This window comes from Odontesthes bonariensis, chromosome 3 (genome assembly GCF_027942865.1).
Source record: "Odontesthes bonariensis isolate fOdoBon6 chromosome 3, fOdoBon6.hap1, whole genome shotgun sequence".
NCBI classification, from domain to species: domain Eukaryota; kingdom Metazoa; phylum Chordata; class Actinopteri; order Atheriniformes; family Atherinopsidae; genus Odontesthes; species Odontesthes bonariensis.
This window is the reverse complement of record NC_134508.1, coordinates 30008714-30068522: the sequence shown is the minus strand read 5'-3', so window position 1 is coordinate 30068522 and position 59809 is coordinate 30008714. Positions and strand designations below refer to the sequence as shown.

The window sequence follows — 59809 nt, the reverse complement described above, 5'->3', positions numbered from 1 at the left end:
AACAGACAGTGTAAAATCTCCTGTTTACTGTATGTGTTGGTTCTGGTCAGTGGAAATTGGAGGCTGGTGGGGTTCCCAGAACATCCCACCCACAAACACGTACTGCACACTCACACTTTTGACTCTATTTCTATGTCCTTAAAAACCATAGAAACTGGGGGAAAAAAGTATTTCTCAAACTATTCTTCTTCCTCCACTCTTAGGCTATGTACACACGTAGCCGGGTATTTTTAAAACCGAATGTTTCCCCCCCTCCGTTTATAAAATAATCTGTCTCCACATTACCTCGTTTTCGAAAAAAACTCCTTCCACACATAACCGAACATCTGCGTTTTCACCTGTCTTGACAACCCAAATGCAATTTGCTGTTTTGCGCAATCTGCCCTCGTCAGCTAAATAATAAAGTGTGCACGCAACTTTTTTGAGCACACTGACAGGTGATTGCATGACAGTCCTCGATATGAGGGCGTAATAATTCCGACAGCGAGAGGACTGAGGACCGGGACATGCAAAATTGTCACGCCATTCCTCTGGGAGTACGACTTGGGCGTGTAAAATCAACGCAGTAAACAGCGCCTGCACAATAATAACCACCACAGTTCTCAAGACATCCATGCTTCTTCAGTAAACAAAGGTCGCACTTTATACTTTAAAGCAGATTTGTTGTTGTTTTGGCGCATATTGTGACGTTCGAAAACGCAAAACTCCGGTTATCTCTGTCTACACGCAGCTGGATAAACGGAGTTTTCAAAAATCTTCACTTTGCCCGGAGTTTTTAAAAACATTCGTTTACGATGCGTTTTTATGCGTTTTCATGTGGATGACAGGTCCAAACGTAGAAAAATATATTCGTTTTAGCAGATACCCGGCTACGTGTGGATGGGGCCTTAGTTAATGGCTGTTGGTAAATCACTAAACGTTTCTGCTAAGCAGCGCGTCTTAGGGGATAAATCATTTCGTGAACATGCCCAATAACACAGCAAATCGTCTTAGTTTTTCAGTATAAGTCTGGGATTCTGTGCCTCTTTCTGTTATCATTTCATTCGTAGTTTAAACAACCTTATTTCATTTGGCATTACCAACAGAGCAAGGATCAAATCTAAAAACACGTTCAGAAATATAATAGTGTTAAGAGCAGCTAGAAAATGTTGTCATGATTTAAAAAAAGGAATTATAAATAGCCTCCATGTGATTATCTTATAATCACCAAACACCAGATAGTTTGCCCATAAATGGAAGTTGACATGACTTTATATCAGGGACAACAACTGAAGGGATCATGCTGGAAGTAAATTAACAACCTAATTTTTTTTTACTGTTACTGTTTGATATGTTTTTAGTTTACACTGTAAAGTACTGCCTCTAGTGAGTAGGTACATACATGCACTGTAACGGGACAGGTCATAGTTTTTGTGACTAGTCAGTGTCTAACCTTGCAGTAGACGGCAGGCAGAGTGCTCTCAATTTGGAGAATCAGATGGTTTCCTGACAGGCAACCATCTTTGATAATCTTGACAACCACTTTAGCTTTAAAGTGAAAAAGCTCTTTCTACCAGATCTCCACAAGGAGATAAGCAGAATTTTGTCCATCTAATAAAACTCGAACCTCTTACCGTTCAAGCACTGTTGCAGATTTTTACTCTGTGTCACCTCCAGATGTGTTTCGACCTGTTTTGAAATGGACTGCAAACTGCGACTGTAAGTTCTGCAGTTATGAAAGTGTAGTGGCACAGAAAACGACTGTGATGTGGTGTTTAAATTCAAAATTTGAGGTTTGAGTTGAGGACAGGGACGTCTGGGTCTCTTTGCTCAAGCTGCTGCCCCCGCGACCCGATCCCTGGACCAGCGGAAGATAATGGATGGATGGATGGATGGATGGATGGAGGTTTGAGTTGTTTGTAATGGGAAAATTCACTCTACTAGTACTTGGACCAATTGTGAGTAGGTTTTAGCTTTATAGGAGTTCACCATCAGAAAAGCCACTGTTTACAAAAAACACACCAAAGTTCCGCAGTGACAGCTAACATACAAACGGTAAACTTGGTAATACTTGCCCTATTATTGTCCAAACCACTTTTTAAAGACTAGTGACTTTTAGCATGTGGATACGATTTCTATTGAATGTTCAAACTTGCTGTTAAACTTTGGTGAATGTTTTATGAACTTTTTCATTTTAAGACATATTTTTTTCTACATTTATACCTGGCATCTGCACTGGTCCAGCATTCAGAACCCCCAAAACAGACACAATTAGAAACACTTTTGACTCAGTTTTAATAAAAAAAAAACCAAACCTCTTTCTTCTCTGGATGGACACACACAGAAACTTTTAAAATGTCTTCCATCCCAATATGTATTTTCCTGAATCACCATGCCCATATCATCTGACCCTCTTTTATGAAGAGAACAAAGACAGTCTTGATTATTAGTGATGTTCAGTGTGGATAATGAATATATGTGTGTGTGTGTAAATGGTCATGAGCATTTTGCAGAGACTATTTGTGAAACAGTGTTAACAGGCCTGGATAAACATACAAATGTTTTAGTGTACAGACAGCCTTGGATTACTTTACGTACCTATGTGTGTTTTGTTTGACCATGTATTCTCTCTGTACTCGCTATACATACAGAAGAAAAACAACACTCAATACCACCCCACTTTGTAGATAAAGCCAACCATGGTTAAAAATAGATTCATATTTGTGTATTGATATCTCTACTCCATTAAGTATTTTTAAATTGTATTCATGGCACTCAAATGTCTAGAGTGCAGTCCAAACCACACATTTAATTTTCACATATGATGCATGCTTCCACTTTTACAATTATATTGCTGTCCAATGACTCTGAAAGATGCATCAGAGACACTTTGGAAATAAAATTAAAATAAATCAGTCACTGAAATTGTAACCCTACATTCATCTTATAAAGCTTATTTATAGCTTATGTAGCTTATTTTTAGCTTATTTAATCTGTATCCTAATACTTGATTTTGGCTGATATTGGGACAGCTGTTTCTTAAGCTGTTTTAACACGTGCATTGCAGCCCTAAAGTGTTTTGGAGGGGCTGCATGTGAGATCACAAATGTTCACAACATCCACTACTGACTTGCTCCAAGTAAGCTTCCAAGCAAGAAGACCAGAAATTGACTGAGCCCATTTTAGCAGGTAATCCTCCAGCGCATTTATGAAGCCATATTCACACATAAACATCAGAGACTGTAAGGAGAAAGTGGCAAAAGTTTTGTCTAGAGTCTAGACTTTTTTCCAAAGCTGCTGTGCATATATGTGTCTCAAGTGACATTTTCTGCTGGAAATAAGCTCTCATGGCTGGAAATTTGGGGGGGGGGCTGAGGGGCACCTCTGTCTATATTAATAAACACTTGACAGGACGTGATGCAGAAACTAGGCTGTAGAAATCACCGTGTTTTCTATGTACACATTGAGAGTAACAGAAGACACACCTATGGGGCAAGTCTCATCCCCCATTCTCGACACATTGTGAACAAAACAATGTGATTCCTGCAGCTTCATTTTTTTACATTGTGTCCTGGCCCTTGCATGTTCTAACCATTGCCATTCCACCTCCATAGCATTTCTTGTTGCAAGAACACATCCCCAGCGGACAATCTCCCACTGTGCAGTCCATGTCTGAATGGCAACTGCACACAAAGTCTAGTTTTAATTCTCCAGACATTCTCCAATGTTTGTATTTGAACACAGTGCCAACAGAGTGAGGTCAGAGTCAGTTTGATAAAGGTAGTACAGTTCGTGTGACACTGACTGCACGAATGTATTTGCATCCTTGTTTTAACAGGGATGCAACAGGGCATATAAAACAGGGCATATAAAAGAAGTGAAATGAAAAAAACGTCTTCAATCAAAACAGTGCTGTGCAACACCTGGTAGCTAGCAGTTCAGCACTATAAGGGATCATTTGACATACTTTCAAATGTATCTCATTTTTTGTTAAATTCAAATGTATCATTTTGTTTGTCACTTTCATAGTTTGAATGATCTGCTTCAGTTTGGAAATACCTTCAGGCCAAAACTATACAAATTCCCACAAGACTCATTCACAGCTCATCCCAGTGACATTAGGAACAAATGAGTGGCTGGTCAGGGGGTCCCACGGTGCTCTTACACAAAACAACCACTGACTGGTACTTTACCCCCTCCTGACATCCCACAAGCCCAAACACGCCTTACCCCCCCACCCCCCCACCCCCCACAGTCTACTGGTCGGCCCTCGCCCCACTCTGTCCTTCCTTTCAAACACTATTGTGCACTCCTTTTCACTCATCCCCATATCACCCATAACAAATGAGTCCCGTATTTGCTTCTCTCCCCTCCTCCTCACCCCCCTCCTTTCTCCCAATTTCTCTGTCTCTTACTCTCTCCCTCTCTCTCCTTCACTCGGTGCCGATGAAAGGCAGGCATTGAGCCGGCAGTGGCATTCCAAAACCTCAGGCCTCGGCTCCAGTGTGTCTGGCTATTCAACACTGCTGGGAGCCATTAGTTTAAGTAAGGCCTGACCCGCCTACTCACCCACAAAAAAACCATCAGATCTCCTATTACATTCTACACATGGAAGGGAGACACACGACTGCTTTTTCGGCTGCAACAAGTGTGTATTTATATGTAAAAACGAATGATGAGATGAGCAAACATAAGAAAGCATGTATGAGAGAGAGGGAGAGTAAGTGAGAAAGTGTTAGTGTGTGAGAGTATGAGAGTGGCTGCAAGTGTGCTTACAATTTATGAGCAGTGGGTCACACGCTCACTTGGCTGCATCTCCCTTAAGTTTCCACACAGTGAAGCCAAGCACATAGCCAGACGCCAAACCCTTCTTCCCAATAACTCCACTTAAACAATATTCAACTACTATGCACTTTTCAAAGTCTCTCCAGTGCCTCCCTTATTTTACTTTTGTGCCAGATACGCTGTCCGGGATGTCCATCTATGGTTCTCACAGTTAAATCTTTAAATGCACCAATTTTGCTAATTGGAAAATGATACCGTGGACCAGAGCTTGCTTTGTGTTGCCAGCTTCAGCCAATTGTCAGCACATAAACATGAATAGATCTCATAAACAACTCCATATTTGGGAGAAATCAGGTGTTCAACAGTATATACTCACTTAGACACTGACAAGCCCACACACAGATATTACACATACAGTGAGTAATTGCACTGGGCGTTAATTTCAGGACAGCAGGCTTTTCTTTGCCGACAGTGGTGTAAAGTGTATTGTCCGCAAACTAGCTGTTAGCAGATTTGTGACTTTGCCAGCATTTTTTATATTAGTTTAATAAAGTAATAATTATCACATTGGGAGCAGGTAAGTTGTATTTTTGTTTCTTTATCATATAAAATTACATTATAATAAAATGTTTCTGTATTCCTAACTCTTTAAATGAAGGGTTCCTATTAAATGAACGGTCCCAGTTGTTATCGCTTCAATAATTATGCATCCGATTGGCCAATCTCAACCTGCTAGTATTCCTGAGGGTTCTTTATTAGTCATTATGATCGGTAATAAACAAAAAGTAAAGCAGAATATGTAAGTGAGCACCTTATGTCTTAAAAAATAAGCCCGTATATAATTTCTGCTGTTGTCATCTCAAAGACGGTTCATTTCTAACCTTGTTTCTTTATCTGTTTTCAGTTATCAGCACTTTACTACAACCCTTGATCATTGATTATTTAGAGTTAAATGAATTATTGACAAGAGTAGAGAAAAAGAATCCAAAGTTGCACGTTCAGTGCTCAAATTAGGAATTGTGCCATTGATATATTTTCCAATAAATTAAATGTAAAACATGAAAAAAACAGGACATTTTTAAACAGAAAACCCATCCATTCATTTTCTATACCCACTTTATCCAATTCAGAGGGGCAGGCGGTGCTGGAGCATATCCCAGATACCATCAGGCGAGAGGCAGGTTATACCCTGGACAATCCATCACGTGGTCAACCATGAGACAAAGAATCAAATGAAAATACACATTCAATCTTACAATCAATTTAAAATCACAAAGTAACCTAACATGCATATTTTTAAACTGAGAGAAAGCCGTGGTACCCAGAGAGAACCCACACATGCAAACTCCAAAAAGAAAGGTCCAAGCCAAGATTCGAACCGAGAACCCTTTTGCAGTGAGGTGACAATGCTAACTAACACAACACTGTGCAGCCCTGGACAGAAATTCCCCAGATTTATTAAAAAAAAATCTGTCTTTTGCTACTGCTATTTACCTGCATTTGGTTGAACTCTGTGAAAACAACTAGCAATGGAATGAACATTCAATTTGATCACAACTGACTTGCTGTGTCAAGAATCATAACAACTCCCACTCTTGTCAAATGCATCACAGTGAGCTGCTTCAATTAAATACATGTTGCCAGTTAGCTGAGAAAAGAAAAGTAGTCTGCTCCAAGAGGCAGGAGATGACAACCTCACCTACGAATTAATGTTGCTTTGCACTGAGTTGTCTTTTGCCTGATGTACGAAGGTTCCTGCTTCCAGCAGTTAATTCTCTATAAAGCTTCCATCTCCTTCTCTCTCTCTCCCTGAGGCAGCAGGAGCAGCTGTGTTGTTCTCTTCCCTGGAGATGGCCACACCTGTGATCTGCAGGTGGTTCATCTGGCAGCGGAGCCGGGAACACCTGGCCAGGCAGAGATAGAGCCTCCAGGCTTTACTTTCTCTGTGTGTGTCTGTGTGCCTGTGCGCGCCAGTGTGTGTATGTGTGTAATAGTTTGGGGGATTTCTGAAGGGCTCAATTAAAGCTGAGGGAAGATAACGGCTGACTTTGCTCACACACACCGACGCTCACATTCAGGGGCATGTGTTGGCATTTCTCAAGGTTAAGCCTCAGGGATGTTTGGACTTGTCAGTGTTGCAAAACAATTCTCAAATGTGTGTGTGTGTGCAAGTGTAAAGGGAGGGTGGTGGTATGCGTGGGTATTTACAGTTGTTCTTGTTCTTTTTCATCTCAAGACATAATAAGCTCAGTCAAACATCCTCTTGCCATCGCAATCTCTCCTGCTAAACGTTGCAGATCAGATTCTACACACATCGAAGTGAACAACGAGGGAGTCGAGGCTGCACCTGCATTATTTTGCTTTGCATACTCACCACTGGTATGACATCTCACTACAGTACTCTGCTCAGACAAACAAGCACAAAACAACAAGCAGAGACGCCAGATGAGTACAAGACACATAAACAACAGCTCGCAGAGCACAGTCCTTGCTGTGAACAAGAGCAGACCGTGTGCAGCGTGAGTTTGTGTGTTGCCAGAGAGCAGGCCCTCTTCTCAAACAACACGAGACACAGCAGGAGTGAAATCGGAGAAGGGACAGATGAGGCGAACTTGACAAAAGTCATAAAACTCAAAACTGACATGGGGAGGAAGAGCTTGTGAGAGGTACTGGTTGTGGCGAGAATTATCTGTAACATGTCAAATATATCAAGCGAGACTAGATTCAGGCTACAAATCATCTTCATTCAACTATTTGTTCTGATGAGAAGAAATTATCATCTGGGTCAGCTAGCTTGCTGGATGTGCTTGTTGCACATGCTTTCCATCACAGTAACATGTGTCAGAGCTGATAACTGGTGCTGATTCCGGTTTATCCACAAACAGAGCCGAGGGACAGCTCATAAAGCTTTCTATAAAAATAGGGCAAAAGGGAGAAATTGAAAGAAGAAAATCAAGTGTTTTCAGAAAGATGTCATGTTGTCTACATCTTGTCAGACACAGCTCTGAGACTTCTCACACTGGGTCTTCAACAATAACTCATACACAGCTGGATGTCGGCTTTCCTCTGCTCAATGACAGGCCAGCTGCAGTTGGACTCTGCGTGGCGGCCAAGACAGATGGGTGGGGATGGAAAGAGGGATAAGGGCAAATAAAAGGAGATGAAAAAGGAGTGGGAACAGAAATACAGGGACGGAATAGAGTGAACAAAGAAAGAAAATGGATGGAAGGAAGCAGAAACATGAGACAGAAACGGAAGGTGAGAAAGAAGTGCTGGAGTAACCCGGGAAGGCGTGGAAAAAAGGGTAACAAATGCTAACTCCTCTTTGTCTGAGCCAAGAGGGAAATGATGGAAAGGGCTGAAAGGCATGAGAAGTAGGAACAGAGAGAGGGGATTTAAAAGGCATATTAAGGCGATACATTTCTTTCACTGGCTTTTTGTTTTTTCGCCTCATCACTCTGAGGTGACCGGTGACTGGGCACTTTTGTTCCCCTCAAGTGTCCCTCCACTTAAAATAGATGACCAAATAAATGCCTGCACACAGCCATGAGATCTGACAAAGAATACATGCCTTTTTTTTATGAAGATCTAAATGAAACACATTTAACAGATGAACGCACAAAGGAAGTTTTAATCCTCCTTGGCTGGGTGCTTCAAAAGCCATAAGAGAAGTATGCAAAACTATTCCTAAATCCTGCAAGCTGCCTTTTTGTAATAGCCAAATGTGTCAAAGCAATGTTTACGCTACTTAGTGACACCTGAATACAGAGGTCATGGCGGTGGCTGGCAGTATAACAAAATGACAGTGTTAACAACTCACAGGAGCCACACTGAGACCTGCAATCCAGAGTGAAAAGCGCGGCTGGGTTATCTTTCAGAGGCAGTAAAGTAATGTTTTGTCAAAGGGCAGATGAGGCCGAACGCTCTAATATCCTTCGTCTCCTATACGGCTGGTGTTTCTGAGGACTGCTATTGCTGGGGGATCCTCTGTGCAAGATCACATCTGGATCCTATCCTCCCAGCCGTTCTGTGCAGTCAACAAGAAACAGCTGTGCAAAACTGGCTTCAATTAGCCTCACATTTTCCCTGACAGTTAATCCCCTTTCTACTCTCATTCTCTCACTGTTTTGTTCCTTTAACCGTTCGGTCACTCCTCTCTTTCCCTTTTTTTAAAGCTTTGTTTCAGGTTGCCACAGTGTCTGAAGTAATAGACAGGGGAGCACAGTATGCTAAATTGGAAGCAGACCCTTGGACAGAAAGCTCAAAGGTCTCACGAAACATGCAACATGACAGATCCTGTCGGTTTGAAAAGACTGATGATGCCCTTTGCAGCAGTTTTGGATTCAGAAGGAGTGAGCTTGATAATGGGCTGCAGTGATTTGGCCTATATGTTTTCATTTCCTGTCAGAGAGTAGTTAATGCTTCAGCACAATAAGGGGCAATTCAAATCTTTTAAAAACAATTTTCACAGCACAAGGATCATTAACAGTAGATTTGGCACGTGCAATTAAAGTCTATTTGAATTGTCATTGGGTCACAGTTTATAACTGAAACAGAATATGCTAGATTCTTTGTTGTGGTTGACACATGTGCAACTTTAAACATCTCTTTTCCCACTAAAACCACTCTTTGCAAACACTTAAGTGTGATCCAGAAGTGCAGCACACCGAATAAAATGTTGTTGCTCACGAGTCATTAATCAAACCCAGCTCAACTCTTAACTTGTTCAACTGCGCACAATCTTGACTCAGCTAAGCTGCACCAAGGAATTCATCTGAGATTGGTCCTGAGATAGGAAATGGGAGCCAGATTTGAGGTAAGGGAGCCGATCTGATGGGCTAGATGAGTAAATCTGGAAGGTTCTGCAGCCATTGTAGCCCTGGGGCCTGAGTAAAACACTAACAGGTGGTAGGGCTGGTGGAAAAGACCCACGCAGAGACCAGAGGGAGTGAGATGGATACTGGGCTCCCAGCCTGACACGCACAAACACACAGCCAAGCACACATATTTTACAAAAACACGGCCAGCCTTATGCATGACACATAGCAATACATGCAGGCTTTTATAGAACACAGAAAAAGTAGCGTCACTTATCTGCACATATTACCACATGCATACAGACACATACGGATCTTTACAAACAGCCCACAAAGACAATAAACAGTGACTCAGAATAGATGTGCATGCATCTACCTCCAGGATGGGGAAATTCTCCCACATGGCAAAACACAAAGGACCCACGTCTGGCAACGCTAACAGCTCACTTGAGCCAAAACCAATTAAGACTCTAATGCAAACCTGCAGGGCCCCTTTGTCGTTTATTTCCCCTTTTAATGTCAGAGGATTGGAATCTGACTCTAGAACCCACCCCAAAGAAAAAAAGAGGGGCGGCAAAAGGAAAAATTATCGGGAGTTCCAAATTATCCACATGTTTTTGAGTAGAGCTAATTGAATCAAGGGAGACTGGAAATGATAGACTAGTGTAGCAGTGTTGAGACTACAAGCCCTTTAACACATTTTCTCACAGCGAGCAAAGAGCATCAATGCTTCCAAGCAGGCAGTTAAGCTTTTCGGATCAATCTATTTTAACAAAACAACAATTATGGTAAAAGGGAGGAATACAACTTTTTTAATTCATAGCTGCTGCCAAATTTTCAAAAAATGAGAACTGCTTCCCACATTTCTATATGACAGTTCACCCTCTGCTGCTCCCTACTGGCCATTGTGGCCATCATTACTATCTCTATCATCATAATTCTAATCATCACCACCACAACATCACCATCAGCATTACAGTCTTGTGTTCATTATGTAATCATTTGTTTGTCTGTAGTGAAAAGGGAACCAGGTGGGGTTCTCCGGTGAGTCAGTCAAGGCAACTTAACAGACGAGCCTTCCAGTGACCTCCGTAGGACTGCAGAACAGCCCTCATTTGATCACATGTTACTCTTCAGACTGAGGATGTCTGAATCATTATTGTGTTTCTTACATGTAGACTCCATAAATACAGTTTAATGATATTTTTTCATGTCAAAACACTTAGAAATCAGTGCTGTCAAGCCTGAAGACCCTGCTAACTCCGCTTGCAATTACAGGACTGTACTATCGACCCCTGATGTAAAGCAGGAAGCAACTGCAGGCAAAGAGGGGGAAAAAAACTAAACCTTCCCCTGGCATCAAGCAGTAGCTCCAGCCTGGTTTCACACCGCCTGGTGTTTTTGTCTTGAAAGGCTGTAAACTCCAGATGGTGGAAAGAAGAAGAAGAAGAAAAAAAAAAAAAGCCTGGTGGATTAAGGGCTTCAAATCCTACACTGAAAAGACACATAGACCACAAGCTGCTATTCAATCACATGGGAGCATAATAGCTGTCTTGTGGGGGCTATATGAGGGATAATGCAAACAGTAGAGTTTGTGTTATGCATAGTTTATTCACATCCTTTAATGGATCTTAATGAGCATAAGATCTTAGCTGACAAAGGATGACTGAGGTCTTGTATGCTCATTATAATCATTTGATATATTCTGAAGTAACATATCAAGGTTTCTTATAGCCAATCACTGTGGGATGACAGCATGAACACAATAGCATCTTCTTTGAACAATATGTAAATGCATTCTTGTTCCAAGAAATGTTCAACTTCAAGGAAAGACGTTTCACTGACATTCTGGATAAATACAAGAATCACACCAGCACAAGTTCTGTGAGGGTGTGAATCTGTAGCACACACCTGTGGACACGTCTGTGAGGTGAAAAGAACTTAGATTATTCATGTTACTTTATACGAATAAAGAAATGAAAGGTTTACTTACGAGATGTGACACTCTGCATTCTGACCATGCCTTCCTATTTTTCTGTTTTCTTCTCTCCTTTTTGGGGGAAATCTGTTTTACAATCACTCTCCTCGAGTCCTTTTTCTCCCTCTCACTCACTGATGGACCTCCCCTCGAATCAAACACTTTGAAATTTTTTTTTGTTTTAAAGAAACAAAGTGGGACACAATCTGCTGGAGGCAATTGATTTGATTTACCGATAATACATACATTTGGCATGTTTTTCTCAAACACAAAAAAGAATGGATGAAAATGGGCAGTACCGATCTAAAACCAATATCTACAGCAGGGAAACTGTGTCTCAGTAACAATTAACAATGGGACATCAGCTCTGCTCAAATAATCCTCTTGTCAGACGGCCTGAAGCAAAGTCGTTTCTGACCTCAACTTGTTGGTGTATTGATTTGATTTTTCATAACTCGGAATGCCTCCACAAGCTGTCACTGAAGCGAGCAAGGATGAAGGCAGAAGATGAAACTCTGGTGGATTTAATTTGAAAATGCCTAAGCCCTGAGGGATGAATCTGTGTTGACATTTTAAACGTTTAACGATCAAACCATTGAGTTAAAACAAAAAATGGTGTGTCATCTGTTGAGCCTGATAGTGAGCCAGGACCCTGTCCAAACACAAAAGCCCACACAGTCAGGCTGGATCTGGACTCCATCCAGAGTCTCACGTGTTATTCTTTTTTACAAGCATAATATTTGGATGCTGGCAAAGAAGGCTGCGAGCTGTAACACCCCCAGCACACACACACACACACACACACACACACACACACACACACACACACACACACACACACACAAACTGCCACCGTCATCTCTCCATCCTCCCCTCCCACAGCCACCCACATATGCCACATGCTCCTGTCCTCCTCCTCCTCCTCTCCCCTCCAGCTCCCCCATCCTTCATTCCTGCCAGGCTGCCACCTGCTATCTGCAGCATGCCGCACAGCTGCTCTGCTACAATAACAAATTAAGGTCCACCGTGGCAGGCAGGAGTTATTACCTACAACTCCTGCAAAGAGGAGCCTTCAGCCATCACCGCTGTGCGTTTCCACTTTTACATCTAAAGAAAGGGGTCAAGGGACACGACTAATTGTTTGGTGTGGAGCAGAAGATCAGGGGCAGCTAGAGTTTGGGACTATAGAAATTGTCACTATGATGTATCAGTGTCAGTGCATGTCACTTACTGCTGATTGTGTCATTTTCACAAAACTAGTCTGATCCTCGATTCAAGCTAATTTTGTGCAATTATTTCAGAACATTGAATAGGAATTTCACCTCCACATCCTGCAATTTTGGTGGATAAACATAATTTAATAAACAAAAAGACATTAGTTGATTTTTGCTCATTTTTTAATCCCACTTTGCAATTCTTTTTTTTTTTTGTCCAAAATCAACTCATTTAAATATTGATTCCCTTTTTGTAAGTTATTTTGTCACTTACTGAGTGTGAAAAGAGACTGATGCTAATGTACACCTTTCACAGTGAATGATCCAGTCCAAATACTTTTTTTTGGGTCGATTTTATTCAACTTGCAAAACAAAATTAATAAAGATAATCATAAAAATAAAGACAAACTCCTCATAAAGCCATTTTTTTTTATTTCTTACAATAGACTTAGAATATAAGTAGTATATTAGTGTAGGAGGTGTAAATAACGATGGACACCGCTGCTTCTTTGGAAAGGATCCCGTAAATTAAGAATGGAAAGAAACCTTTCAATGTTATTCTAAACTTGAGCCATGTTGCCGGAGATACAGGAACGGTGAGATTCTGAGGTTAAGCGATTCAACAAATCGTCTGTGGCAGGTGCACACTGTCAATGGATGAACTCTGGACTCGACAAAGCGTAGAAGATAATGTTACTGTAGTATCTTAAAGTAAATTCTAACTGCAACACATTCTTGATAGAATATATTAGACAGTTAACTTCTCCATCTAGTTCAGGACATGTCGCCCAGGTTTTAATTATTTTAATCCACTGTTAACATTTTGCTTGCAAATTTATGCTAAAAAAAAAACCTAGTCCTGTCTCTGGGCCCCCAATTATTGCTCCAGTGTGAATAGAAAGAACAAGCATCAGAACTATTCAATTGTGCAACCGTCTCGAATAGATATTCACACCATTCCCTATTTCTGTCGCTGTCCACTCTTTCAAATAACTCTTGATTTTCTTCATGGATATATCTTTTTATTATTTCATAGTGGATATACACAAGATATTGAGATCCTAATCTACTACTGATTCGACAAATCAATTTAGGTAAAAATATGCGACTGTGACGACAATGTCACATGTTACTCATCTTGTCAACCAGCTTTGTGACAGGTTAACAAAGAAATGACTAGTCAGTTAGCAGGAGGCTGAAGTCAGCGAAGTAACAGGCTCAGACGGTGGTGGGATTTTCACCGGCCATTATGGTCCCTCTGTGTGACAGCTGGTCATTGCCCCCCTTCATCGCCTTTCAGCGTCTTTGTCACAGTGTCTTTAATCAGACCAGCAGGGCTGTTACACAGCAAATAATTTGACCTGACCTATGAGCCGACTGAATGACTGTCGTAACTTTTAATCCGGAGGTAGTGCAGAATTTTTCACCATGTTACCCTTTCTCATAGCCCCACTAACTTTAACTCAGGACCCCAATTGAAGTAAAGCATGAACATTCTGTGTTATAAGCTTTATTTTTATTTTTTTTAACTGAAGATCATGTGTCCTCACTGGTATATCAGGAAACTAGGATTATATACATTTTCATTTCAAAAGTTGACTGCATGACTGTTTTTATGGATCACCCATACTGAAGAAACCACAGACAAAATACCCCTTGATGTCTTATGGTCTCAGTTTTCCATCCTGTAACTTCAACATTTGGTTCCGATTGCTAAAAGTGGCAATGTTCTTGACACAGTGGAACGAAATTAATGCTAATAATAATAATTAAAGCTTGCTGTATAAGAAAAAAAAAACAACTGGACACAAGCAGCCAAAGACGTATGAGATTTATATGAATACTGCAACATTCTGTTCCTTCTTCTGATCAGGCTCAGTGAGCTGCAACTTTTATTGAGTACAATTTCATGCAATTTATGCGACTTTTGAATGCCAACTGAAAAAAAAATCATGTACTCAGATGTTTCAGGGCTCTTGTATCAAGTCTGTATCTGATAAAAAATATGCTTATTAAACATTATTCTTTATCGTTTACAATTCAGTTCCAACAATTGGTATGAAAATTGTACGATTGGTTTTTATTTCAGAAGTCATGCCTTTTATTTATGGCTTTTGTGTCTGTGCTGGATTATGGTGACATTATTTATATCCGGGCGTCCTTGCAATGTTTACATGCCAAAGATACAGTCTATCAGAGGGCTCCCCGGTTTATCTCTAAATCTAAAAGTAGACTCAGTCATGGACATGTCCTTACTTCCAAGGCTGTCCGTAGATTGCCTCCTCCTCGTCAACATCCAATTGGTTTGCATAACTGGGCCTTTATGGGAACTGACAACATCATATGTTGTTGTACCACTCAGTTCTGAAAAATCTGAAATCTGAAAACTTTCTGTATTTTCTCCTCCATTTTGAGTTGGAGAACATGGGACCTTCTGCCATCCCGAACCCACACATGTGCTCCATAACTGCCCCCCCTGTGTAACTGTCTTTAAATGGTCTGATGGTGCCAACAGCCTGTGTAAAGATTCTCTGAACATATGAGTCCACGTATTTAGTCTGTTTACTTATACTCTACACTGTACAGCGTTTAACCTGATAGATTCTAAATCCCCTTATGGGAATGCTTTCTCCCATTGTTTTTTCTTTCAGCTCCCTGTATAAAGTCAAGACAGGGCAAGTCATTAGCTGGGACTGTTTACCCTACTTTCCCAGCAGTCGTGCCATCTGCGTGTGTTCTGTAGGTTGCATAAGGCCTGGCAGATATAACACCTCCGCAAAACCTGTTCCCTCTCAGCCATTGTTTCACTCTGCTCCTTCCAATATTATCTTTCTTTTCCGTGTGCCTTCGTGGTTGCCCCTTCTGGTGTTTTTTTTTTCACGACTTCCCTCCCCTCATCAATTATCTTTACATGATTTATTCACTTTTTCATTTTGCACATCTCCCTCTTTCTCCATCACATATACCTCTCCTCTCTTCTCCTCCTGTCATCCCCAACAGCTGACAGACCAGACCCTGCCTGTTGGTGACACTTCACCCACACCGACCCACGCCGACATGAGCCAGATCACTCGTCCATGTGGGAGCCAGAGCCAGGGCCAAGGCCAGGGTGGAGATCGTGGGGGTGGGGGGTTATACCAAGGCCAGCAAGATGGCCCTAGTCATCATAATCATTCATTGCCTGCTGTTCCTTCTGTCCCTGTACTCCTCCCACTCCTCAAGCGTTTTTGTCCTCCTCGTGTCGGGGCCACAAGGCACGCGTATCAGCTGAGCCAAGGATGGTCAGAGTCAACAGGGTCAGGTGGCAGACGCCTGGTTAATTCTCCAGAGGCTGCAAAGTGCTCACGTCAGCTGACACAAACGGACACTGAAGTGCACAGATAAAGACAAACACACATGCACTCGCATCAATACTTATGCGCAGCTTTCCTCGCACAGGGCAGCAGATTGAGCACGATATTATTAGAGAGGGCTAAACTATTGGAGGGGGGTTGTTGATGGAGTTGTGTCAAACAGATAGATAAGCATTAAGAAGGAGGAGGGGAAGATTATAAACACATGGCCAGATGGAGAGGGAGATCGCCCTATTATGTAGATCCCTCTATCCCTGTCCCCTCTCCTCTGCTTGGATCCCTCATGCATATATACCTTTACATTATTCAGTAGGCCATAATGAGTAACTAAAGACTGCGCTGGTTTAGATGGCAGAAGGTGGGCCACAGGTGTACAAGCCTGAGACTTATTCTTCTCTTTGACCTCTCATTATCACCCTCCAAGTTCTCATTCATCATTATCCTGTGTCCTCGGGTGTTTAGGAGGCAACACGGTGTCTGTCTACCGCAGTCTGTTCGCTTCACAGTCTGTCATTTCTATTTCAAGAATAAATTATGCCATTTTAATCGATTATTGTCTGCTCATCTGTTTTTCTGTTTTCTTGGTTTTTCCCCTACTGCTGATCTCTCTGTCTCCTCTTTTTTTCTTTGTGGCCACATTGCCCACAACTTTTGAGATGGCTCACAAGTGCGATGAGACAATTCACAATTTCTCCAACAGATTAGAACGCTTTTGATTGAAGTCTTGCAAAACCCTACTGTCACATTCAGCTCAGTCTGTGTTCTTTATGTCCGTTATCAGTTGATCTGTCTATCCGCCAGCCACCATCCCGTCCCGGACGGCCTGTAGATGAGAGGTCTGGTCTGTTGTTACAGAGGAACAGGTGGGGCAGGCTAAACAGTCAGCACAGGCTTGAATCGCATACACACAAACACAGACACACATGTAAGCTGCAGGGAAGCAGGCAGTCCGCCGCTCAGACACTGGCCCATATGGTAGACCTCTGGAGCTGTTGCCCTGAGCAGAATAGGGGAGGGAAGGATCGAGGGAAGCTGAGATGTTTGGAGGATGGCAGGAGCAGGAGGAGGCTGAGGGAAGGGGGAAGGTTGAAACTAATCAACCAGCCACCCAACTGTCCACTGTCTTTGGGGAGTTGAGACATGCATACATGTGTCTGATTGAACTGTGGGTGTGGAAATGACAAGTGGGGGGTTGCAGTTCTCAACTGCGCCCGTTTGGACTTTTGTTTTGGCACCAAGTTTTGGAAAATATTTATTTTATTCAAACTGCATTTCCATTTTTAAACATTTCAAACTCTTGGACAAGTATTGCATAAACATAAATCTTTTAAAAGGGGCATATATATATATATTTAAATTTTTTTTTTTTTTTTTTTTACACACTGAATATTCATTTTGTTATAGCTCAGCCCAAGCAGGAGCGGAGGCGTGTGATCACTGTTGTTTTCTTGCTAGGCCTGTTTGCCAGATAATGCAAAAGCTACCAAGTTGAATGAACTTCAGGAACTTTGAGGGAGAGGTGGAACATGGGCAAAGGAGGAACTCATTCAGTTTTGGTGAGGGGCCAAAGCTCTGAAATAATAGGCTCATTCTTTGAATTCCTTGCAAGCTGTTCCAACTCTGTTGGAAGACAACAATTTTTGATTGAAAATGTTGTTTTGCATCTAGTCCACATAAATTGGATCCGATATGAAAAACAGCTGTAAGCTTGAAGTGCTGACTTTAGCTTGAGCACAAATGGAGCATGTATAAGTCCATATCTAAGGAAAAGTGCAAGAGCACGGGTGATAAATGCATACTGTGAGTGAGTTCTTCAGCCTTCATTCAATATGGCACGTTAACACCTTCAAACACCCTGAAAGCCAAAATCAGCGCTTTAACATCGGTCAATATCTGAGAGTGGAGTCAAAACAACAAAATGTGTCATCAGGAGATAAGGCTGTATTTAGGACAAACAACTCCTCAGTATTATACTTAATGGGACAATCAATCTACTTGTGTATTTTGCGAGGGGACAAGTATTTATTTTTTTATTTTTCTATTTTGCATGAGAGATCCTAGAAAAAAATCCTCCTGTTCCCATTATTGAGGCTTTGAAAACATGTTAAGCTGAGCCAGAGAGATAGGCCGGCCACCTGCCACTCGCATCACAAAGTAATATACCGACAGATGTATAGACAGGAGGTCAGATGGTCAAACCCTTTGTCATAATGCAAAACATCATTAGGTGGATGCACTGCTTAAGTAAAAGGCTTGTTGTTGAAGCCTCGTTTCTATTGTTGCCGAGATATTTAAATGCGTTGTCTCTTGGTCTTCTGTGTTAAATAATACATGCGACTAAACCTACAGAGGTGTGGAGCTGTGGCGAAGGGTTATGAGGAGAGACCATCAATAAACTTCAACAGACATCATTAGCTTCCTCAGTTAAAAGTGCATGCGTCCACAACATTTACAGTAAAAAATGCACATTCTGTCCGAACTTTAATTGTATGACCACCAGGGGCGCATCAGCAATTTGCGTTGCTCTTTTTTCTCCTCATTAAATGTTAGTAAACCGCTACATACTGTGAATTCTGGCAGACATGAAGCCATTTCAGCATCTAGCTCTTATTTTTGTGCGTGTCCCTCTAGTGACAAATAAATTCTGTTCAACGCTCACACTGGATACATGACACTTAGTTATTATCGTTGTCTGTGTGTTTAAGGTGGATGGAAGATTTGATGGAAGGGCTGAGAAGGATTCATTGAATACTCTTCCTTCCCTACGATGTGATAATGCTTGAAGAGGCCAAACAGCTTGTGTGCGGAACCACTGTGATCACTTGGAATATCTGTTAGAAACTACTGAATAATGGAGCATTCTTCTTTCCTTCCATAAATCTCTTTGCATTTTAAAAGAGAAATCCTCTGTACATTGTGCATTTGTTATTGCTGGAAAATGCTCTTAACATCCCATGAAAAACACACTTGATCGAGCCTGTGTCTCCAGCTGATATGGCTCCATTTAACTTTTAATTGAGATTTAATCCTCGCCATCTGACTGACACATGCTCTGGAGTGGTAAAGAGGAGGTGATTTCTGTTCCAGTCCGATGTTTCTGACTACAATCGTTACTTTTTTTTTGCTGTTTTGAGCGCGATTTGTTTGTGAAAAGATGCTTGCACTTTACTGGCCATATGGTTGGATATGGACTTAATCACTGCGGTGCGTGTAATCCATGGGCAGATTGTGGCTGTGTTATGTCAATCAATACGGCATTAACACTATATCTTAATCTTATGCTCTATCGTGTGGGAGATTAATATTTGTATCATTTTGTTTATCATTTGTATCATTCATATATCATTTATGTGTCTGAAAACATGTTTTCTACCTGACACTGTCACTGGTATTGTGAGGTAGAAAACAATTGGACAAGCAATGCCAATGTCTAGTAAAAGATTCAGAAATTGTTGCTCATGATCCAACTCTATCCTTACTTCTTCTTTTTGTTTTTTAGAATGAAAGAAAGATGCAGTGCACTGAATGTTGGCCCGTGTTGAGGTAATGGAGCCATTTAATCACTAGAGGGAGACAAAAGATTGGGAACCAACCTCAAGAAAAAAAAAACTTGAATATCAAAAGTACAAGAAACTTATTCAGCTATTAGAGATAAGGTTATCACTTCAGTGTTGAGTATAAATACAAACTCCTTCAAAAACAAAAACAAATTGAGGAGTAAAGGTTAGAACTTTCATCCTGCTTTGCTTCTTTTTTTCTTATGGATAAATGTTAATAACAGATTGGCATCTTTAAGCCATTTGTGAAGGTTGCAAACAGTTTTCAGTCAGTGCTCCAAACTTGTCTTCTTTCACGGAGCAATTGTCCCAGACCAGCCCACCCAGAAGAGTGTTTTCTAAAATTGGGTGCTGGAACTTTCTTGCTATTTCACCTGCTGTGAAGCAGATGCAACAGCTGAAGGGCCGCGAGATTACTTGCAGATGCAGAGTGTGTTGGAATCGTTGAGTGCCTCTGCAGCTTCTCTCAGTGACTCATGTTTGTTCTCAGCCATGCACCATTAAGTAACCCCACATTGAATCACCAGGACAGTGCAAGACTTATCCATGTCGAGTAGGTGTCGAGCAATCACGGCTTGTTAAAGCTGAAATCTTAACTTATTACAAACAGCTATTATATTCATATTACAATGCATTGTATCTGTTTTTTTTTTTCAATTAAAACATTTGGTCTACAGAACATGGAGGGGGAGACCATCCTTAATTCATTAATTGCACATCTTAAAAAGCTCCAACCACAGACTTGTGTTTTTTCTTCCTTTTACTGTTTCCAGTCAGACTCTGCAGATTCGGTCTGTTGCCTGCATTGATTCAGCTTTGTCAGTCTGCATACTGCGTGGCTGCCCGCTGATTTGGTGATTACTGGAGACAAGCTTTGAACAAACCACTTTTTAGAGGACACCAAACTGGTCCTGTGCCTGCCGCTGATTACTGGTACTGACCAGAGCTTTTATTGTCTCTGAACAGTTTAACTGGCAGAAGTTGAAACAGCCCAGAACTGTCACGTTGCTGAATGGGCATCGTGTGAATGTGGCATTTCAAAGCAAGCCCAGAGTCTTTTTCTTTCTTTCTGAATCACATTTGGATTCAGATCCCACAAATCTTAATAACTGTTCAACACGATTAGGCTTCTTTACTCTGTTAACCTCACAGCCGGGACCATAAGCAGTAGTTTCAAGATTTGCTTCCTTGCCTAATGGCTCTCTACGCTGGCAACAGAACTGGCTGCACTTGGAAACATCCCATTTTATTTCCCCCATGACAGAACATCTGTATATAGATGAGCTGTGTGATTTTCTATCTATTGGGGACACTGCAAATTAGATCTTTGATCGGAAGCCTGCTTGTTCAATGCACTTGAAATAAATAAATAAATGAATGAATCAAAACTTAATTATGTGTGACTCAACCACACACAGTTGATTAATGGGTGTACTCAATAAGAAACTCTTTGAACTTTGAGTCTATGTGTCAACACCGTTGCTAATCGTATCACCCTCAATTAACTTTGCTTCTTACAACTGGATAAACCCCTTTGGAGGAGGAGAAAGTAGGCTGAGAGAGCATGTGTCTGTGCATACCCCCTGCCCCAGCCCTCCACCCCAGCCCTCCACCCCCTCTTTACAGGACTGCCAGCCCGTCTAGAGTTATTCCAGGAATGCGTTGAACATGGCTGCCGCGATGAAGGCGCAGAAAACGGGACTGCTGGAACTTCGAGTGACCGTGGACCGCTGGATCCGGGTGTTGGCCACACTTACCGAGGACACTCTGACAATAAACCCCGGCGAGGGCGCCGAGGTGCCCGCAAAGCCCAGTCCGAGTCCCGCAGGTGCTGTCAACGGAGACCCCCCGAACCTCAGCTTGTCCCCGGTCCCGGAAACCATCACCAACGTGAAGCGCACCGTGCGAGTTACCAAGCAAGATGTGGGGGGACTGGGGATCAGTATCAAAGGTACGGCTGCTTAATAGAAGTGACGCTAGAACTTTAGAACCGACGACTGAATGTTTGTTAACAAGTTGTGGCCGGGAGTTGCTGCGAAGCGTCTTGTCACCGAGGGCGAAAACCCGAGTCAGTTAAGTTAGCTAACTTTAAAGTGGTCGGACAAACATGCAGTGCATTAAAGTCACAACAGATTAAGCGCCATTGTTTGCACAGAAGAATATGACAGTTGTGATTATTCTCACCTCGACGGGGAACCATTTCAGCTGCTAATTACCGTCGTGTAACGTTGAAGTGGATGTCTGAGAGTCTGCTGTCCAACCGCACACCAGTCACAGCGAGCAAAACCCCAAAATAACTCCGTTTAGTGAATAAAAGAATCAAGATGCAGCAGATTTACTCGTCTTCCTCCAGTATCACTGATATAAAACTTTCTCTACTTTGGATTTATTGTGTGCCCAACACAACACATTCTCCAAACAGAACGTTAAACATTCAAGACAATAAAGGGACATGCGGTTATAATAATGTTTTGTGCTTTAAAAACTGTTTTCATTATGATTTACATTGGCAAGATTTACTGGATGGCGTCTCGATGAATTCAGTTTAACATTTTGTTGAAGCAACTGACAAAAAAAAGAAGAAGAAAAAAAAAAGGAAACCCGGTCTGTCCATTGGGGGCTAAAATAATCAGCATTAATCAGTCTAAATGACAGAGTGTGAGCTGAACAAGTAGGAAAGTGCAAGTTAGTGCAGGTTAGGTCTGTAATGATGTTAGAGGTGTTCCCCGAAGAGCTAATTACACATTTAAAACATGGCACCTTTTTTTTTTTTTTTTAAATTATAAAACTTTTCTCATGATTAGGGCTTTAATTAACCAAAAGGTGCTGACAAAAAAACCAGCCCATCAAAACTGAGAGCACACTTGCAGTTTGCTGCCAGTTCTGATTTCGCTTGGCTGTAAATGTAGACTGTAGCACATATAAAAGGGACTTTATATGTGTCTCAAGAAAATGATGAAGAATTCATTTTGTGCGTGTTTTGAATCTTTGATCTTGAAGTAACCAGAGGTATTGTGATTCAGATGAACTTTGTTTTGTGTAATCCATGCGTTGCAGTGCGCTGAGCAGCTCACTCACACACAGCGACAGCTGCTGCACTTCAAGGTTTGCGTCGATGTTGATGTTCTCACCTCTGAATGGGAAAAGCGAGGCTAGCTCCACCGATGAAAGCCTTTTCCTGGAGTGTTTCTCCGACCTGCAGCGACAGGCCGTTATCTCCGCGGCGAGATCTCAGTGTGAGGAAGAGTGGGAAGGATGAACAACGGGAAACTATGTAAATATGAAAAAAAGATCAAAAGGAAAGTACAGACATGGCTCAGGTGGAGAAATACTTTGGTCTGATTTACTGTAGGTGGTCCACATAGACCGCTGCTGTGTTTAACTCCAGTTTACTGGTTACTCTGTCGATTACCTCCTGAGTAATTTCTGCCTTTCTTTTCATACAGAAGGCTGCCTATACGATGCCCCTTAACAAACAGCAAGGCTGTAAATGGCAAGATAAGAAATGTTTTCTCATCCGTTCTATTTGCAACATGTGTTTGAACTTGCACGTGTGGGAGTTCCGGCCACCCCCCCTTCCTGCAGGTTTGTGTTCACAGGTGATCGCTTGACAGCTGCCTGACACTCGGTGTCGATTTGACAGATCACTTTAAAGTTTGCAGCATTGTTTCAAAGATGGCTCGTCGTCATAGCTGCTTGTGACGTTGTTCATTTGAGTTCCCCCGCCATTGCCACCAAAAGCAGAACAAAGCCAGGCCCTAATGACATAAATGTAATGTCCGTCTCTTTGGAAATGGGTGGTTTTGAAAATGAGACAGCATGTTAATAAAACAAAAGCATAGCTGGCAGCCTCATGGCTTGACATTGTTGTGACTCCGGCTGTTCAAAGGCAGGGAGGGAGAAAGGGTATAACAGAACGATAGAAAGAGAAATGCACAGGCTCAAAGATCGAGCTGGAGACGGTATGGGACATGGAACGAGTCCAAGAGGCTGAAGGGGTAAAGGGGATGGGCAGGATTTGGGAAAAGTGTCAGACTGAAGAAGGGAAATGCAAATGAAAGAAGGCCCAAGTTGTTGTGGGCTAGCTGACACCGCATTGTGAACAGCTGAGAGGAGCAGGCCACAGCAGTCGGTTGTCATTGGCCAAAGATGAAAGCTATGTGGCTGGGAGTGGAGTACTCCAGTGGTGTTAATTTTAGGGAGCCCGCACCAGCTTCCAGAGGAGCATGGAGGCAACCTTTACTCACATGGCTAAATTTAAGAGGGGAGGCCGGGAAGCTAGACTCCAGGTCTCTAGACAGGCCGATCGGTCAAAGTAAGCGGAAGACTGCCTCTGCAGACCTCTTGATTTTTTTTGCTTAGCCAACCATTTGCAAGGTTGTGAGTTTGGCAACAGGAAAAGTGACAGAAACTGTAAAGTTTCAGATCAGGCATTTATGGAAAACGGTCATAAAAAAAAGCCCTGCTTTACAAAAACTAAGTGCGCCGTGTAGAACAGAGAGCTGTGACAGGGCCATGTTATCCACTGTGTAGCGTCCCCTCTTCTCTTCACAACGGCCTGTAAACCTCTCAGAACTGTGAGGATCGGTTGCTGAAGCCTTGGGAGAGGAATGTTGTCCCGTTGCTGTCTGATATAGGATTCTAGTTTTTCAACCAGCCTGGGTGTGCATTGTGGTATTTTGTGTCTCATGATGCTTCCAAGGTTTTCAGTTCAGTGAAAGGTCTGGACTGCAGGCAGGTCAGTCCAGCACCCGGACTCTTCCACTCCAGAGCTAAGCTGTTGTAATAGATGCGGTCTGTCACTGAGCGTCGTCTTGTGAAAATATGCAATGCGTTCCCCCGAAAAATATGTTTTCAGGATGGGAGCATTTGCCGCTCTAACACCCGTGTATACCCTTCAGACCGGTGGTGCCTTTCCATAGGCACTAACGCAGCCCCATAGCTTCAGTAATGCAGGCTTTTGAACTGAGCGCTGATAACAAACCGAATGGTGTATTCTTTCTCTTTTAATCTAGAGGCTGCAGCCCCCCATGATTTCCAAAATATGAATTTCAAATGTTGATTCACTGACCACAGAGCAGTTTGCCTTTAAATGAACTTTGGCCCAGAGAAGATGGCGGCGTTTCACAAACAGCTTCTTCTTTGCATGATAGAGCTTCAGCCTGCATTTGTGGATGGCACGGCCCAACTGTGTTCACAGACAATCATTTCTGGAAGTGTTCCTGAGCCCACTCAGTTATTTCCATGGTACATTCCTCTATTTAATGCAGTGCTGCTGAGGGTACAAACTACATTTTCGGGTGTGTCCATTGCGCACAGAAATGTAGTAATGGAATAATCAAAGTCATTGCAGTGGTGTTTTTTTTGTTGTTGCCGTTATTCTGCTCCACCATTTGGAGACACCGTTTTTTTGCAAATCTGCCCATCTTTACTTTTGAGACTCCCTCCCAATGGTGCTCTTTTTACGATCATGTTACTGACCTGTTGCCAATGACCCTAATCAGTTCCGCAACATGTTCCTCAACCTGTTTCTTTTCCAGCCTTTCGTTGCCCCCCCCAACTCCCCTGAGATGTGGGGCTGCAGGCAGATTCAAGGCATTTTACATGAAATAGTAAAATGTTGCACTTTCGACATTTGATATGTTTTCTATGTTCAGTTCTGAAAAAAAATCATTATCGGTTTATGAGTTTTGCAAATCTTGGCACCCTATGTTCATTTCTCTTTTTCATGGCACCATTTTTTCAAAATCGGGGCTGTAAAACTGTCCCAGCCTTGTTTCCCTAACTAGAGTTCTCACGGGGCTCTGCATTTCTATCATCGGTATTTAAAACCCACACGTTTATTTTGTTGTCTTATCTAGTTTTCCTGTTGTCTCTTTCACTGTTGATAAGCACACACTGTGCAATTTAGCTGATGAAGTGCTGATCGTGCTGAATTCTTTGAGAGGCGATTTATCTCAAAATACTCAGTGCTGCAACAAAATGAGCTAATTGGGCACATGTCAGTAGTGTGCGTGCCAATACTATTCATTTACCTGCCACAAGCAGCACTAGTTGCCCCGGCCGCGCGGCCAGCGCTGCCGCCCACCTGTCAGCTGAATGACAGGCCATCAGCTGGAAGGTGCTGAACTGTTTGACATGGAGTAATAAAAGTAGGAATGGGAAGAAAATAACGGTTGTGTGGGAGTGGCAGACATACTGATGGTTATTTTTGCTTTTATATGTTTATTTAGCTGTCATGTCAGTAAATAGTGTTTTATACTTGAGTTAAACCTCAAAGCGCATGAGGAAGATGAACGGAGAGGAGACATACATTTGGAAAAGGGCTCATGTGCGCCGCTCCTGTCGCTGTTGTTTACCTTTGTCTCTTTCAACTGCTGCCTTAGTGTACCCCACATCCATTTGGTGGTGATGCAAAATCATTTTGACACCAATGACACCCCTCTGTCACTTTGACACTGATGGCACGATCATCTCTTGGCTGACTCAAAGGAGCGAGATCCTTTTTCCTGCTTCTCCAGAGGAAGGCAGGAGTGCAGTTGGTAAATTGGGCAGTGCTGTAATGAGCACTCTAGCAGCATCAGATGAACCAAACCCATGTCGGTTTTAATGAATCTGAAAGGTCATCGGCCAGGTGTTGTCCTAAAATTCCAAGTTAAAGTTAAGATCTTTTTGAATTTTTGAGCTTTCGTTTGGTTTGCGCTCAGATGAGTGGCCCAGTTTTTGTTTCGTCTTTCAGCTATTTGAGAGTTTTTCCACCTTAAACTTTCTGCAGGCAAATCGAATTATGTTTTATTTTACCAGTTAATTTATTTTTACACTAAATGCCTTTAAATGAATCATTCGGAACTATTATTTACAATAGACTGGTAGTTATGAATGCTAATGCTGGAATTAAACCCTGTAAACCCTTCATGTCGCGGATTCAGATATCTCTGCCGTTTGTCCCCGTGGAGTTTCCATACTATGAAAGGAGATTATAGAGCACCGTAATTCAGAACACTGATGGTGGTGCAAACCTGGGCCAAAGGTAACCTGAATGTTAGAGAAGCAACTTGTGACTGAAAGGTATTTAAATTTAATCCTCAAACTTGCTGGGGGAGCTTTGATTGGGGTGAGTGGTCAGGACAGCGGATGCCAGTCTATTTGAATTGACATTCAAAACCTCACATAAAAAAAAATTAATCTTCATATCCCGTTGCTTCAAGTTCAGTGTAAAACCTTGTCTTCTGAAGAAATTGGTTGTATTACTTGAAACCACAGCCCTTTTATTGTTTTTCTCTGAATCAGAGGGAGACTGTAGCTTTCTTCCCTGCAAATAGATGTGGCCATTTATGTTTGTAAATCAAGACAAGACGGTTCCATAGAGGAATAATGTTTGCATGTTCTGGTGGAGCAGGGGACGGGAGCTAATTTGCTCAGATAACAGTCTTGTTCACAGTCCCAGCTAACTTTTTGGTCATGTCAAATATGTCCCCTTCTACTCAGTGTCCCCACAGCTCTAGGACTGGTGTAGCTAGGTAGACTATGCTGCACTTACATCCATTACTGCACAATATGCTGCATTCACTTTGGTCGGAAGAAAACAGTTAGGCCTACTTCATGAAATATTCTGCATTTGAGTCACATTTGAGTTATGTGAGCGTGCGTGCTGGTGAGAGTTGATGCTTTTTTCTACTCCCCTTTTTGCTGCTTTCCATTTTCTTCTCGCTTTTGTGCGTACACTCAAATATTGGCATTGACATTAATACCAGCCGAGCAATTGTCATCAAGCAGGCTGAGGCCCTTTTTTTGACATGCAGTTAAGAAGGCACGGCTGGCTTTTGCATAATGTTTTACCTCCTCTGTGCTCTGCACACTCACTTGACACATGCTCCAGAACGCGTGAAAACGGCTCTACACCGAAGGTAGTTTATGTTTTTTCTGAGGGTGGGTACCTTTCTGAAAAGAGAAAAAGAAAGAAAAGAAAAAGGTTTTAAAAAGTCTCAAAGTCATTACATTTCGTTGGCAAGAGTCTGATCTAAACAGCATTGGATGATCATGTATTGATTCGATGTGAGCAGAGAGGGGCTGATGTTACATGTGTGTGTGGAGTGGAAACGCTGAGGAAAATAGAAAGAGGCGACGGTATGAACTGAGACAATATTGTGAGAAAAATCCTAAATATATCTATTATAAAAGTTTAAAAGATGGTCGACTTTTTGCTTTAAATTGCTGGTTGAGCATGGAAAGTTTCAGTTTGGGCATCCCCATTTATTATAAAAGTAATAATGATTTGAAGTTAGGACTAACAGACTCCAAAAAGAGACACGTGAGGTATACCTAAAGTATTCCCCCCCTGAATATGCAACCTGTGTAAGATATACTTAAAATATATTAAATGTAATTCCCTTTTTAGATTACATTCTTTACGAGCTTGAGGGCTGACGTAATTTTCTGCTACCATCAGTAATGATATTTCTTATGAAGAGTGGAAGCCCACAGCAAGCATCCATTAGCTTACTAGCTGACCTTCTCCTTTAACAGAAAGAAAGGGAGGACGAGGACGTGCAGAAGTTATTCACGGGAGGGTTATTGCTGCTGTCTGCGTCTGTCCTCGTGTTCTTTATTTTAACTGCAGTCCACATACGTACCGCTGATTTCGATGCATAAATCAGAGGACTGCGGTGCTTAGATTCTAAGCAAGTGCTGAACGAAGGCTGTTTAATCGTGTTCACTTATTTTTCAAAAGTGTGTCCTCTCATTCTTATTTTTTTTTTTTAACTGTGTGGAGACCCCACCACAAGGCATGATGAGAAAAGACGTTATTATTCTGGGATCCTTGAATAGATTGTGCTATTAGGAAATATTTTGAAGCGCCTTTGTAAGTATGCAGCGCCGTGAGATATTCATAAAGGGATTTAAAAATGAAACAACTAAATGTTTTTTTTTGTTTTTTTTTCCCTTTGTTGTCATGCAGGTGGAAAGGAAAACAAGATGCCAATCCTCATCTCCAAAATTTTTAAAGGCCTGGCAGCTGACCAGACCGAGGCGCTTTATGTTGGCGATGCCATACTGTCTGTCAATGGCTATGACTTGCGGGAGGCCACACATGATGAGGCCGTGCAAGCACTGAAAAAAACTGGCAAAGAAGTCATCCTTGAAGGTAGGATTTTTCTTTTGTCTTGGGAAAAAACGATCAAACAGCATGCATAGATGCAGTCTTTCTTTCATTGTTCTTTTTCTACCTTGCGCTTCACATCTGCCTTGATGACTAACTACAAGACACACAAAATAGGTAATAAATATGTTATCTGCATGATGATGAAGCATTTTTATAAGCCATAGATCAGGCAGCCTTACACCTACCCCGTCCAATCTCCACAGCTCTGAATAGGTGGAAACGAAGGAATCACGTGACACCGTGATATGTTTTGATGCAGGAGTTAGTATTTAAGTCCGATATAGGACGAGATGCGAGAGACACTCTATCAAATCCATTCTTTGATCAGATTTTCTCAGAAATATGTAAATAATGAATTGAACAGAAGCAGTGAGAGGAAACGGAAGACTGAAAACTCAAGAGTATTGTCATGGCGCGCACGTCTGAGCGTCACTAAGCGAACAGTCTTCCTAAACATCAAACATTTTTGGCTCCGATATGAGTTTTAAGTTCATGTTTGTGCTGAGAACAAAGGAGAAAGTAGGAAGAAGGACCTTCCACGTATGGGAAGAGTGGACAGTGCAGGTGTTTTTCTTCCTTCTTGGCCTCACTGTTTGACATAAACTGTCACAGCAAAGATTCAGTGTCTCACAGCCCTTTTCTGTCTCATTTGTTCCATACGGCTTTGTGCTGGATGTGTTCATGTGTGGATGTGAGAGTGTCAGTCTGCCGGCAGGTGGGAAACAACAAGGAGAATCTCAGATGTGATTTTTAATGGTGAGGACACGGCAGAGGGATTAAAGACAATCTTCACTCTCTCTAAATGATTGCCTCACAGGAATTTGGGAACTTAACTTATTTTATGTTGGTTGGTTGAGTGATTAATAAATCCATTACAAATACAAAATTTCTTTAGACAAAGGTTGAGGCAAGTCTTGGACTGGCTTTTATTAAGAATTTGTTTTCGGCAGATTGAACATGACACGTTGTTGTTTTGGATATTCATTTGTCAGAGTCAGTCAGAATGGTTACATGCACAGATGAGAGCTACAGTCAAGGCTTAGCTTGGTGATAAAACCGGACCACTAGCCTTGTCCCGGTGTACGTGCATGGGAGCGGGATTAATTTACCTACTGAAGTATGTTCAACGCCGCAGCACTGTGGATGTGTGGGGAAACATTCGCAACTGCGGTATCATTGTACATGAGAGTAAAGCTGAACTCCCCGCCCAGGCGTCTGTAAGTTCCTTGAATTGGTCATTTTGACGCGTTGCTCCATTTGGGTCTAGTTGAGCATATAAATGCTAACACGATTCAAACTCCACCTGCATTATTTTGGTGTGTCAATCTGGTTTGGAAAAGCTTGATGTTCGACGATTTCAGTTGGACCAACGTGCTTTAGAAGTACGGATTTGGTCACACAGAGGCGAACAGTCCACGTCAGACCGTAGTTTAGAAACTCACATTGTATACGTCCATGTGAAAACCGAGTATGTCCAAAACTTTCCTCATGAGCTGAGTTACGGTAGTAGATATTGTAAATTAAAGGCGTTTGAAAGGTTCTAGATGCGGCCGTGTTCTAGGCTGTGTTATGACTGCTCGTTGCTACCCCTGCTTATGATGGCTGTTGTGTTGTTGATCAGCCTGATGCCTTTTTAGTTTGTGTTCTTTACAGCTTGGAAAGCTTTTTTTTAGGGCTGGGCAACGATTCAAATTTTTAATCTAATTAATCAAATTATTTCCCTGATTAATCACGATTAATCACATTTGTACGCAAAATCCAAAAGTTAATTAAAAAGTAGTGTATAGCTTTTAGCATTTAGTTTTATTTTAAATGTGCTGCCATATGAATGAAAGTGCCATAACATTTGTTGTGCAAACACACTTTTAACATCAGCATTTTTATTATTAGTTTTTATGTAGAAGCCTCACTCCACTGTCTGTTTCCTTGAATGACTTGCTGGTATCAATTGTGTGTTTTGCCTTTAAGTGATATTTTAGACTGGAACTACTACGGTGAGAAGACAATTCAACTTGGCAGTGTTTTCAGATGACTTTGGTTCTGTCGACTCCGCCGTCTGGAAGAACTTTAAAATGAAAATGGCCGAGTAAAAGTTCCATGTTTGGTGGATCCCGCTAATTACTTTCTTTCCGCAGCAGACAGCAACAGACTTTTACTAAATAAAAGCCTGTGAGCAACAGACTTTTACATTAATAAATAAATCAGGAGTGGTCTGTGATGTAGTGGGTTGAGCAGGCGCCCCATGTACAAGAGGCTATAGTCCTCGCTGCAGCTGGCCCCGGTTTGAGTCCCGCTTCGGATGACCCTGTGCTGCATGTTGTTCCCCCTCTCTCTGCTTCCTGTCTCTCTGAACTTTCCTATCCATTAAAGGCACAAAAGCCCAAAAAAATAATATTATTTCTATATTTTTTTAAAATAAAATTTAAAAAAAAAATAGATAAAACCTGCGTTAATGCGCGATAAAATATTTATCGGCCGGAAAAGGGTGGAATGCTCTTTCCGGGTCGGGCATGAGATCCTTCCCCAAGTGGAGGAGTTCAAGTATCTCGGGGTCTTGTTCACGAGTGAGGGACGAATGGAGCAGGAGATTGACAGACGGATCGGTGCGGCGTCTGCAGTGATGCGGGCTCTGCACCGGCCCGTCGTGGTGAAGAAGGAGCTGAGCCAGAAGGCGAAGCTCTCGATTTACCGGTCAATCTATAGCCCCTTTCACACTGCGAGCCGCTACCTTAGCGGGTCCAAATTGTACCTTCGACCCGCGTCGAGCAATGTGAACGCTTGGCGTGTTGGTGACCCGTGTCGCCTGAAGCCGAGTTCAGGGGGCGTTGCCTAGTGGCAGAGCGTCACACGAAACACAGAAAATGCTGGGCGTGTACAATGACGTAGGCACAAGCCATGCGTCGGAGGTAGGGTTAAATACACCTTGAGGACTCGTTTTTGCAATTGTATATGCAGTTCATGGAGATGTTATTTTACGGGTGTGGATGGTTACAACGTGGGATGCCGCCGAAGAACAATACAAGAGCACTATAGTCCCCGAAATGTGGCGGTAAATAACGTCCTCTGCTCGGAGGCTGAGGAGCTCGCGGACCTCCTTGTCTCCCCAGTTGGCCATATTAAAAAATGTCTCGAACTTGATGTAGGCTAAAACAGAGTAAAACTTGTCCTCACTTGTCGCTGTTGTTCTGAATCAGCTGTCCATTCTGTCTTTTAAACTCCTCACGTCACGCCACGCCCACGTCTGACCCGCGTCGATTGCGTTCACACCAAACTCGGCTCGGCAAAAAGACTAGGGTCCGACGCGGGTCGAAAGGCGAGTCGAGTTGACGCGGCAGCCCGGGTCGGCAGTGTGAACGCAACAGCGGACACGCTAAATTCGCGGATTAAACGCGGGTTATTCCTCAGTGTGAAAGGGGCTACTGTTCCTATCCTGACCTATGGTCACGAGCTGTGGGTAGTGACCGAAAGAACAAGATCGCGAATACAAGCGGCCGAAATGAGTTTCCTCCGCAGGGTGTCTGGGCTCTCCCTTAGAGATAGGGTGAGAAGCTCGGTCATCCGGGAGGGGCTCGGAGTAGAACCACTTCTCCTCCGCTTCGAGAGGAGTCAGATGAGGTGGCTCGGGCATCTGGTTAGGATGCCTCCTGGACGCCTCCCCGGTGAGGTGTTCCGGGCCCGTCCCACTGGGAAGAGGCCCCGGGGAAGACCCAGGACACATTGGAGATACTATGTTTCTCGGCTGGCCTGGGAACACCTCGGGGTCCCCCCAGAAGAGCTGGAGGAAGTGGTCGGGGACAGGGACGTCTGGGTTTCTTTGCTCAAGGCTTAAATATTAAACTGGGTTGCTACACCGTCTGAATTTGAAGAGTTACCATTTAGCCGGTTCGCTTGCCTAATGGGGTGGCCTCTGTCAACAGAGAAGACACCCAGAGAGCTTTGGCTGGGGGAAATCATCACAAATCTGCCTGTCTTACATGTCCACAATCAGGCAGAAAAGTGTTGCTATCAGACAGCTCAAACAGCGCTGCTCTGTGATCTGTCATGTCAGGAATCATTTCATGGTTTTCCTTTCCCTCTGAGGACCTGATAGAGGAGTGAGGAGACGGAAGAAGCTTGAAGGCTCACTGGGGTTGTGTGTGTCATGCTGTTCTGCTGCATGTGTGCGTGTCGGCCTTACTCGGACACGGCAGGGCTGCTCGATGCATATCAGTGTTGCAAAGCTTTAGAATATTTTTAAGCAATATTAGAAGAATCTTTTTTTTTGCAACAATTTAGGACTATGAGCCTGCAATTTTCAACATTCTATTTCCATTCTGTTTCATTATTATGCCAATACTTGTATGAATTCAGATGACATGAAGTTCAAATAGAATGTTTTATTTTGGTTTTTGGCATTTTGCCAAGATACTCAGAGACACAGTCAGAAAGTAACTCTTTCTTGGCACCATTACAGTGTTAAAGGTTAGGCCTCTCTCACATGTGCAAAGCAACAAGCATCCACCACTGCTGTGCTCAAGGCGGTTGTCAATGCTCACAACACAGACGGCCTTGACTGAGATCAAGGTGAAGCTGCCTCAATCACATTAAAATATCTGGAGAGCGTGAACAGTAATACTTGAATCTGTCAGATAAGTGCTTCATAACATTCAAAGAAGTGACGTTAGAGACACGGTTGGCATTCTGCACCTGGGGCGGGATTTTTCTTTTCAGACGTCTATAGAAGTATTTTGCGCTAAAAATGTATCTTTCACGTATGCAGTTTGTAGCTCCACATGCAAGGAACTTATTATAAGCTCTGTCTCATAAAGCTGTCTTATCACGGCAACGAAATGTCTTTAAAGACAAGATTTGTCTCCTTCAGTGAGAGTGTAGTACTAAAAGGTGTCTTAAAATGGTCTGCATGCATAAAACCTAAAGAGTAAGAGATATTATAAGATATAGTAAGAGATTTTGATTTATTTATTCAAGGGTTCAGGTTTTCCAGCTGCACATGTGTGGCGCGGCTGGAAATACTTTTGCCATTGTACAGTATCAAGTTTACCAATATCATATGATTTCAATGGGCCACACAGTTGCTTAGCAGCCTACAGAGCAGGAAAAGGGCTGCACTGGCCAGCTTCCAGATGTGAACGTGCGTGCAAGTGGCCCTTCTCACCATAAATATGAATTAGTGCATGGTGATTGTATTTGAAAGTAAAACAACGAGAGTCCTCCTTGACCTTACTGTCACACTTTCTATCAAAATTGTGATGGGATAATCAATGTGTGCGTATGCGAGAGGACGTGAGAGGGTCAGATAAATTCATAACAGACGAAATGAAACCATAAAAGCACAGCTGCTTTCATTTCCTCCCAGCGACATTTACAGCTTGTTTGTATGTGTGTGTTTGTGTAAGGGTGCAAGAATACATGCTGTGCTGTACCTGTGTGTGTGTGTGTTTGTGTTTCTGCTGCATGAGACCTTCTGTGTCTGCACAGCATTTTCCATGTGACAAACTGTATGTGGGACTGCCATCAGGATTAATGTTAAAGTTACTGTATTGGTTTTTGTGAAATGTTAATTCCAAAAACGCAACGACACAATTAGACACAGCCTCACATTTGTCCCAGATCTATTTTAATTTGGATACGTCTCACTAAAAATGCACCCATCATTGCAACCAGTTTGCCAATCCAAGACAAGACTACAGTGTGTACAAACACACACACACACACACACACACACACACACACACACACAGGAACATAGCTATAAAACTGCATGTGTCCATATGTGTGTGCATGAAAGAGATAGAGGGGGGTAGAGATAGTTCAGTTGTAAAGCTGTTCCCAGGGCAACCAAGGTCTGACAGAAAAGTGTGCGCACAAAGAAAATGTACAACTACAAACCGCACATTCTTACACACATGAAAGCGAACACACATACGTGGGGTGCTGTGCAGAGAGGAAGGATAAATGGGCTGCGTTGGACAGGTCAAGATACTGAATTAGGAGTGAATGTGTGGGCCAGATTGTCTGTGTGAGTGTGTGCACGTTCTATCATAGGGGGCAGCGTGTGTGTGTGTGTGTGTGTGTGTGTGTGTGTGTGTGTGTGTGTGTGAGTGTGTGAGTGCTTGCCATGTATCCTCGGAGTCAAAGTGCTGGTACACCATGTTTTTAAGGGCAGGAGAAGTATGTCACACTCTCTTGGCCACAGCGATAGACTAGATGGAGGGCATCTACTAACTGAGCTGATATCTTATGACCGATTCTGGAATAGCTTACATTGTTCCACGGGACAGTATGCTGAAAATTCACAATAAGACCTTTAAAAAAATGTACAAATACCACAAACCCCAGTCCTGTCCATGGTCCTTGGACTCTATTTCATGGCAGTCAGCATGTTTAAATGACATTGGAAAACAACGCTTAAGACAAATGCAAACATGTTTGTCCAACTGAAAATGCACTAAATCAAATTGGAAACAAAAGTTGAATTTCTCCCGCATGTATGTGCTCAGTGAGGCTCGGACTTGCTGAGGCATTAAATGCTTTCTCCACAGTTCCCATCCTGGGCTTTGACCTGAAGTAACATAAGATGCCAGTAACAACTAAGAATATACACGAGCAATAGGGTGCGTCTCATTTGTAGATGAATAAATAAATACGTAAGGCATAAGCCATGTGTGAAATGCACAGAGCTGTAAACATGTACAACTTACTGCTTAACATGGTACTAATTAGCCTAACTAACTAAATTGTTTGTCAGTTGTTTGGTATGCGTCGTAATAGGTCAACAGCTAATGCTGTCGGGCTGAAAGTGGGTATATAACGCCACCTCTTACAGCGTAGTCGGACATCAATAAATCGATTCCCCAACCATGCTTGTGAACAAGGAGAGTCGTGTATTGGCTAAGCTGAGTTATTCCAGTAGATCGACTTAACTGCGCATGGAAAAGACAGCCAAAAAAGAAAAAAAGCACGGTCAGGCCAAGTAGAATGCCGAGATTGGGCCAGTCTTTCATTCAGGCATCCGTATGCTGATAATGGTCAGTGTTGGAAGACTACTGTATCAGAAGTGTCTGACCTCCGGGCAGCATACGTGGCCCTTTATTCCGAGGCTATAAAACAGGATGAATAGCCTGGCGTAGCTGGAAGAGATGTAGGAACCATTTTGGTGACCATAATGGAGCACATTCTTCAACGGTCCGTCTACAGAAGCATGATATTGTACCCATTTGTACACATGAAAAGTCAAAAGAACATTTAAAAGTTCTTGCAGCTTCACAATAAACACCTGTTTTATTAAGAGACCATTTATCTTTAATCTTCAGAGTCATGAGAAATTAGTATATTTGGCCGATGGTGTTATTAGAAGGTTTGATATTCTTGTTACAAGTTGTTGGGTCCATTTCTGCAGTCAGTGTTGGTAACTTAAAGTTAGCCTGTATTTCTTGGATATCCAAAGGGACATTATTCTCAGCGTTTCCACATATGGTGTACGTTCGCATGAGATCGACGAACTGTGTGAAAGGGCACGTCAACCCTGCCAAGACCGTTGTGGACTCCTCTAGTTCGTTCTGTTCTGTTCTTTTGATTGTGGTGGTTGTGTTCAGGCTCAGTGCGCACACACACAGGGATTAAGCAGACTTAGTTATGGAAGCTCTATGGCTACAGTCTTTCCCTTGTATGAAAGTCTTTTAGCAAAGGGACGTGTTGTTAAATGTATCAGTGTCCTGAATTCAAGTCATCCCTACTGGGCTGTTGGCCAAAGCGTACGCATGGACTATTGCTTCACTTTGTACAAAGTCCAGTGTGTTTGGGAAAAGCATGTCACTTTTAAAGGGAAAATGAGATTGAAAAGAATGTTCATGAAAAGAAAACTCCAACATTGTGATTATAATGACAAAATAAATAGTTTTCATTGATTCATATTTGCCCGATGAGATAAAAACAATTTTTCTTCTCACAATGTTAATCTCACTCATCTTACTTTAACCATCCAAAAAGAAAAAGGAAATCAGACTTTTACATGCACGGCAGCATAGTGACTGAGAGTCTGGGTGTACATAAACTCCTCTCTTGCCTGATTCATATCTCTTCGTCTCAATGAAGAAATTCACTTACTTGGAGCCGACTGTAATCCCGTTGCTTAACCATTTTACTACACTGACAGAGGGCACGTTTTTGTTTGAGTAATAATTGGGTCTTTATGAATCTCTCACAATCACGTTAATCTTTAACCACCTGCACCAAGTTTAAAAGAGCAGCACTTTCATCACTGATGTGCAAGGTATTTATTGAAAATATATTCTGTAGTTGAACATATCCCGAGATGTTTTAAACCAGGACGTTTACGGGGAAAGCAGCATGAATAGACACAAAGTCCATAGACAGTTCATTTCAGTTCTTTTTCACATTTATTCATCTTTAACTGACTCATTTCTATAATGCAGACTTATGATCATTGCAGGCTTTTCCCAGGCTTATTGTTTCCATGATAACAAACATTGACACGTGTAGAGAATGGATGAGCATAAGCAGGCCTGTACCTTAGTAGAGTTATCTTTGCATTTCTCCTCAGTTCCCCATTTTTAATCACACTGACAAAACAATATCACACTAGGCAGCGACCAAGAGATAACTATTAGCGACAGCCTCTGTTGAGTCATATATTGCCGCACTGCTTAGATTGTCCTTTCATACAGCTGTGTTATGAATTCATAAAGATGCATCTCTTAAAACGAAGTCCAAGCTGACACAGGTGTTAAATATTTGACGGTATTTAATGCATGTGATTTTACTGATTGGCATCATTCCTCGAGGCCTAAGCAAATTAATAACTGCTTTAAACTGTCAGTGTGAATCCTCAATACAAGAAGGAATATGCTTCAAGAGTGCCTGAGGTGAGATTAGATTAATTTGTGTTATCTGAAGGATGCTTCCAGAAATCTAATTGGCCTGCATTTCTCTGTCAGGCTCACACGCAGCCAAGTTGTACATGCATATAGAATTCTTTTGTTCTGTTTTTGCAGTGAAGAAATGTTAATAATAAAGGGTGAATCTGTGTTTTTCATGCATATAATTAGCTGTGCACCTTGTATGTTCAATTGATAATTCAACTTGTGCACTGATTTGGGATTCTTTATGGAAAAGTTTTAGTATTCTAATGACTACTGCAGTTTGTAGTTGAGGAGGCAGCAAGAGACTGGCTCTTCTTCCAGTGTAAAACAGTGACCTTCATCAGTAGGTGAGAGCATCAATACTGCATACAAGCGGTGTGAATGTAATTCCCACTCTAGCCTTAGTTATAGAAGAAGTAACTGATGTGCATGATCACAATATTAAAGAAGGAAACTTGAGTGCGACGGACGAATCAAACAGTGTAGTTCATCAGAGAGCAGGCCAGCAGTTTGGGATATACTGTATTTTGCCTTTAGGAATAAAAATCATATTTCTTATCTACAGATCAAGCTGGTCAAGGACGTGTGTGAAATAAAAAAAAAAGGATATACACACCATATGGTCTTTTTAAGCAAGCCAAGCAGATATATATATATACTCTTACCCCATCTTACCCGGTGCTAATTCAGATGTGTTAAGTTATGGAATATAATGACTTTGGGGAGTAAGGTTTTAAGCTCCTCACAGGGACACAGCATGCTGCTGGCTAAGACTGTAATATTCATTCTTTCTCCAAAGTTCTTCCTGTACAAGTTCAGGTTCTATTACTTTAGCAGCATATGTCCTAAAGCCTTGAATCACACATGAATCATCTGTAAATATTCTCTGCTCAAGTATGCAAGCAACATCCCTTTCACTTTAATTTAGACTCACACATACTTCTGTTATTTGTTATTTGTTCTCCTGGTCCAAAGGGTTGGTCTTGCTGAACTGTTAGAAAGGTAATCAAGTTGGCAGCCAATTGCGTCGTCACAGTTTCCAGCTGAAAATTCTCAGGTGGTTGTTTTACTAAGCTGCATTAATCCATCCATCCATTTTCTATACCTGCTGAATCCATCAGTTGAGGGGTTGGAGCCTATCCCAGTGGTCATTGGGCCACCAGTCCATCACAGGGCCACACAGAGACAAACAACTACACACACTCACTCCTAAGGACAATTTTAGAGATACCAATTAATCTAACATGCATGTTTCTGGACAGTGGGAGGGAGCTGGAGTCCTTGGAGAGAACCCATGCATACATGGGGAGAACATGCAAACTCCACAGAAAGGCCCCAGCTGGGAGTTGAACCTAGAACCCTCTTGCTGTGAGGTGATGGTGCTAACCACTACACCACCGTGCAGCCCCTGCATTAATCCAGTCAGAGTTACTGTTAGTTCGTTTTAGCTAATCTATTCATCTCGTGGGCGGTGACATCATGGTCCGGTCGTTGGAAGTACTCTTCCCGGCAGCTCTTTTGTTTCTTCCTGTCCTGTTATCGGTTACTTTAGTGATTCAGACCTCCTTCTAAAATATGCCTGCAGAAACTACAGTTTACAGTGGGAAACGCAGTTGCTCTAAGTTCCTTCATTTGCAAATGTATTCCTTTTGGAAACATGTTCTCCATAGTGTCAGTGGTGCATATCCATTGTATATAAACTATTTTACTTCAAATGGAGGACCAATTTAAAGTTCTGTGTTTGCTACACCAATTTACCTCCCTTTCTTAATTTGACCTGTCTGTCAGATTTAATTGCTAGTTTAAAAAAAAGTCCATCTTCATATGGAAATCTCTTCATCAGATATGCGTTGATGGATGAGCCTGTGCACCGCCAGTACACACTTGGTAAATATGACCATGTGGGAATCTGTTCTGCTCCAAAGGATTTTTTTGGTGGACATGCCAGTGAGTGTATATCAGTGCCTAAGCCCAGTGGTCACAGTGAGGCTGCATGCATGGTTGGAGGAACTGTTTAGCAGTGGTGCATTAAGGCTGATTTATGCTTCAGACGCAAAGCCTCTGACGCTCGGACGCAGAGCCTCTGCGAGCGTCAAAATCTTGACCACTCCCCCACGCAGAGGCTCTGCGCGCGTTGTCGTGCACCTCAGAAAAATCCTGACTACGCGACAGACGCACGCAGACCACCAACGGAAGTGCGCAGACAAAAGCGGCTGTGATTGGTCCTCGGTGAGCCTTTCCGGTTGTCTGTGTGGCTTCCTCCTTTGCATTTTCGCCAACTCCAATAAAAGAAGCTGTTCTTCTTCGATGTCGAGCAACTCCAGATCCATATCTTGCATACACTTTTTTTTTTTTGAAAAATAAACACTTCCGCCGGCCCCGCCGAAGTTCTCGTCACCGCCCACCGAAATTGTCGCGAGTTGCACTGCTGTGCGTCCCGAGAAATTCCAGACCGAGGTTGCAGAACCATAACATGAAAAGTGGTTTGCGACCAGAGCAAAGCAACACGTCAAGACGATAGACGCAGAACTATAATCCGCCCTTTAGCCCTGCTTTTAAAAGGTGACTGTCGTCATAACTGCCTTCCCCTAGAACAGTTGTGCCAGTGGCATGCATGTACTTATAGAATAATTAAACTTACTGGCTCTTGTCTTCGTGACAGGATAATTAGTACTTTTAAAATATTTCTTGCCCTCGGAGACTGTCTGAGTCCCTCATCCACAACCCCCCAGTATCTTCCTGTCCAAATGAATAGTTGCTCCCAGTGTTCTCTTTGCTCTCATCTGCTCTGCAAGGGACTTCGACAACAGAAATAAAGGGCTTTTCTTGTAATTTGAGAAGTATCGCCGTCTTTTTATCGACGTGTTTGCAGCACCAGGTAGTCTGAGTTAATTGGGAATGGTGTCAGATTAATTTAAATTCTGGCGATTCTGTTATAGGCAGACCTTGGCTTTTTCCTTTTTTGTGAGAATGAACAGCATTGACGAGCAAGAAATCGTTTGTGAGTACAAGTCTCTCCAGTGGGCAGTGAGCGATAACTGAAAGAAGAAGAATGACTTGCTACTTCTTATTTACATTTAATGAGCGTGCACACAGAACACACAAAAACACAGTTAGAAAATCAGTTAAAACCCTCCATTGTCTTAAGATGCTGCGAATACTTGCTCCGTCTAAAGGTAATTATCATAAGCAGGTAATATTCCTCTTTGTTGGATTATATAGTTCTGTTTTCCAGCTATACACTGACACAGAGAGTTAGATTGCGTTAGTTCATGTAGAACTAGAAATGCTTTATTATTATTTTTTATTAGTGCCTTTAGATAAAGGCATTCCCAGGGCACAGTGAGGTATGTACTGTTTTTAACAGTGGATCCGGCTCTTTTATAGAAATAACTCCTGTTAGTGCGGTCGTACCATACTTTAAACATTATTGCATCCCTCAGGAGACTTGAATATGCTTGCCTTCAATGATTTAGATTGTTGTGTCCCTACCTTTTATGAGTCTTTTGAAAACAAACAACAACAAAAAAATCCACAGTACTGTCACATGTTTTTGATAGCATCATGCTGGGAGACATTTTCTTTCCTCTTGCCTCTCTTCTTAATGATTATGCATGTTGTAGAAGAAAAAACATGAAATACTAGCTTTTTCCAGCAAACAAAAGAAGTGAAAAAAAAATTGTGATATTTTGCCATGCTGCAAGTTCACTTGCACTGCATCTTACCTTCTCACAAGCTTTGCATAGAAACAGCGAGGGGTATTAAAGCAACAAAGTCAGTGTTCGGTGTGTGTTTCAATCAAAATGTCAATGGATGTAATCAGAGAGGAATCTTTCCACATCAATCATCTGCCGCGGACTCGGCTGGACTGTAGCTGTGGAGGGACTGTGTGTGAAACGGCAACCCCACGCACACAAAGCTTGGTTCCCATTTCCCTCAAATCTGCTGGCCTGTAAAGACATTGTGCTTCCACTCAGCAAGGGAGTGGATTAACTCTGAAAATAACAAAGCTTTGTCAAATCACAAATTTCCCTCAGAGCCTTTCACCTCTCTCTGACAGCAGGTTTGCTTAACAAGCCCCCTCTGAACCCCGTTGCCCCGATCTTGGGCCCCTGATAAATTGCTGACGCACTCTTACGGCCACTCTTATTTATTTACTTGTTTACATTGTCCCACAGTGTTGTGCAGCGTGTGCATGTTGGGGATGGAGGGGCAGGAGAAGGGTGCTTCTGTTAGTCTTCAGAATAAGCTGCATAAAGCATATGTGCATAAGCAAACGCCGACAAAGAACTTTCTTTCAGAACCCACTGCTACGTAATCATTGCTTCAACTCCATCAATACAAATACGAAATGACTTTTAAACCAGGTTGATAAGTTGCGCAGTAAGTCACCAACACTGAGGAAATATACACAAACTGGAAAATTGAGTTTCTTTTCCCTTCAGACAGCAAACTAATAGAAAAAGTTGGAAAGTAAAGTGGAAATATTCGAAGCTGAACTCGCTTTTCTCTTTTTTCTTGTCCTCTGCCTGATCCTGTTAAGTCTTCTTCACGTTCACTTTGTTAAATTAGGATAATTAACTGTCCTGACACACTATGCAGAGCAATCAAATAGCCTATGTGCTTGGCAGTATGTGAACCAGTTTAAAAGTCTGATTAACTGGTCTCTGTCCTCTCCTTCTCTCTGTTCGCTTCTCTCTCACCCTATACCGCCCCGAAGGTTGGCATGTGTCCATGATTTTAATGAGATGGGCCATAGGAATGATGTGCTGATCTAAATCATACAGAACAGAGTAGATCTCCACTGGCTTGACTAGCAATGCCCTTAATGAGAGACACATATTAACTATTGAAACACTGCAGACACATAAAGCAGACTATATATCTGGTAGTAATTCATGAGTTTACAGTTCTCCAAAAGTACTCATTTACATGGACAATATTTGCCCCTATACACACATACCAAGTCATTTTTTTGGTAATAATCCCACAGCTATTAGGGCTCCTGTGAGAATCCCCTGCAGCAGAAGTTAGTGTAGTGGAAGCCCGTGGTGTTTCTGAGCCACATCAGTCCAGTAATGCCCAACCAAACCAGCCAAGCGCAAGGGAAGGATGGGAGAAGTGCAGTCTGATCGTGCTTCCAGAATCATCAGAAAGTCCAAGCTACAAAGCTTAAAATCGAGAGAGCCTGCAATGAATAGCAGGTTAGCTCAAAAAAAAGTTAGTTCCAACCATTTCTTTGAGAAAGAGTGCGCTTCTCTTAAAGGTTCAGGATAGAGACAGGTGAGCCATCCAACCTTGTTTAGAGGGCGTTGTCAAAATTTTCTCCGTATCAATTTCACGATGCAGTCAGGTACTCTATATCAGCAATCATTCTGAAGCATTTGAAACATCTGAAATACGAATACATTTGGTAATAAATGCCAGTCGAGTGGCCACGTTTGCGTTATCCTTTTATATAAGAAGAAACCATTTCATTTCATTTGGTTGTTTATGCATCTTGCAGTTTGTTTGTTTCAATTTCCTCTCTCCGCCACCATTTTCGCTTCTAAATGGAGCATGCAGCAGTTTTTATTACTCTCATCAACTCACTTTGCTCTCTCTGTCCACATCAGAAATAAGACAACTAGCGAGTTACGGTCGTTGAAGATCTATACCACATCATCCATTTTGAACTTTAATCTCTTATGTAATTACAACACAAAGTATGCCGAAGGTGAGGAAGACTGACTTACCAAATCTGAAATCTTTCTGATGTTCATCCTCTTTCATACGTCTCAAGTGTTGCAAAACACAAACCATCTTTATCTACCTCACATTTATGTTGGAAGACTAAAAAAAAATGCAGTTTGTTTGTTTTTTCCTTTACCTTGATTGACCTTGTTTTTAAAAAGCAATCAACTGTTTTTTGTTTTTTTTTCTTCAGTTATTTATGGTGTTGTTTTCCTCTGAATATTACATTGAACATTGTTCGCCTGGCATAGTTTTACGGAGCCAACAGCATGTTTCTGAGGTCGCTGGCTGGCCAGTGACATTCCAGCAACTCCCACGGCAACCAGTTGTGCAGGAAAGAAGGGCTTTTGTTCCATCATCTTACTGGTGTTCAGACTGGATGCGTGATTCCGAAATTCGAGGGAATATGTTTAGAACAAAGCATCCTTGGGATTAGGAAAGATGTGCAAACAGTGTATGAGTTTCTGAACACACCCAGATATACACTGAAATCAGCTAAAAATAGATTTACCAGCATGACAATATAAAAAGATAATCAGTGTTATTCAATTAATCTGATATTGCTTTTTTATTGTTGTGACTGATTGGTGTGTGTAAACATAACCTTTACCAGTTAGTATTGTCCAAGAAACAAACCGCAACATTTCAAACTACAGTTCAGTGAATTGTGTCAAAACTGAATGGGCTGCAAGTGTGTGGTCAGGATTTGGGACGTTCAACGTGATAGTAAAAGACTTCTGCAGGGAAAGCTTCGTGGCAGATCCTGCAGAAGAGTCAAAGGAACTGGCTCACACGCGTGCACACACACACACACACACACACACAAAAGTAGTTTATCTGGCTGAGATAAGCTAAAGCAATAACAGTGCTATCTCAGCTAATTTTAGCTCTGTATTGAATGTGCCACCAGTGGTATTCATGGCAACATTTCTGGCTGAGCTTAGCTGTATATTCTGTGTGTCTACAGCGTCTGTCTCACTCTTTCACATTCTCTTTCTTTCCCTCAGTCTTCTTTTTCTTCTTATCTCACTCTTTTCCGGGTTCATTCTGTTTCCCACTGTGTTTGAAAGCAATCTAGTCCAATTTCTATGGGGGCCATGATTGATGCCTTTATTTCTAATTTATGAAACAGCAATTTTAACCTTTTTTTTCTTCTTCTTTTTTCCAAATGGCCAAGCTTCTTAACAGAAGCACACATCTCCTTCCTCTTTATACATGTAACTGGAGTCTTATTCCTTACCTACTGTGTTCTGTGCAACAAGAAAAAGGGACAGAAAGGCAGTCTTAAAGAATTGCAGTCTGTGTATACATGTGCAGCTGAAGAGGAAGTCTGCACTCTCCCCTGACTGTCTCCTTTTTAAGTTTTAAAATAAAATTTTATCATTTAGATTGTAGTTTAGTTGCATGAATGAGATGTCCGTATCAGATGACCATTACCTAAGTGCCTATTTTTATTTATTTGGCTGCACTACACAGCCACCCATTACAGTGGCAAAGAGAGCTCAGTGCACTGCAACTTAAGAAAACGTATGCAAAATGATTTGACAGCACGTGCAATAGCAAACGCAAATTGTGTTTCCTGACAGATGATAAAAAAATTCAGCAAATAATGAAAGCTGTTGTAAATAGTACGGATAAACACGGAAGTTTTCCCAGGGATAGAGAAAACGTACGGAGCAGACTGGGATGAAGTTGATTGTCTATACTTTGTTCTCAACATCTTGAGTCACAGGTGGCTTAACTGACAAAGTATAATACACAAAGTATTTTCTGCAAATACGCTATTCCGAGCCAGGATTCCAGTTACGTCTGTGGATGGCAGGAATCCATTTGGCTCGTTTCTCTTAACCTTTTAGAGTTTTGTAAAAAAGAAAGTCCCAACGTCTCTCTGAATCTGTTGACTGCACAACAGCTCTTCACCATTTTAGATGTGTTTTCTGTGCTTTTTAGCTGCCATTGGGCCAGCTGTCTTCTTGAACGTCAGTGGGCATGACCAGGTGTAACCTGAATACAGTCACGTGTCTGATAAAATCATTCGCTCTCCCTGAGCTCTCTTGGCCATCGTAATCCATATGTTGCAGCCCATAGTATGTAGTGCAGAGCAGGAAAGTTTTAGACCTTTCACTAAATCTTCGTTACAGCCCATTTGGGAATAAGGGCATAAGGGGAATAAATTTATGGCATAATTGTTTAAGCTCAGCCAGGTTGGAATGGGAGTTTTGACCCAGTTGTGGTCTTATTTAGATCCTGAACACCCTGGAGAAGGTTCTCATTCAGGATTGCTCAATATCTCCCCATAATGATGCTGCCATCACTATGTTTGACTGTAGAGTTTGGACCAATGAGGTTCCCTGCGAGTTTTCCTCCACACAAGCTGTTGAAAATTGTGATCATATCGTTGAATCTTTATTTCATCAGAACTGAGGGTCTCTCTTGGTCTTAGAGTGGTAAACGTTGACAAACTCTCTTGGCTTTCCTGTACCTTTAAGTAAGTAATGGCACCTGCCCAACCACTCTACCATGAAGTCATAGTTAGTGGAGTTCTGCACTGATAGTTGACTTTGTATTTGGTCCTTCTATCTTTGCAAAGAAAATCTGGATCTTACAGGCCTTTTATCTTTGATTACGTGGGAGACCACATATATGGCATTTTTTGTGGTTCCAAACCTTTTTCTTCTTCATCGTTTTAAAGTGATGGAGGTTACTGTGCTCTGCAACACCAAATGCCATAGACCTGTTTTTGTATCCTTAAGATAATCCCGTCTCACTGATCCGCAGACAGCTTTTCCCACCTCATGGCTCGTCATTCACTCCATTATGCACCATCAGCTGTGAGATAGACAGCTGTGTGTTTTTCCTAATTATATTGAGTTAATTCATTTAGGCACATGTGGATTTGACTCAGTTAGTAGAAGGATCTCAGAGATCACTGATGGAAATAGGACACCGGAGCCCAGTTGCAAATTTCATAAGAAAGTGACTAAAAGGGAATAAATGTCAAGATAATGTCAATGGGATACTATAGTCAAGTTATAAAACAGTTGAAGAATCTGTTCATGTTTTGTCTTTGTGGAAAACAGTATGTAGAAGGTCAAACAGAAAATAACAAAAAGTAGGAAACAAGGATCTGAAATTCACTGTCAGCACTGTGGTTCAATGACAGCGTCTATTGGAGACGATAATGTAGGCAATCCCATTTCCAGTCTTAGTTTTGTGGCCTTGCCTGCCATATTGAGAATGACCACATAAATTGTGAATGGCCTGATTGCAAGAACAAGGAAGCAGTTGGCTTTCCCAGGGTACAAACATCAGTGTGTTGGCAAAGGAACAAATGGACAGAAGCTCATTTCCATGAAACATTACGTATGCAAGTTGACAACTACTTCAAAGCTTGTACATATTGGTTGCTCCCTGCTTGGTACATGTTCCCAGTATGCCTGGATTTGTGTACAGATGCATTTTCTCATTTTTGCCTAAAGCTGTTTTCTTGCACAGTGCAAATGGGGCGGCTGAATGAGAAAAAAAATCTGTCAGGAAAGGGGTGGATGCAATATTATTGAGGCTTTAATTTGAAAATCAAAGTTGAGGAGACAGCGATAAAAATTAAGGTCAGGGTTTGGATTTGTGATAAAAAGAATGAACAAATGAACATCATGGGGGCATAGAACAAAGCAAACATTTGTAAATCAAAGAGGTGATTTTACATCTCAGAATTCCTGCTGCAGTACTACTGAGCCATCTAAAAGGTCTTTAATACCAGTGGTGGTTTGGTGCCACTTAAAACTATTCATTTTTCCTGTTACTTCAAGAAAAATGTCATGCTTTTCTTTAAAAGCTTTTTTCATTTAGCCAAAACTGCCATCTTCTGAAGATGACAGTTTAAAGTGCTCGACAATTCGAAATTCTCCCGACACATTTGACTGACTTGGTTACATTGTTACCTCTACTCAAGGCTTAAAAGCCCAACTCACCATCGAAGTATTTAGCCTTGGTATTTTCTGATATCAAAACACCCTGGAGGGGAATATGAGTATTCTCTCTTATAAATTGCAACATTCATGGACGAACATAATACGACAGCAATAGATACATCAAGTTAAATTAGTTGTCACCGACAAAGTGAAAATAACTCAAGCAGAAAACTGCCATCCTGAAATGTATCTCACTTATGGAATACATTTCAGGGATTTTTTTCTGAACACAATTATTCTTTTGATTGTCCACCCAAGCACTTAGTGCGACAGACAGCATGTCAGCTGTGAAGAAAGTCAACTGAATTGTTGCTGCAAAAATTCGAGAGGAAAAGAAGCAAATGAATAAAAAAAAATAAATTAGAATGAAAATCAGTTGAAAAATGTTTAGAACGGTAGAAGTAAAGCACAGAGAGAGATCACCCAGACAAAAAAATACCCACTGAAAGAGCAGAAACAATAATAATAGCTTGGGATCTTATTTGATGGGTTTTTATGTGCTTACCCATACAAATGTGTAGGCAAGTTTCAGTATAAAACCAGAATTTATGTCATAAATTTGCCTCTCTGAGGAGAGACACCAAAAACAAAAGATCAGCGACAGATCAGAGATCTAGGACTTTATGACAGAGAAATATTACATTTTAAAAAGGGTTAAAACCACTTTGGGTATGTAGTATTCATCATTTAGGTCATGTCCTTTTTCTTTGGCAACTTGAACCCCTTTCAGTCGTGAACTGTAATCCATAAATGCTGATCAACATTTTGAAGAACAGCCTGAGTATCTTTTTTTCTCTAAACTTTGCTCTGGCAGTGTTCTTATTTAGGGCCACGTGATGCTACTCCACAGTCCATTTGCAGCACCGTACTGTAAGATAACAAGTAAACAATCTCTCGTCTTGTTATTCTGATGCTGGTGCTAGGTGCCAGCATGCCATTTTATATTTACATCCACCATGAGTGGTTTCAGTGTTGTGGTGTATGGAAATGTGAATAGAATTTGCAGTCCAGACCCCTCTTTTTTGTACCCCTTAATTTTCCACCCTTTGTTGCCCCTCTCAACTTTTTTGACATGTTGCTAACATCAAATTCAAGTAGAGCTCGAAATATCTCACTTTCAACGTGTGATATGTTTTTATGCTATATTATATAAGGGGGATTTGGGGCTGTAAATTGTTTGATAAAGTCAGCAGTTTTTGTTTTACAAATTTAACGGTCGTCCATTCATTATTATTATTTCTATAACCACTTCATCCTGTTCATGTACTGTTCCGTACTACCTGGACAGGTTACCCAGCCATTGCCGGACCAACTCAAAGACAAACAACTATGCCCATTCACACTGAGGGTCAATTTAGCATAGTCAGCGAGCCTAACAGGCATGTTTTTGGACTGTAGGAGGCAGGATACTCAAAGAAAACCAATGAAGCATGAGGAAGACGTGTAACATCCAGACAAAAAGGCACCAGCAAAAATTCGGACCAGGGACATTCTGTGTGGCAACAGTGCTCAACACTGAACTAGAGTGCAGCCCCTGCTCAGTACTGGAGAAGCAAAATCTCAGATGCTTGTGTGAAATAAGACAAAAGGAGTGATTCACTCCTTGATGTTTTAACAAGATAACTATGGCTGGCTGGTCAGCTGTCAAGGGGGGTCTATTTTGGGAATGGAGGAAGCCCCCTCTTACTTCTGCCGTCCTGTGCCGTGACTCTTCTGCTTGCCCTCTGGCTTCTTGCCGCTTGTACTGTGCAAGAAGAGCGCTTCACACTTCCCCAGTGAAACCAGAGCTTTGCCTTCAGCCTCCCGCCTTACCATGTCCTTTGGGCTATTTTTACTCCAGCAGAGGCTACTTTTGCTAAACCCATACCACAGCCTACTGAACTGGAGCTGAAGCCATGTGTGTTCATGTGTGGTGGTGTGTGTAGGTGTATGGACGTGGCTGTGTGGTAAAAGCTCATTTTAAAGGGAATGCACACAGAATATTTTCTAAACACAATTTGGCATTACTTTTATCAAGTATGGTAAAATGTGTGAGTAAACCACAAGTTTTTAAGAGTACATAGTGATGATATTGGATCATCATGTAGTTTCTTAACATAAGTACATAGGTACAGAGCCATCAGTAAACGTATGACAGCACAAGTAGCACTATTGATTAATGGTCTTATCGGCAGGATTAAATCAGTAAGTTAGTGCCTCTGTGCTCAAAGTGGAATTGATTGTGCAGCCGTGGAACACAAACAACAAGATAAAAACACACGGTTGGAGGGTTCTGTGTTCCAACCTGCAGAGCACTTTCTGTCTAGAGCATAGTTTCTGTATTTTCTCCCTCCCATCCCTGCCTGTGATGGTTTTCCCCAAGTGATCCGGCTTCCTTCCATGGACACTACACATATTAGGTTAGCTGGTAACTCTAAACTGGCCATAAGTGTTACAGTGACCTGCAGGCACATTTCCATCTCAGTTTTGGCTGCAGAGCCTTATTAAGGCGCTAGCATGGTTGACGCGTCTGTCACGGCGGTGGCGGCCCGTGACGTCAAAATGACGTTTCAGGCCTGGCGCTTCCCTTGAAAAGACGGTGCAGTGCGTTGTCGTGCACCAGTCGATTTTTGTAACTTGGCGGCGCCACCAACGAAAAACCGGATGGACCGTTGTGAGACCAGGCTCAGTGAGGAGGTGCATTTGTACAGGCAGCTGTACGAAACTGCAGTGAAACAGCACAGGGAGCACTTAAACTCCCAAAACTGATGCACAGAGATGGGCAGAACTTTGGGGAAAGAGGGAGAGTTCTGTAAGAATGTGTGTAAAAACCTACGGGACAGATACGTGAAGGCAAAGAAGAGGGCAGAGACTCAAAAAGTGGTGATGCCGGGGGCTTCAGACCATCACCTCTTTTAACTGAATTAAAAAATTAAAATGATCCGAATACTGCAGCAGTATCATTAATGACAGTATTCCTGCTCTTCATTGTTTTCTTCTCCACTTTCGTGGTTGTAGAGTAGCGGTAACCGTCACGTTGCAGCGCCACCTCTGTGACGGAGAAAATTGCAACTACTGGCGCAACGACTTGCGCCACTATATATGGCGGGCACGAACTCGTGACGTCATCAACACCGCTCGTGCGAGCAGACGCAGCAACCATGCTAGAGGCTTTAGTCAGTGGTAGAGGCAAATCCTTAGAAAGAAGCAAAACCTTGCTGACCCGATCAGCCTGTGAACCTTTACAAGGAAAAGTGGGAATAGCTCATAGATCTATGAAAATCTTAGAGTTTGGCTCATTAACTGGGCCCCAACAACTCCAGCTGTGCTTGGTCACCCATGCCACTGTGTTATCGCACAGCTGGAGGGAATTACATTCCCTCGCTGCCCCCAGCTCAATGTATGCCCGCTCTGCTCTTCCCATAATCAACCATAAGTGAAAAAACAACATAAAGATGATAGGATATATGATATTCCTTGTCACAGTCATCATGATAGGGCTGGGTTTTTTCCACACAAAAGAGCATGACAGGCTCTGTATACAAGCTGAGAAAACATCTGTGCCAGAGACTATTTTGGCATTTTTTGGCATTATTTTGAAAATGTTGGTGAATACCACTGTTTTCCATTCAGCCCCAAACTCAGAGGCTCCACTCTGTATAAATCCTCTTCCACTTTTATCCTCCTCTGCTTAATCTGACTTTTTTTTCTAATTCTCCCTCTCTCGATCCTCTGCAGTGAAGTACATCAAGGAGATGTCTGCCTTCTTTAAAAGCTCTGGCTCCCCTGGAGCAGCCCTCCCATGGGACTCCCCCCCTTCTACGCCCCAGAGGGGCTCTGAGCTCTCCCCTGCGGAGGTGAAAGAGCCTCGCAGCATCCCACTGAAGATGTGCCAGGTTTCACGTAAACAGTGCCCCCCAGACACAGAACACAGGTACTACATGTTAGATACTTCTTATGTCATGTCACTTTCGGTTCAGTTACATTTTCTGTTTAATGTCTTACTTACATATTCTATTTAGTGATATCTGAAACTTCCTCTTCGAGCCTTCCTCTCTTTGCCATTTATCTTTTGTTTTTCTAACGGGCTCTTTTCCCATCTTCCTCATGTCTCTCTTCTTTCTTCCCACACTTCCCCACATCTCACTTGCCAGGTATTTTGAGGTCATTTCATACAACAGAAAGAACTCTGTGTTCCTGCGGGCAAAAGACCCAGCCATGGCTCAGTCCTGGTACAATGCCATTCAGACTGGCACGGCCAACCTTTTACCACGAGTGAAGGAGGAGATGAAGAGCATTCAGCCTGGCATGGAGGTCAAACACCTGGGCTGGATTACAGAGCAGGTATGGGAGGAGAAACAGTGGTAAAATGACTCTGCACTGGTCTACATTAAGTGGTTTTTTTTTGTCTTTTAATGGTATTCTGATGTCCTTGTTTTACATTTTGTTGTTGTGATCTCTGAAATGTTAGCTATATTTTCTAGATATGTTCTGGATATGAGTGCGTTCATGTGAAATGGGAAGAGTTAAAATGACAACTATGGATCTGGGGGCAGCATATTTTAAAAAAGGATCATACAATAATCCTAAACCAATAGGAGCATTTAATTTTTTTTGGCCAACTAAAAGCGATACAGCTGTTGCAGATGAAGCAGAGAGAAAAGGAAAAAAAATGACCATGTGAAGCCATAAATTGCTTAGCTGAACGGTGCGACGACCGCATCGTTATAGCTGGAGCAGATGTAGTGATTTACGAATATGCGTTCCATTAAATCAGTGTGCAGCAGGTACATTCTCAAAGTATGTGAGGAAAGTTCAACCTTAATCCGTCCATCAGATGCAACACTGTCCGTTTTAAATTCCCTTTGCACTAAATAAACAACCAACATGAAAACCAGTCAGTGGGCTTACTGTGAATGATTTGGTTCATTTCCTGTTCTCTGTGCGCTGATTAAGGGTTTTATTGACTTTTTAAAATCTTTTTATGATGGATGTTGATATGAAGACGAACATACAGATACAACTGAACGCAGTTTTGAAAGTATAATGTGCTGTGCCCTCAAACATTGTATGAGAAAATGGAAAGAGTCTTAAATAGTGATGGTTTTGTCTTTTTGTTTATTGGTTTTTCTATGTTCTGGTTTTGTTGGGTCATCCTTGGTTTGCTCATGTTCTTTGCCTTAGTTCAGCATTCCCTTTAGTTTTTAGTCCTTGTTCTAGTCATCTTCTCAGTTTATTTATCATTATCCCAGATGTTGTCAGCTGCCTCCTATCGCTTGATCACCTGTGATCTGTCTTTGTTACTCACCTGCATCCACTCACCTAATCAGCCATCGCAGCATATGTGCTGCTTGGTTTTCAGCGCGCATTGCCCTGTAATTGTTGTTTGTTTCTGTTGCTGGTGCAGTCTGCCGTCTCATGAGTTCCTCGTTGCTCAGTAGTTCCTCTGTTCCTTACGCCTCAGTTCCTTACGCCTCAGTTCCGTTTTAGTTTATGTTTGTAGTTTTTTCCTGCTGCAGCAGCACTTTTAGTTTAAATAAACCAAAGTTAACCAACTTTTAACTTTGGCTGGTCCTCGTCTCCCTTCCTGGTAGTCCAACATTTGGATCCTCAAACTCCTGCTCCTCCACGATCCATGACTCATTTTCACTGAGATATAAAGTCTCGCTGTCCACGAACCAATGTATCTTTTTGCTATTTTCATTTTTTTGTGGGAATTGATTGCTTTAAAGGCAGTGATTTTGCATTTGTTGATTTCCTGTCTCAAAGGCACAAGTTCCCATGGTGATACGCAATCGTGAAAAGTGGAGCAGGTTCACGATACTGACAACTCGGAGTTGAATCTGAAGTTATCTCCCCAAGCCACTAATCTTGCTTCATTGATTGAATAAGTCTTGCATACTCAGCACTGTCTCCGTGGATGGCTGTTTCCATTACAGATGAGGGTCAAAACTTCTTTGGTATTTTCTCAGTCCCAGTTGGCAATGCTAGATATGATGCAGCAACTGTGCCCAGGTTAAATTGGTTAAATGGATACATGTTTTGTCGGAACTGGTGGGCTAACCTACAAAAACATGCCGATGCTGTCAACCCTTTGTAGATCCTAACAATTTTTGGACAAAGGAACCAAGCAGGATGGGGTTTTTGCTTGATCCAAATCTTTATTAAAAATTTCAAAAGGCAGGTTGAAATGAGAGGTTGTTCTGCAGTGTAAGGTAATCTGAAAATGCTCCATGCTGTTAAAAAAGAGGGTGGAGAATGCTACATGAAGTTATTAGCTTGAGCAGTTCGACCAGGAAACCTCTCACAAACATCTTTATCAAAGCAAAGACAGTACAGACATGCCATAGCAAATACGTATGTCTGCATTTCACATGTGTTCTTGAGCTGAAATCAGGAAATAAAAAGGTGGCCATTATTTTAGGTTAAGCTGACCTGTGGTACAGCCAGAGCTTAAAATAATTTCTTTGGTAAAAATGTTCGTCTCTGCAGGTATCTCAGGGTCCAGAGAAGCCTGTACTGGCAGTGATGACGGAGAAGGACCTCCATCTTTATCCCTCCTTGCCTGAAAGCAAAGAGAGCCTCATCAACCCCACCAAGAGTCACCCACTCATCACCACCAGGTTCTCATGCCCAACACCTGGATACATGCACATGTGTCTACACCGAATGAACGTGGCATAAAAGGCCATTTTCCCTTCCTCTTTAAATAAACCCTTTCACATAAACTGAGCAGATTAGTACTCCACCCTAAGCAGCTCTGAGTTAAAAAGCCTTTCACTGGTTTGTTTTGGCCCAGTCAAAGTTCATGCTCACTCTTTCCGTAACTGCACTATTGGACATTTTACGTCATAAAATCACACTCATTTGGAAAACATTAGTGGTAGCAGAACATATGAGTCATGATTTTCCTCTCTTTTTCTCTCCTGTGCACTCCATGCCTCCGTTTCCAACTTCTGTAACAGTTTCTCTTCTGGCCACATTCATTTCTATAAATATTAATTACCATCTTTCTCAGCCTCAAACGTGATGTTTTTCTTCCGTTCTCCCCCTAGACTGGTCCACTCCGGCCCAGGAAAAAGTTCTCCTCTACTGGACTCCGAGCTGACGTTCGGCCTGCGTTCGGGCACCAACCAAGGCGTGGAGACTCGTGTGTTTCGGGTGGATTCTGCCAAGGAGCTGTCCACCTGGACTCATCTGCTGGTGGACGGTTGCCATAACGCTGCTGAGCTCATCAAGGAGGTCACCACGGGTACAGAGATCCAGAGGCTCATTGTTTCTTGTTTCTCCTTTCATGCCTTCTGCACACTTCCTCTAATCTATGATTAGAAAATGGTGGTTTTCCTCTGAACTGTCTTAGATCTAAGCAGATATGTCTGTGTTGCTTGTTCCTGCTTCAGTGAGCAAAGAACAGCACAGACAGGGTTTAGGATTTGATTCCCACTGAGAAGACAGTTCTATGGTGTTGTACAGTGGAAAGATGCCAGAGAAAGAAGCTGTTTGTCTATAATTAGTGTCCGAAACACTTAATAGTCTGACCTTTACTTATCAATAATAACAAAACTGAAATTAGATGACATATGAATGTAAAAGATTTAAAGAAGATATGTTACTTGTACAATCAGTCTATTCTGAACCACAGAAGGTCAAGTTGACTGATTTGTCCATCTGTACAGTAAAAAAAAACAAAAAACTATTTTTTTGATGCAGATATGAATAAAGAGAAAAAAACTGTGATCAGTTTGAAAATGAGTTTTTCAAACAAAGTTAAGCAATAAAAACTGACTTTTAACTAACCCTCCCAGGTAATATATTTAGGTGTTTAATCACTTCTGCACGTATGTGCCCAACTAGACTCAAATGGGCCTAGGTGCTCTGTACTTGCTCAAATACTCTAAGTGTACATTAATACCGCTGATGAATTCCCAAAACAGCTTCTCCCCTTGACGCGTTTGAATGTTTCTTTAGTCAGAAGGCTAAATACGTCAGATTGTGACTTGAAAACAGTCCATCAAAGCTACATTACATGTCAACCTGCTGTCGCTTAAAGCTTGAAGAGGCTGTTGCTTTGCTCTGAAAACAAATCCTGATTTTATAACCACCACATTATCAAACAAAATCAACTGTTCAAGTAACTTAAAGACAAAGTCTGTGCAGAAAATTCAGCTATACTTAGATGCACTGCGATCTCCCGCAGACAGTTAATTAGTGTCTTAAATGTTTTCTCCCGCAGTCCACAATGTCCTGGCTTCGAATGTTCTTTATTTAATAACCCAGTTTGCTCCCACGCATGTATACGCAGACAAGGACTGTGGTCCGCCTGTATAGTCAAGTCAGGCTGTAATCGTAGCTCGACTCAACTCTGCATGTAACCCTGCTGACTGATGTAAGGCACGTAAATCTCATTTCAATACTTTCTATCAAACATTTCAAACGGAAGGGAGTAGAATAATTCACTGTTCTTTACACAGTGATTTAAGAACCGTCCTTCTCTTGCAGAATGTCCTCTGTCTATTAAAGATTTGTATTTTTCCTGATAGACTTCTTTAAAAGAGCTTTTGTGATGACAAAACATGTTTGTCTAAAGCCAAGTTGCTTGTGTGGGTTCTAGCTCACAATCTGTGCTGAGCAGCTTGTTTTGTTTCGTGCACACAATATTTCCACTTTATTGGACAGGCATCAGTTCAGATACAGTGCAGTGCAGTTTTGTCATTGCACTGCCCTCTGATGGTAGCAAGAGATGGTGCAAAAACCTCCAGAGGAACTTCCTATGGTGTTTTAGATAACCTTTTAGTCATCAGTTTTAAAGTGAGGGTTTAAAATGAGGATTAAATTAACTGGGATTTAGATTCACTATCATTTCCTAGCAATGAAAATGAATTGAAATCACGCTTTTAATTCTCTTAGCACATAAAAGAACCTCACTGTCCAGTAATGACATTTACATTTACTCCAGTTGTTCAGCTTCTGTGTAACTGGTCTCTCCTCCCCGCCTCGCCCCTTGCAGCCTGCAGTTGGAATGGAAAAGAGTGCACCCTGGGAGTGCACATTGATGATGGTTTCACGCTATTCACGGAAGAAATGGGTGTCAGGAAAAATATTCTCCTACAGCAGCCGTTCGAGCGCCTCCGAATGTCCTCTGACGATGGAGTTCGCATGATGTTCCTCGACTTTGGAGGCCCTGAGGCTGAGATTGTAAGCAATACTTTTCATTCTGTTTTTATGAAAGTATAGTGAGATATTACCACCATATTTATTACATATTTTATAGACCACGCCAAACATGAAGGTAGGATTGAGATCAGTGACAATCAAAAACTCATTAGAATTAGCTGTCTAGCTGAAATCACACACTAACATACCAATACAAGATACTGACTTCTAACCATTTTTAAAAGAGGAATAACACTTTATATGAATATAATTTAGTACTATACACAGCCACCATATCCTATTCTTTTTTTTATATATATATATATATACTTTATGCTTACCTTGAAATTTGGCTTTTATCTCTCTCTCCTGCCAGCAACTGGACCTCCACTGCTGCCCGAAGACCCTAGTCTTCATCATCCACTCTTTCCTGTCTGCTAAGGTCAAACGGCTTGGCCTCCTGGCATGATAAAGGCCAGCTCTCCAGAACATCACAACAGGAATATTCATTGAAACTACAGCCCATGAAGACTCTTGACGATGAGGCCCAGGAAATGATGCTGACAAGCTCTTTGTTTTCAGCCTCCCAAGGCCTCTAAAGCGTATCATCTCTGGTCAGGCACCCCAAGGTCTTTCTTGTGAAAGAAGAGAAAACCACAACAATGATGGACATTTGTTGAATTCGTACATGTAAGGTAAAGAGATATTTTTACAGACGGTGCAAGTCAGTATCCACATAAGGGGCCCGACACCTGTCAAAGCTGTCTGAGTCGGTCATGACACTTCGTGATGAATCGTAGGAATATGACAGGCTGTATCTTAATGTTTCCAAGCTTGAAGTCCCAAACATTTTTTTTCAGCCATTGTTTGGTTATGTTTCATGAGTCACAGCAAGCCTTTGTCAGGAGCGTCTTTTCATCTTTCAATCTTTGCTTTCTGCGCCGTGAGCAGACGAAACAAAAAGTTATTTCACAACTGTCCTGATTGATGTTGGACAAATACTTCTTATATAAAAGCAGCTTCAGCGGAGTGACAGGATGACGTGAGCGACCGCTGCATGAGCAGTAGTTTATGCTGAACAGTGTACAACTAATAACGACCTGGGGTTTATGTGGACAGTTCAGCTGCCGTTGTTTAGAGCTATTCTATGTAAGAAGACACATGCTTTTTAAGAAGACCTACATATATTTTGCATTGCAGCTAAACAGCTTTTTTTTTTTTGTTTTCCTGTTTTAACCCAAACTCGTAATCTATGACCTAACAAATGGAAAAAATTGTATACTATGAAAGTGGGATTTTTTAAATATTTATTGTGTTGTAAGCAATGAATTAGATTCAAAGTTTTTAAAGAAAAGACAAAGTATCTTGAATATCAGTGGTATAATCAGGCACTGTGGCAGGCTTGGCTTCGTGTAATTTTAGCCGATGTAAAGCAGAGTACTACTGACAAAAGTTGTCTTATTACCTTTCACTAAAATATGACTTATAGAGGACAATTACCCTTTATCAGACAGATTGTACACCGTTTGTCTAACATTTAATTAAGTCAAATACCATATGAAATATTTTGTTTACATCATAAAGTGTGCGATCATTTTTCTTCTTTAGTTCTTGTGTTGACTGAACATTTGCAGTTTGGGGCCTTCGTTTTCTCTCCTATCACCCGACAGACTAAAAGCTGTTTTTCTTCAGTCATAAAATGTACTGTATATTCTTATTTAAACAAAGGTGTGCCTTGCAGGGTTGTTTGTATATAAACGTGTAATAAAATTTGTTAACTTTTATTGTTTTCTTTTCTTTTGCTTAATTCATGAGCCTCACACCTTCTTTCACTTGAATCTTACAAAACTAAAGCCATAGAATAGACAGTGGTGTGAAAAAGAAAGTGCACCCTCTTTCAATGCTTCACAGGTTTACATAACCAGACATAAAATGTAGTCCTTAGCGGGACTTAAAACTGGGTAAACTCAACCTCAGATAAAGAACACACTACATGTCATTGTTTATTTAACACCAACTAAACCAAAATGTGAAATCTGAGAGTAAATACTAAGTTAAGCAATAGTGCGCCCATAGGCATTTAAAGGATAAGTAGCAGCCAGGTGCAGCTATTCAAATGCACCTGATTAAGTGCTCATCAAGTGTGAGCACCTCTATAAAATCCAAATTTTGGTCACTTTGCTGGTCTGGAGCATTCAGGTGTGTGTTAGAACAATGCCAAGGAGGAAAGACCTCAGCAATGATCTTAGAGAAGTAATTGTTGCTGCCCATCAATACGGAAAGGGTTATACAGCCATTTTCAAACTATTTAATATCATTCAACAGTGATCTTCCCAAAACAGGATGTCCCAAAACGCAAAGAGCTACAGCTCAGACTGCAGGTCAAAGCTTCCGTGTTAAATGTTCAAATGTAAGACAGTACAATTAGAAAAAGAGCCTGTCTGGTGAAAATGAAACAGCATATCAAACAAATACCTCTTAGCAACTGTCAAAGACGGTGGTGGAAGGGGGATGATTTGGACTTGTTTTGCACACAGGACCTGGGCACGTCGCAGTCAGTGGGTCAGCCGGGAACTTCTCCGTATCTTCGAAGTATTCTTAAGTGAAATGTGAGAACATCTGCCCGACAGCCAAAGCTTGGCTGAAACTGGCTCAAGCTGCGGGACAATGATCCAAAGCACATCAACAACAGAAAGGCTGGAAAAGAAAAGAATTCGCACAGACCTCAGTGAAATGAAGTGGGACAAATTACCTTCACAACGTTGTGAGTGATTGACATCACAAAGAAAATGATCACTTCAAGTCATTGCTGCTAAAGGTGGCTCTATAAGCTTTTGAATCGTGGGATGTACTTTTTTTTTCATGCACATTTTGGATTTGTTTTTGTTTAAAAAAAAAAAAAGTAATGACACGGTGTGATGTGATGTCATTCTTTTATATTCGTCTGTTGTATTTATCTACACAAAACGTTGGCTCTGAAGGAGAGCGTGCTCTCTTTTTCCCTCGGCTGTCCAACCTACACTTGAAACCACAGCTGGGGCCTTTCTGTGTGCAGTTTCAATGTTCTCCTGATGCCTTGGTGGGTTATGTATCTGTCTAAATCAAGAGCCCAAATAAAAGTATTAAGTGATATCTAATGCACTTCATATTCAGCAGCATGTTTGATATCTTATTAACTCTAACAAGTCATTCCTCTGAGCTACTTCAAGCAGCAGATCTAGCTTTCATGCTGTCTTCATTTAAGA

The 59809-nt window shown here is 41.8% G+C and overlaps 1 protein-coding gene across 1 annotated transcript; it reads left to right on the top strand.

Moving 5' to 3' along the window:
• Window positions 1-21298: 21298 nt before the first annotated feature.
• Window positions 21299-58348, top strand: snta1 (syntrophin, alpha 1). The gene is made up of 8 exons (XM_075461508.1): window positions 21299-21634; window positions 28643-28828; window positions 51150-51345; window positions 51566-51755; window positions 53904-54034; window positions 54467-54663; window positions 56419-56606; window positions 56941-58348. Exons 1-8 carry the CDS (start codon window positions 21352-21354, stop codon window positions 57031-57033), a joined length of 1464 nt encoding a protein of 487 aa, XP_075317623.1. The 5' UTR covers window positions 21299-21351; the 3' UTR covers window positions 57034-58348.
• Window positions 58349-59809: the final 1461 nt, after the last annotated feature.

Bases quoted from the DNA above. Each gene is read 5' to 3' on its own strand.
- snta1 (XM_075461508.1), top strand. From the start codon at position 21,352: ATGGCTGCCGCGATGAAGGCGCAGAAAACGGGACTGCTGGAACTTCGA. The intron at 21,635-28,642 runs GTACGGCTGCTT...GTTGTCATGCAG, and splicing joins ACTGGGGATCAGTATCAAAG to GTGGAAAGGAAAACAAGATG. The intron at 56,607-56,940 runs GTAAGCAATACT...CTCTCCTGCCAG, and splicing joins GAGGCCCTGAGGCTGAGATT to CAACTGGACCTCCACTGCTG.